We start from the raw sequence: 66408 nt of genomic DNA, 5'->3' as shown, positions 1-66408 counted from the left end.
TTAGTACCTAAATTTTTATTTTTTTCAAAATCATACCTATCATTTAGTTTTTATTTCATTTTAGTACCGATCATTAAAAACTTAGCGTGTTTAGTACCTAAACTATCAATTTTGGTCCATTTTAGTACCTAAACTTTCATTTTTTTTTTCAAAACTTAACATTAAATCTTGAATGAGACACCAAAATGAAACAAAAACTAAATGTTATGTATGATTTTGAAAAAATTGAAAGTTTAGGTACTGAAACGAACCAAAATTGATAGTTTAAGAACTAAACACGTAATTTATCCCAAAGCTAATTATACTACACATTTCTACACTATAATTCTCATTCTAAATTGGTTTTCAAACTTTTGAACATTTTAATATCATCCCTTAACCATGACTCTTATTCTAAGTTGATCCTTAAACTTTTGAATATTCCAAATTCATCACCAAACTATAACTCTCATTCTATATTCTTCCCAAAACTTTTGAGTATTCCAGTTTCATCCCATAACTTTTGAATGGTTTTGAGTGATGTTATAGGAATGTTCAAAAGTTGACAGATCAAAATAGAATGAGAGTCATAGTTCAGGGATGGTTTACACAATCTTAACTATTTAAACCCTAAACATAAAACTTTAAATCACGAATTATAAACTCTAACCTATACACCTTAAAATCACAAACTCTGAATCTTAATTAAGATACGTGACATTAAAATAAAGAGTGTGATGTAAACTTAAGTTTACACAACTCTAACTATTTAAACCCTAAATCTCTAAAGCTTGAATTATAAACTATAAAATATCTTATACAACCTAAAATAAAAAACTTAAACACTAAATAAGATACATATCATTAAAATAAGCAAGATTATATAAACTAAAACTTACACAACCTTGACCATTTAAACTATTAACTTTAAACTCTATACCTTAACTTACGAACTCTAAATTCTAACTCATACAACCTTAACCATTTCATTTTAATACCCGTCGTTAAAAATTTAATGTGTTTAGTACATAATCTATCAATTTTGATCAGTTTTAGAACCTAAACTTTCAATTTTTTCAAAATCATACTTAACGTTTAGTTTCATTTCATTTTAGTACATCATCGTTAAAAATTTAATGTGTTTAGTACCTAAACTATCAGTTTTGGTCCGTTTTAGCATCTAAACTTTCAATTCCCCCCCAAAACTTAACGTTAAATTTTGAACAATGCTACTAAAATGAAAAAAAAACTAAAGTTTTTAACGACAGAGTACTAAAATGAAACAAAAACTAAGCTTTGGGTATGTTTTTGAAAAGAATGAAAGTTTAGTTATTAAAATAGACTAGAACTAATAGTTTAGGTACTAAACGTATAATTTACCCTAAAATTAATGATAAATTCTCTTATTGGTTACGGTGAAAGTCAACGAATTCAAATGTAAACGGTTGGTGAACTTAGCATGGACTTTTCTTTGTATACTGAAATGTATTTATCTCCCACCATTTTATTTGAATCAAACATCCTCACATTCTAGAAACTTTACGAAAATGATTTATATATTTTTAGTTCCTCATAATTTTTTTTAAATCATCCAATTTAACATTTTTCTTAATTATTTTATTAAGTGAGGTGTGATTAGCATATACCAACAGATTAGGATGAATTTGAAACATTCACAAGTTTGGAGGATAATTTAGAATGAATGTCATAGTTTAGGAGTGAAATTGGAGCTTTCACAAATTTAGAGACTAATTTAGAATGAGAGTAATAGTGTATGGATGGAATTATAACATTTAAAAGCTTAATGACCACTTTAAAATAAAAGTTATAGTTTGAAGGTGAGCGATGTAATTAACTCAAAAATATATTTTAAATATAAAATAATAAACTACACGGGTGGTCCCTTATGTTTTTGGTTCGTTCAATTTTGGTCACCGATCCAAAAAAAATCAGTTTTAGTCTCTTATGTTATCGATTTAATATATTTTGATATCTCGACTATTAACTCTCAATTCTCTAATAACGGAAGTGTGACTTGACAATTAAAAATTGAAAAAACACTTTTAAATGTTCTTTCTTTCTTCTTCTTCTTCTTCTTCTTCTTCTTCTTCTTCTTCTTCTTCTTCTTCTTCTTCTTCTTCTTCTTCTTCTTCTTCTTCTTCTTCTTCTTCTTCTTCTTCTTCTTCTTCTTCTATAACTTGTTCACCCATCCAATAGCACAAATGACTATCATCGGCACTCGTTCATCCAAAATGCCTCAACTTTGAACCGGTTCACTTTGCATGTTTGACATAGGAGTTAACTCTCTCAACATTATTTTATCCATCCGCAAAATTAAAACTTAAGACGTTATTTAAAAGATATCAAATTTCTTATCACACGACACGAAATGTAATAATAAACATATCCGAACAATGTCTCCGACTTTATATTTATTATATATATATATTATATAATATGATATTAAAAAAGAAAAAGAAAAGTAAGCCATGAAATAGCAAAGCAAGAATGTGCATAATAGGGTAACAACATTGTCCCATCTCCCTTTTGTTTCTCAGGGCTCTTTCCTTCCTCGCTTGAGCTTGTGCTTACCGGACCTTCTACTGTCATCAACAATATTATAATAATAAAATCTTAGGGTAAATTATACCAATGGTCCCTTGACTATAAGGCGATTGTTTTACTCCCCAACTATTAAAAGATAAAGGCATAATGCTGAAATTATCCCCCAACGTTTACCAAAATGGTCATTTTCCCACTATTCTATTTTTGGAGCATTTTGCTCACCCTAAAATTCCATTTTAGGGAAAAAATGACTCTAACATTTGATAGAATAATCATTTTGTCCCTTATTCTTTTTTCTGAAGCATTTTAATTCCCAACGTTTCATTTTAGGTTAAAAATTCTCATATTTTGGAGTGTTAATTGTGTGTTAACTAATGTTTTTCATTTAGAGAGGGAGCTTTTTGTCTCAAAGTGAAACAATAGGGACCAAAATGCTTCAAAAAAAAGAATAGGTGCCAAAATGACCATTTTGATAAACAATGGGAGACTTTTGGCATTATGCCAAAGATAAAATGGTCCTCTGCGCATTGGTTTATTGAGTCTATCGACTATTAAAAGTTACAAAATGATCACCCAACTATTCATATGTTTCAAACTCAGCCTTTTCTGTTAATAAATTGACGGTCGTCTGAGCAGGACATTAACATGTTGATTGAAATATGATAGTCATTTCAGATTTTAGGATCATATTTTATCATATTCGAGTCATAAGATTAACGTCAAACTCAAATGAACATATGAATAGTCGGATGATCATTTTGTAACTTTTATTAGTTGGAAACAATAAAAAAATATGTAACATAAACACAAACATATATATATATATATATAAACATTTGAGAGAAAAAAATCTATATCTAATCAAATTGATAAATTATCTATAAATAAATTCATACGTTAATTCAACCCTAAACCTTAAATTCGAAATTCGAAAATTAAAAGGATGAAAATTTTTACCACTCCACTAGGAGCAGCTGTCGGGCTTCCATCACCATCGTTGGAAGTGGAATTATTGGAAAGCTGATAAAAAAATTGGGCTTCTGGGGAATTGGGATCCATGTGCAAAAGCTGGCAAAACTACCCAAATATTGTGTATGGGAATCTTTAATTCCCAAGATAGTGTCATCAGCTTATTATTTCTCACAATAGGGTGATTGCTATAGGAAACATGCAAAGCTCGGCGTCTTCAGCTTTGATGGAGCTCTCGGCGTCTTCAACTTGGATATCTCGGCGTCTTCAGCAGATGTGCATTTGGAGCTCTCGGCGTCTTTGTGTCTTCAACGTGGAGACCAGCTTTGTTATGTTTAGTAGCAGGAAGTTTGCAGGAAAATAAGGAATTCATTGGAAGAATAATGCACGTGGGGACCAGCTTTGTTATGTTTGGTAGCATGAAGTTTGCAGGAAAATAAGGAAATCATGGGAAGAATAATACACGTGGGGACGAGAATGAGATGTAAAACAAACCAAACTTTGATAAAGTGAATCAATAATTGATTATAAGGGTATAAAATAATACTTATCTGATTTAAAACAAATCAAAAGCAAAAAAATATGATTGAAAACAAAGCAAAAGTAAAATAAAGGGTGTTGAATTGCATGCATAAATTACGTTTACAAAAGGAAATTAATAATGCATGAGTACGAATCAAAAGCAATTATCAATCAATGGAGACATTGTGAAGCAACAATGCATCGAATATGATATATAAAATGGAGGATAACTGAGTTCGGGGAGAAGTTAGAAAAGAAGAGAAGAGAAGCTTGCATGTTCGAGAGATATTTTGGGAAAAAAGGAGAAAAAAAGTTCAAATAAAGGAAGAAATAAATCGAATATTTGGTAAGTTTTATGTAATTTTTATAATTGTTACATGATTATAATTTTAAATAGAAATTAATTAGATTGCTTTTTTTTTTATTTTAAAGAATGAACTATATTTTAGATTTTGTTATTGAGTAATATAAAATATGAGACTAGTTATTATGATGTAATAGAATTAACAGATTGTAAAGAATATTTTAACAAATTTGCAAGAATTTATAAATTTAGGGATTAAATTACAAAGTTTGAAAATATTGAGAACCAAATAGTAATTAGGGAACATTTTATATTTGATGTTTATTTTTTTATTAAAGTAGATAACATGCAATTGATTATTTGAATAAAACAATGTAATAATTGAGTGTAATATTTAATTTTTTTTTTGGGTCTAGATTTGTTGAAATATGACAGAAGAAAATGTTCTTTTGAGGCTAGATGGTCGACACATTTCGAGTCATTTGGGAGAACTGGTAATATGATCGACTTATTTTTTTTATTTGAGAACGGTGTATTAATTCTAATTACATTGATTAACAAATTGCAAGATGACGAACAACGAGTCCTTCGGCCTCGACTTATCAACTGTGAGATGCCAAATCAACGTATTGTTGATAATTTGAAAATAGTGGGCTTTTATGATGTTGCTTTTGTAAGAGAATTTCGGTTGATCCCCGGTTTGATAAGTGTATTAATTGAAAGGTGGAGACCAAAAACTCATACTTTTCATCTTCCATGTGGTGAATGTACGATCACTTTGGAGGATGTGGCTTTACAACTAGGGGTTCCTACAAATAGAATGGCTGTGGTGGGAAATACTGATCTTGACGTGTTTGCAATAAATGAGCGTTACCTTGGGAAGGTACCAGACAAAGATATAGCAAAAGGGTCACGGCTGAGATTATCTTGGTTGGCAAATGAGTTTAAGCTCAATCCACAATGTAGTGAGCAAGACATTATATATGCAACTCGAGCATATATATTACGTTTGATCGGCGGAATCTTGATGCCAGATAAATCCAGTAATCTTGTCCATATACAATATCTTCTGTTTTTAGAGAACTTCTTTATGACCCGCCAGTATAATTGGGGATCAACAATATTGACATTCTTGTATCGCGAGATGTGCAAGGCGTCATTACTCGTTAATGATGCGTATACGACTGAAATCGGTGGATGCACGATGTTATTACAATTGTGGGCGTGGTACAGAATTTCATGGTTAACACCGATTAGCCGAACTGCAGTTAACTTTCCTCTTGCCGGAAGGTAATTTTATTGATTTAAAATATTTTATCTTAAATTAAATAAAGAATATTTTGTAAATGAAAAATAATTACAAAATTTTATTTTGATTGGTATACAGATGGAGGCATAAAATAGAAAGAACGGGGTTGGTGCACAACAACGTGAAAGAGTTTAGGTTTAAGATTGACATCAAATGCAAAGTTGAGGTATATATAAAATTAATAAGCAAATTTATTTTTTATTATGTTTATATTATAATATTTTTATTTATTTATTTTGTTGATTTTTATAATTATTTAATTAAATAATAACTATATAATTTTATTTTATAGTTTATTTGGAGGCCGTACAATGATCAAGAAATTATGTCGTGCGTACCGCAACATGTCTGGGAGGGTTGTCAATATTGGTGTGCTGTTACACCATTGATCCATTTCATGCTTGTGGAGTTCCAATTTGCCGATGTTCCTCATTGCATCACCATTGATCCATTTCATCACCATCGAACATGGCGTCATCCTCAGCCAAAGGAGGTTCCTCATTTTCCTCATCTTCACTGGAATCTTCAAGTATTTCTTCCCAGCGGTTTTCAGCGTCATACTCTGCTGCTCCAAATGTTCCATCTACTTCATTTGCACTTTCCAACATCGCCACATAACTGCTGAAATGACTCTCAAAACCCATTTGAGATGAAGTTCCAACCGCATTTCTTGATGACCCAGACACATTAGATATATTACACAACTCAACAAATAACTCAATAATTGGAATATTTGTTGAGTCATGTAATTCAACCATACTTATAATATCATCATCGTCTTCAAGTGGTACTGCAACATACCTGACCAGATTGGGACATACAATAAATCTGTACTTCAAACCATCAACTTTAGCACGGATTTTTCTTTCTATCCTCTCCTTCATCTCCACAAATGTGATGTCTCTTTTAAACATTATATTTATAGGTGCTTCAGACTGAAAAATAACTCCGACCTCATTTTCCATCATATGTCCATTGTAATGGACAATCGTGAAAAATTTGTTGATCATTTTCTCTACACGTAAAATATTCTTTAAAATCTGTTAAATCTATTACATCATAATAACTAGTCTCATATTTTATATTACTCAATAACAAAATCTAAAATATAGTTCATTCTTTAAAATAAAAAAATCAATCTAATTAATTTCTATTTAAAATTATAATCACGTAACAATTATAAATATCACATAAAACTTACCAAATATTCGATTTATTTCTTCCTTTATTTGAACTTTTTTCTCCTTTTTTCCCAAAATAACTCTCGAACATGCAAGCTTCTCTTCTCTTCTTTTCTAACTTCTCCCTGAACTCAGTTATCCTCCATTTTATATATCATATTCGATGCATTGTTGCTTCACAATGTCTCCATTGATTGATAATTGCTTTTGATCCGTACTCATGCATTATTAATTTCCTTTTGTAAACGTAATTTATGTATGCAATTCAACACCCTTTATTTTACTTTTGCTTTGTTTTCAATCATATTTTTTTTCTTTTGATTTGTTTTAAATCAGATAAGTATTATTTTATGCCCTTATAATCAATTATTGATTCACTTTATCAAAGTTTGGTTTGTTTTACATCTCATTCCCGTCCCCACGTGCATTATTCTTCCCATAATTTCCTTATTTTCCTGTAAACATCATGCTACCAAACATAACAAAGCTGGTCCCTACATGCATTATTCTTCCCATGAATTTCTTATTTTGCTGCAAACTTCCTGCTACCAAACATAAAAAAAGCTAGTCCCCACGTTGAAGACACAAAGACGCCGAGAGTTCCAAATGCACATCTCCTGAAGACGCCGAGATAACCAAGTTGAAGACGCCGAGAGCTCCATCAAAGCTGAAGACGCCGAGCTTTGCATGTTTCCTATAGCAATCACCCTATTGTGGGAAATAATAAGCTGATGACACTATCTTGGGAATTAAAGATTCCCATACGCAATATTTGGGCAGTTTTGCCTGCAAAAGCTCTGCATGTTCGTATTAAGAGTTAATTGCATTATATGTTTCTAATTTATGACATTTATTTAATTAGTCTTTATATTTTTAAAAATTTTAATTCTATCTTTATACTATGATTATCATTTTAAATTAGTTCTTAAATTTTTGAACATTTCATTTTCATCTCCAAACTGTGATCTTCATTTTAAATTAGTCCCCAAACATTTTGAATATTTCAATTTTATCCTAAACTATACATATATACTTATCAAATCTCTTAGCTTAAGTATAGGGAGTAAATCTCCAAACTGTGATATTCGTTTTAAATCTCAAATTTTATCAGTAGTATCTAAGGATCGGGCATAAGGATGGGCATAGGCCGGGTCGGATTGAGTTTTCGGTCAACCCTACTCAACCCGAAAATAAATACCCTCCACTTGAAATTTGACCCGACCCAAGTTTAGGAATGACTTCACCCAACCCAAACTAACCCGATTTTTTGAGATAAAACACGAACTTGACCCAACCCAACCCTAAATAAATATATTTATAGAAATATTATTTTTATTCAATAACAAAAAGGATCTAATTGAAAGAAATAATATATAGAGGGTTATTATTATAATTATCTCTAAATATATAAGATAAATTTACATTATTTTTCTAGTCGGCTGGGTAGAATATTTTGCACCCTAAACCTGAACTCGACCCGACCCAAGCATATTTTCTAAAAAATCTAACTCAACTTGAACCTGATTTTTAAAAAAAAATCTGACTCGATCGGGTCGAAACTCGTTAGGTTCGGGTTCTATGCCCATCCCTATTAGTATCATATATTGACCGACATGGACGGAGTTAGAATTCCAACTTAAGGGCGCAAAGTATAGTTAATCATACAAATGAGAGGGCAAAGTACAATTAATCATAAAAAATGAGAGGGCAAAGTATAATTAATCATAGAAAATGAGGGGACAGAATCAAAACAAACTAAAATTTGAAGCCTTAATTTAATATTTACCCATATATTTTTTAATAAAAAAATAGCATGATTCAATAGATGAATTGATAGTTGGTCTAACGAGATGAAACGTTAATCATTTGAGTAAGATTAAAGATTTGAATCTCAATAATATGAATGTAGAAAACTGACGCAAGAGAACTGCTCTCGTAATAAACTTCAATGATACTCGATCTGAATTAATCGATCAATTGATGAAATGAAATACATACCAGAGCACTTGGAAACATTAGCAGGTGCATTGCAAACAGAAGGCAAGGTCAAGGCAAGGGTGACATTGAGGTTGAGACCAAGGTCAGGGTCATTCCTATGCTTAATTATTACACACAAACACTTCTTGTTGTTCGTAAGAACCTGTTTCAGACCACTGCAACAATCTGGCGTCGGAGCTTTCGCCGTTCCCCCGACATAAGGTAGACACGTCGCCAGCCCGATGAGCTGCTGAGTGCACTCCTCTTTGTCCTTGTCGTCCCCCGAATCCGCCCCGACGCCGGCACCACTGATCACGATCACCGCCATGGTGGCCAGCAGCAATATTCTATGATTAAGACCTAATTCAATGTTGTTTAACATTATGATATGATATGTTATAAACGAAAACTAAACACACTCATATAACAGTCACCAATAACATATATATACATGTGTGTATATATTGGGTAAACTATGTTTTCATCATTAAAGTTTTAAGAAAAATTAAGTTGATCATTCAACTTTCGAATTGTTCCATTTTTATCACTCGGGAACTCAATCAAAAACAACATAGTGGTGTGGTCTTTTTTTTTTTTTTGACATAGGTTGTTTTCTGTTAACGTATCTCTTAGAGTTTCATTCCATCTCATGTCATCGTCGACAAAATTTTGGAGGCCTTGTATAATTTTTAAAAGATAGATGTTTTATCATAAAGACGTTAAATTATTAAGGACATAGTGTTAAAAAACAAAGTAATGTCGAAATTGAATAATTAAATTAAAAAAAATTTAAACTTCAATGACCAAAACAAGAATATGGTCATAGTTGAGTGTTATAAACTTAGAATTTACCCATATATATGTGTAGTGGAATGTAGTAGATGAGGTTGAGCGTGGAGGGGAACTAGCTGAGGTGGTTGGCTGTATTTTCTTATAGTTTTCATGATGATTTTAAGTGTTATAATTAAAGTGGCAGCTCCACTTCATTTTCCAATGTTTTTTTTTTCTTTTGTTTATATTATCTTTATAAAGTTGAGGCCTTTCTAGTTCTACGTGTGATGTGATGGGAACGGATTGGTTCCGACCGGTAATGACATACCACGTGTCACGGTTTGAATCAATTTATATTATTAGGGATATCAATTTAATATGAAATTGATGGATTTTGATCTGACCTAATCCGATAGAGTTAGATTTAAAAATAAAATCAGTCTGGGTCTAGTTCGGCTGAAAGATGAATTTTTTTTATTCGTCCCGATCTGAAGATAATAATATAATTTTCTTAAAAATGTTATTATTATTTTTAAGTAAGTCCTTTATTTTATATCAGATTAGATTTTTATTCTAAAAACTTGGGTCGATCAGAGTCGGGAGAGGATGTATATTTTTCAAGTTGGGTCAGATTTATATTCTAAAAATTTGGGTCGGTTGGAGTCTGTGTAGGATATATATTTTTCAGGTCGGGTCGGGTCAAGTGGAGGATATATAATTTTCAAGTCAATTCGGATGGAGAATATATAATTTTAGGATCGGATTGACCAAAAACCTAACTCAACCCGACCCATTACCATCCCTATATATAATACGACTTATATAGTTCCATTTTTTAGGATTTATGAATTTATAAAAAAAATTGTCTCACGGGTCGAAAGTAAAGGATGCATCGATTCTATATAAACTAGCTAAGGATTGAACTATACAAACCGTCGTTGAAATCATTAATATCATCTATTTATAATAAAATGATCATTCAATCGTTAATATTTATTATCTATATCGGATGAAGCTAATGACTTCATGTGTTCGAGTGTTCACGTAGTTTGCATGAGCTTGCGCCAGGCTTGCGTCAGTAATATGTTGGTTTGACACAAACTGTTAGCAGAAGTTATATTGTTACTGAGTTTGTTATTTTGCAGTATGAGGAAGTTAGATCAAAAGCCTGGCCATAAATTATCAGTTGTAAAACCAGAAATTATTAATGGAAGATATCATTTCTGTACACCCTGTTTGTTCATTCCTCTATATTCTCAGTATGGTATCTTTCGTCGGTATCCTGGTGTGTTCTTGATTGCTTCCGTTACTAGTTCTCTGGGCACCATGTCACTTACTCCGGGGTCAACCACTGATCAGATTGAATTCTCCTCAAAAAACACCAAAAGTCTTACCAATAAGAAGGTAAATGTCTTTCTTGACGAGATTAACTTCCTCTTGTGGAAGCAACAAGTGTTGCTTACTGTTTTGGAGTCATAGACTTGAATGACTGCTCACGGGATTGATGGTGCCTCCACCAGAAACGGCGGTTAATGCGAAGGATGTTTCAGTTCTGAATGACGATTATGTGGAGTATGTTGTCCAAGATAGCGTCCTTGCTTCTTGATTGTTATCGACTGTTAGCCCACATCTTCTTCCTCAATTTATTAGGGCAAAAACTGCATCTGCTGTGTGGAGCACAATTTTGTAGTTCTTTACAAATTGATCGACTACGGCAGTCATGAGCCTCCATTACAAGTTACAGTCTTTGAAGAAGGACAATGATACTATGTGTGTCTATCTCACGCGTGTGAAAGAAGTTTGTGATGCTTTAGCGTCTTGTGGGAGTGACATGTCTCATATCGAGCATTTGGCGAACATGCTGAAGGGGTTTCCCAGATAATATCAACCATTTGTAGTCGTTATCTCTACGATGCATGAGACCTTGTCCTTTAATAGTATATGTAATATGTTGATCGATGCCGAGACTCGGTTAGCTGGCTTTGAAGCATAGGCTGAGTTGCTACCCATGATGTTGAAAAGTTAACATTTGCAGGCTAATTTCAATGGAAATTGTTGGGAAACTTTCGGTGAAAGTGGTGCATTTATTGCACCGAATTCAAGCTGGAATTTGTTGAAAAAATGAAAGGGAAAATTAAAAACTTTAATTTATAGACTTTAGGGTATTTACATAATAGTCCTTAAGCTTCAACTATAAATATCCTACCTCATTTAGCTTCAAAACTATCCCAAATCATTCTAGCTTTCTCCCAATACTAGAGAATTTAGATAGTTTCTTGAGAGTTGTTTTCTCCTTTTTATCAAGAGAGAATTGTTATTGTTTTCTCCTTGGTAGATCGAGAGAAGTTGTAATTCTTATTTTCTCATAGTGAAATTCTTCTACCGTTGTCGTGGTTTTTACCCTATATTATGTAGGGGTTTTCCACGTAAATTTTTTGTATTCTTTATCTTCATTTTTATTTTCTCAAATTATCAATTACGATTTTGCTCTATCCGATAGCCGTCTTCCGCAACAATTGGTATCCGAGCCAGATTAGAGTGTGTAATATCTAGTTATTGTCTTTGTGATTGCCACTAAAATATGGATCCTCCAACAAAAGAAAGTAAGAAGATATTACCCATTCTTTGAAGGTTCCAGAGAACTATTCACGATAGTGAAATAGTGGGAGCCATCCGTAATAGAAGCTATGACAACAAAATTTGATATTGAAAAATTCAATTGGAGAAATTTCTCATTGTGGAAATTGAAGATGAATGCTATCATGAGGAAAGATGGTTGTCTAGCAACTATCAGTGAAAGGCCGGTAGATTTCACAGATGACAACAAATGAATTGAAATGGATGGGAATGCTATGAAAAACTTTCATCTACCATTAGCAGATGACGTATTGTCAAGCATTGAGGTGAAGAAGACAACTAAAGAGATATGAGATCATCTCACCAAATTGTACGAGGTCACATCGTTGCACAATAAAATTTTTCTTAAGAGAAAATTGTACACTCTCCGGATGCCGGAATCTACTTTAGTGACGGAGCACTTAAACACGTTGAACACTTTATTTTCTCAGCTTACATCCCTAAGATGTACAATAGGAGAATAAGAACGTGTTGAACTTCTATTTCAAAGTCTACCTGATTTGTATGATCAACTCATCATCAACTTGACAAACAGTAATGTCACCAGTCTAGGCTTCGATGACGTTGCAGCTGTTGTTTTACAAGAAGAAAATCGGCGCAAAAACAAGGAAGACAGACAAGTAAATCTGCAACAAGCAGAAGCATTGAAAACGATGAGAGGGAGATCAACAGAACGTGGCCAAAGCAGCAGTCACAAACATGGTAGATCAAATTCGAGAAGAAAGAAGAATTTAAAGTGCTACAACTGTGGAAAGAAGGGCCACTTGAAGAAGGATTGTTGGAGTCTAAATAAAAACTTCAATCCACAAGGCAATACCGCAAACACTTCAGATGATGGAGATGCTCTATGTTGTGAAGCGTCAACCACCGTGGAAGTAGAAAAAGATTTGTAGATATATGGCTCATTGATTCGGGAGCAACATATCACATGACCTCAAGAAGAGAATGGTTCCATCAGTATGAACATGTCTCAGGAGGATCTGTGTATAGTTGCAATAATCATGCCTTAGAGATCGTTGGCGTAGGAACCATCAAATTGAAGATTTATGATGGAACAATCAAAGTTGTTCGAGATGTGCGGCACGTGAAAGGCCTGAAGAAAAATTTATTATCCTACGAATTGTTGGATAATAATGCAAGTAATATTGAAACACGAAAATGAATCATAAAGGTGTTCCATGGAGCGCTTTTGATGATGAAAGGCGAAAAAATAACTGAAAACTTGTACATGCTGAAGGGAGAGGCTTCTGCTAGAAGCCTCTGTAACCTCATGTAGTTCAGATTCTGCAATGCTATGGCATCAGAAACTTGGACACATGTCAGAACAATGAATAAAAGTCCTTTTGAAGCAAAAGTTACTTTCAGGCTTAACAAAGATATCACTTACTTTGTGTGAGCATTGCATAACAAGCAAGCAGCACCGGTTGAAATTTAACACATCAAATTCTAGAGGTAAAATTATTCTAGAATTGGTTCACTCTGACGTATGGCAAGCACCAGTTACATCCCTAGGCGGAGCAAAATATTTTGTCTCATTTATTGATGACTACTCCAAGAGATGTTGGGTGTATCCTATTAAGAAGAAGTCAGACGTGTTTTCCACTTTCAAAAACTTCAAAACGCGGATGGAACTTGATTCTGGAAATAAGATCAAGTGTTTCAGAACAGATAATAGAGGAGAATACACAAGTGAAGAACTTGATGACTTTTACAGGAAATAAGGCATCAAAAGACAGTTCACAGTGGTGAACACTCCTCAACAAAATGGAGTGGTAGAGCGGATGAACAAAACCTTATTAGAAAGAACAAGAGCAATGTTGAGGGATGCAGGCCTAGAAAAATCATTATGGGCAGAAGTAGTAAATACCGCCTGTTATTTGGTGAATCGAGCTCCATCAACTGCAATAGAGCTGAAGACACTAATAAAGATATGGACTGGTAAACCAACTGATTATTCAAACCTCCATGTATTTGGAAGTATAGTGTACGTGATGTACAACTCCCAAGAAATTTCAAAGTTTGATCCAAAATCCAGGAAATGCAAATTCTTGGGGTATGCTGATGGTGTAAAGGGGTTTCACTTGTGGGATCCCACTGCCCGCAAAGTGATCATCGGAAGAGATGTTATCTTTATAGAAGATAAACTACAAAGAAAAGAAGACAATTATAGCACTGAAAAGTCATAGACTACTCAGATACATGTGGAAAAGGAGTTTGAACAAGGAGATTCTTCTGAAGCAGAACCAGCACATGATGAACAAGAACCAGAGAGTTCTGAAGCTCCAACAACTCGTCAATCAAATCGTGTGAGAAGACGTCACAATTGACACTCAGATTATGTAATAGAAGGTAATATTTCATATTGACTTTTAACAGAAGACAGTGAGCCATCAACATACCATGAGGCAATAAACAACTCAGATGCTTCACTGTGGATGATGGCGTTGTAAGAAGAAATTGAAGCCCTTCATAAAAATAATACATGGGACCTTGTGCCACTACCACAAGGAAGGAAGACAATTGGTAACAAATGAGTCTTCAAAATCAAGCGAAATGGTGACGATCAAGTGGAGAGGTATCGTGCAAGACTGGTGGTCAAAGGATATGCTCAAAAAGAAGATATTGATTTCAATGAAATATTTTCTCCTGTGGTTCGACTAACAACAGTTCGAGTAGTTTTGGCAATGTGTGCTACATTGAACTTATATTTAGAGCAGTTAGATGTTAAAACAACTTTTCTTCATGGAAATCTTGAAGAAGAGATTTACATGCTCCAGCCTGAAGGTTTTGAAGAAGACGAAAAGAAGAACTTGGTTTGCAGGTTGAACAAATCTCTGTACAGTTTAAAGCAGGAGCTGAGGTGTTGGTATAAGAGATTTGATTCCTTCATTATGTGCCTTGGATACAACAGACTTAATGCAAACCCTTGTGCTTATTTCAAGAGGTTTGGTGATAACGATTTTGTTATATTGTTGTTGTATGTGGATGACATGTTGGTTGCATGACCCAAAAAAGATCATATTGAAGAATTGAAGGCACAACTGGCTAGGTAATTTGAAATGAATGACTTGGGATCAGCAAACAAGATTCTAGGGATGCAAATTCACCGAGACAGAAGTAATAAGAAGATTTGGCTTTCACAAAAGAATTACTTGAAGAAGATCTTATCACGATTCAACATGCAAGATTGTAAGACAATTTCTACCCCTCTTCCTATTAACTTCAAATTATCATCCAGTATGAGTCCTAGCAGTGAAGAAGAGAGGATGAAGATATCTCGAGTGTCGTATGCATCGGCAGTGGGAAGTTTAATGTTCGCTATGATATGCACAAGACCAGACATTGCATAAGCAGTGGGAGTGGTTAGTCGGTACATGGCGAATCTAGGCAAATAACATTGTAATATAGTAAAGAGGATTCTGAGATACATCAAAGGGACCTCAAATGTTGCATTATGTTACAGAGGATCAAACTTACTAATCAATGGGTATGTAGATTCTGACTATGCAGGGGATTTGGATAAAAGCAAATCTACTACAGGATATGTGTTCAAAGTTGCTGGTGGAGCTGTAAGTTGGGTTTCAAAATTGCAGTCGGTTGTGGCTACATCCACAACATAAGCATAATATGTAGCAGCTACACAAGTCAGTAAAGAAGCAATTTGGTTGAAGATTCTATTGGAGGAGCTTGGGCACAATCAAGAGAATGTCTCTCTGTTTTGTGACAGTCAAAGCGCCTTGCATCTAGCAAGGAATCCAGTATTTCATTCAAGGACAAAACACATACGAGTTCAATACCATTTTATTCGTGAAGAAGTGGAAGAATGAATGGTAGATATGCATAAGATCCATACCAAAGACAACATAACAGATTTCATGATGAAGGCAATCAATGCTGATAAATTTACTTGGTGTCGATCCTCTTGTGGCCTGTCAAAGACGTAAGCAACATGATGGTACAAGGTATAAAGAATGGTGTGAAGATATGATTGTTCCAATCAAATCTTCAAGTAGGAGATTGTTGAAAAGTTAACATTTGCAGGCTAATTTTGGTGGAAATTGTTGGGAAACTTTTGGTGAAAGTGGTGCATTTATTGCACCGAATTCAAGTTGGAATTTGTTGAAAAAAATGAAAGGGAAAATTATAAACTTTAGTTTATAGACTTTAGGGTATTTACATAATATTCCTTAAGATTCAACTATAAATATCCTACCTCATTTAGCTTCAAAACCATCCCAAATCATTCTAGCTTTCTCCCAATACTAGAGAATTTAGAGAGTTTCTTGAGAGTTGTTTTCTCTTTTTTATCAAGAGAGAACTGTTATTGTTTTCTCCTTGGTAGATCGAGAGAAGTTGTAATTCTTATTTTCTCATAGTGAAATTCTTCTACCGTTGCCCGTGGTTTTTACCCTATATTATGTAGGGGTTTTCCACGTAAATTTTGTGTCTTCTTTATCTTCATTTTTATTTTTTCAAATTATCAGTTGCGATTTTTCTATATCCGATAGCCGTCTTCCGCAACACATGAATGTTAACTTTGCACAAGGTAAGGATATGAATGTTGGGGGTGTCTGCGCAACATCAACACAAGATTTCACGTGCTCTGTCTGGAGGTAGATCTGGTGGGCGAGGTTGTGGGCAAGGGTGTCCACACATGCAGTGCCAGCTTTGTGACAAAAATGGTCACCTAGTTGACTGTTTTTGGTACCTTTTTAACCATGAAATTCCTGGTATTACAACTAGTACACACTCTGGATCAAGTGAAAATACTAACAATGCCTATTATGTCTCGCACGATTCATATCCTGGGTGCACTTGTTGTGGGCATACATAGAATAATGTGAACCAATCATCTGCTCAGCCACAAGCTCATATGGCTGCCAATGTTCAAGAATAGTGGGTGGTCGATTCTGGTGCCACACACCACGTAACACCCGATGCATCTAAAGTTGTTCATCGTACTGACTTCAACAACCCAGGTAAGCTTGTGGTAGATAACGGATTTCATCTAGATGTTAAAATGAATGGTAATTTTGTTATATCCTCTCCTTCACATGCATTATTGTTGATTGAGTTACTGTTTGTACCTACCATAACGAAAAAATTGCTTTCCTTATAGAAGCTTGCTTGGGACAAATATGTGTTCTTTGAGTTCCATGCAATTCATGATGAAGTGACAAAGAAAGTGCTACTAAGGGGAAAGCAAGGAGGAGTGTACTCGTTTTCTTTAAGTAATAGAATGAATAAGTGTAAGGTTGTTGAAGCTAACAATGTGACTGGTGCTCTTGATTCTTTTGAACTATGGCATAGGAGGTTAGGCCACCCTGTAAAAGATACTCTGATTAAGGTTTTCAAAATAATTTATTTAAGTGTTGCAAATGATATTAATAAAGTGTGTGTTGCTTGCCATATGGTGAAGAGTCAGAAACTTCCATTTGGTTCTTCAAATACTGTGCATAATACTCCTTTAGAACTTGTTTTTTTCTAACCAATGGGGGCCTCCTCAGGTTTCATCAAATGGATTTCATTACTATGTTATGTTCGTTGCTGCTTGCACTGGCCATAAATAGTTATATCTCTTGAAAGATAAGATTGAAGTTGTCACAGCCTTTAGATTGTTTCAAAAATTGGTTAGCATTCAGTTTAATCAGTCTGTTAAGGCTCTTCAAACAGACTGATGAGGTGAGTACATGGCATTGTTCCACGAATTACATAAGGCTAGAATTGTGCATCACGTGACTTGCCCTCACACGTCAGAGCAAAACGACATTGTCGAGCGAAAGCACAGTCATATTGTTGAGCTTGCTTTAGTGTTACTTGCTCAGACATCTATGCCTATTCGATATTGGTCCTTGCAGTACATACAACTGTGCATCTGATAACAGGCTGCCTAAAAAGGTTTTGTATGACATGTCCCTGTTTCAGAAGTTGTACGATAAACCCTTGATTATAGTGCAATGAAAGTTTTTGGATGCAGGTATTTCCCACATTTGCGACCTTTTCAAACACATAAACTTGATTTCAAGTCTCAATCATGCATTTTTTTGGGCTTAGTAGTCAACACAGGTTTTTTTGTGCCTTGCTCGGGTGTACATCTCAAGGCACGTAGTCTTTGATGAAGCATATTTTCCCTTTGCTCATGAGACTAATGAGAGTGTTAAGCAGGGTGATTCTTGATGCAAGTATCAATCCTTGACTGTGGTTAATGATGTTTGTAAGCTTCAAATGGTTGTTTTCGTATCCTGTACAGGTACCTAATAAATATAGTTTACGTGATATCCCAACTAGTAATACAAGGCTAGAGTCATTCAGCAATATTACTACTGCTAATAGCAGCACACCTATACTAGATACATCAATTGTCTCGAGTTCTGAGAGTCTTGGTGGCGAACGGTTACTCTCAAGTTCCTAGTCAGGACTTTCGAGATACCTTCGACCCGGTTGTGAAATGTCCTACCTTGTATGTTATACTTTCGTTAGTTGTAAAAAAAATTGGATTTTGAGACAGGTTGATGTCAACAATGCATTCTTGAATGGGGACTTGGATGTAGATGTTTTCATGGAGCAACCACCTAGCTTCGAGTAGATTGCATCTAATGGCGCTCTACTTGTCTGTAAGCTCAAGAAGACTCTATATGGCTTATGGTAAGTGCCAAGAAATTGGCATACCAAACTCAATGAATGTCTTCTGCAACGTGGATTTAAGGAGCCAAGAGCAGATGTATAACTTTTTATTTGAAACAAACAAGGCAGCTACACGTACATGTTAGTGGACGCCGATGATATAATCATCACAGGACAATCTAATGGTGATATTGAAGAAGTTGTTCAATTGCTTCGTGTTAAATTTCCCCTTAAAGACCTTGGAGGGCTAAATTTCTTTCTCGGTATTGAGGTTAAACGATGCGAGGGTGTGTTGATACTCAGTCAGAGGAAGTTCATTCTGGAGAATTTAGAAAGGGGCAACACGGTGAAGGCCACACCAACTTCTACGGCAATATGGCTGCAACCAAGCTAGCCCAAGATGGATAGGGGTGTTCAAAATTTCGATTAACCGATAAAATTGACCAAACATAATTTTTTTTGTTAATCGGTCGGTTAATTTTAGGTTTGATCGGTTAATGGTTAATGATTTTTTTTAAGTTTGGTTATTGGTTAATTTGATTCGAAATCGAATAATTAATTAAAAATTTTAAATATTTAATATATTATTTATATATTAATATATTTAGGAGTCTTTAAATTTCGGTTTTAACTAAATTAAACGACTAAATTAGCTTAAAATATTAAATATTTAATATATAGTATATATTATTTAAAATTCTTATTAATTCGGTTAACCGACCGGTTAATTGAATTTTTTTCGGTTCGATTAATTATTTTTGAAAAAATTTGGTCAACAGTTAAAACAAAAAAAAAATTGGTTAATGAAAATTTGAAAGTTATGTTCGGTCAGTTAACCGAACCGACCGATTGAACCCCTAAAGATGGAGGTGAACTACTGTCATGTGCTCGTGAGTATCAAATCATAGTGGGAGGTTTGCTTTATGCGCATCATACTCGACCAAATATAGCGTTCAGTGTCAGCAAAGTTGCCCAGTTCATGCACTCGTCTGATGAAGTTCATCTTGTTGCCGTAAAAAGGATCTTAAGATCTTAGCTGAAACGTCAAGCTATGGTTTTGTGCTCACTCCAAACAGTTTGGGGTTGAATGTTTCTACATATGCTGATGCCGATTGGGGAGACGATGTGGATGATCGTAGGTCAATCTCGGGACACAGAGTGTTTGTTGGTACTAACTTGGTGACCTGGTCCTCCAAGAAGCAGAAGGTGGCGACTCGGTCTACAACGAAAGCTGAATATAGGAGTGCGGCAGATGCATCAGCTGATGTTGTCTGGGTGGAAGCACTTATCACAGACCTGGGTGTGCTTAAGCGAGAAGAACCAGTCATCTGGTGTAATAACTAAGTGCCAATCCCGTGTATCATGTTCATACTAAGCATGTCGAGCTCGACATCCACATTATGAGAGAGAAAGTAGCAGCACATCAGCTTTGCCTCAACTATATCCCTGCCATTCACTGGTTGGCAGATAGGTTGACAAAGTCTCTGCCAAAAGGTGCATTTGAAATTTTTGGAGATAAAATATGTGTTCAGTCTTACTAAGCAAAGGAAGGAGAGAAGAAAGAGCAGAGGGAATATTGGATGAAGCTAATGACTTCATCTAAGTGTTGATGTAGTTTGTATGAGCTTGCGTCAGCAATATGTTGGTTTAACAAACAGTTACATTGTTACTGAGTTTATTCTCTCAATAACGATAATTTGATGTGTGACTTTAAGATCGTTGGTATGACATATTTTTTCAATAAATTAATTTTCATTGTGCAGATCGTTTGGTTTCAAATTATTGTATTACATTACATTTTAGTGTGAAATGTCACCTAGATTAATCAACCTTTTCACACGTATAATGAACCACCTTTACATTTCAAGGCATGCATGATGAGATATAATGATCAATACAACGCTACAACAAAGATTTGCTCTTTATCTTGATTTCTCTGAGTAAACTAATTAATTATCCTTGATGCTCACTTTTGTTAGTGACCAAGATGAGGCCTTTACAATTATTTGAAGGTGGGTCGGATCGGATCATATAAACTCGAACCCATTAATATAAGTAGGTATAGGGATCCAAACCCAATGAGTTTCAATTCAATCCGACCCTATCATATTGGATTTTTTTTAAAAATGAGCCAGATTCGAGTTTTATCTCAAAAGTATGGATTGAATTCAAATTGGATGGATGATATATAATTTTCGGGTCGAATTCAATTTAGGTGAAAGGTATATAACTTTCAAGTTGAATAGATCCATGCTCTCCAACGCCACTTCCCCTCTTTGTCACATCATCCTCTCGTAATTTAGCTAAAAAAAAGGCATAATTATAAACCTCACCCTTGATATTTATTGATTTTTTTTTATCAATTTGACCCTTATTCTAATTTTTAACTAATTATAACTCTTAACCTTTAAGAAAATCAAATTTAACCTACAACATTTCCTTAACCATCTTGACATGGCAAGATGCAAGATAACCATGCATGCGTCCTTCACATTAATATTTTTATTTTTAAAATAATTTTTTATTTTAAAATTATTTACGATAAACTTGCATTTAATATTTAAACTATCAATTTTGATCAATTTTAGTACCTAAACTTTTAGTTTTTTCAAAATCTTACCTAACATTTATTTTTCATTTCATTTTATTACCCAATCGTTAAAAACTTAACACATTTAGTACCTAAACTTTCATTTTTTTTTCAAAATTTAACGTTAAATTTTAAACGGGAGTACTAAAATGAAACAAAAACTAAAATTTTTAACGACCGATACTAAAATGAAACAAAAACTAAACTTCAGGTATGATTTTTTAAAAAATTAAAAATTTAAGTATTAAAACAGATCAAACCTGATAATTTAGATAGTAAACGTAAATTTACCCCATTATTTATCGATGCATCACATATGACTAATAATATCATGACAACGTAAAATACAAGTGAAGCCGAAAATTCTCCATTTTGACTAGCACTCTTCCAATAAATAACTCCATTTTGACTAGCATTCTTCCAATAAATAACTCGAATTCTCCAGAAAAAAAATCAATAGACCAAGGACTAGATTTATTAGATTTGCTGCTCAAATATCGATATTAATCTCGAAACTACCGGCGAATGCCCGATGACACAAGGAAACTTCAAGTCTTATAAATAAGAAAATAGTTAAAGAGAGAATTTTCCATCATTTGAGATCCGATCTAAAATGATCGGACCTAACTCGAGTTCGAAATAGTCAAAACTTAAATACAACTACTAAATATCGGATCGTAGACACACACAAAATGATTAATCCAGGCAGATGATGAAATGAATATATAAGGCATGTAACATATCCTCCCTCCCCAAACATCTATCAAACAGAAAGAAAGAAATTAGTACCATAATTTAGTATGATATGGTGACTGACCGGTGAAATGATCAGTTGTTGTTGTCGGGTTTGTCGTCGACGAGAGGGTTATTAGCGGCACTGATCGATGCAGCCAAATTGTGTCGCTCATCAGCATTGGCAGTAATGATCGGCATCCATACATCGGCGGTGCCACTCAAGAGGGACTGCACCTGCGGGTCTGCAGCCATGGCGGAGGATATCATCTCATCCACACCATCCAATTTAGCCGATAATTTGTCCAACTCTCTCGCGATTTCCAGCTGATATCCACAATATATATACACAACATTGAGTAGACACAAGTGAGAAATTTCCCGGCTTAAATGAAACGAATGCGCGGAAGAAGATGGAGAGTAGATGAAGTGTTTATACGGTCGGTTCAGATAATAACCTAATCGAAATCCGGTCAACCAAACTGATCTTTTGGGTGAATTAATTACCCAAACCACATTAAACTTCAGCTGATTCGATAGGTTTCGTTTAACCGAGTTTTACTTCAATGCATAATTTTGTATCTCATCTCAAAAAAACAAAACATTCCAAAATATAAACGCAAATAATCGTATATATACGTAAACTATGAATAAACAGTATAGTATTGGACATGTTACATATCACTAGACCAAACCGAATTAACCAAAAATTGAACTTCCTAACAAATCTCTTCCGATCACTAGACCGAAGTTCGATAGTTAGCTGACCGCCAAATGATTAATCGAAAATCTCCAGTTCGGTCGGGGAATTCGGTTTTAACCAAAGGTTTAACACATCTAGATAGTAGTTTTGGATTCAGGTCAGAAAATATACCTCATCAAGGCTGTGTGTAGACTTGGAAGGAACTTTTGTAACCTCCAATCCAAGAGCTTCGATTTTCGATCGCAATTCGACTTCTTCCTGATTCGTCAATGCTTCTACCTATACATATGAACATATGAATCACAAAGCAAGAACAAATTTAAATTAACCAATCAAAAATTCAATTGTAATAATATAAAGGGGGGAAAATGCAAAAAGATTACATTAAATCGAAAAGAAAAGGATTTCTAGTAAAACCTAGATGATGAATCAAGTGAATTTGGATCCGTTCCGAACCGAACCTAAGAATGGAGAGGGAATTGGGAGGAGAAATTGATTGAAATATCGGAGAATACCTGATGGAGTAAACTGGAAAGGAGGTGGAAAAACTGGGGATCTGATGTATTGCCTTCTTCGGCTGCCATTTTTTTTGGTTTAGCTAAATATCTGAATCTAACCGATAACCGATCGCAAATCTCAATCTCTTCACTTTCAATTGCGTTGCGTGATTCGATCCGTAACTTGGAGACAGGGACTCGAATCCGACCGGTTCAGACCAATTCGTCATAAACGAGACGGATTTTATAAAATAAAAAAAAATTGAGTTCAGATCGGTGTCGGGTCGAAGGGACTCGAATCCGACCGGTTCAGACCAATTCGTCATAAACGAGACGGATTTTATAAAATAAAAAAAAATTGAGTTCAGATCGGTGTCGGGTCGAATGGGAGTCAAGTTTAGTGTAAAAAATATTCTATCCAACTCCATAAAAAATATAATTTTATATTATATATTTAAAATAATTATAATAATACTCTTTTTTATATTATTTTTAATTATTTTTTTTATTTTTATTAAAAAAAATAATACTTTTATAAATATATTATTTTAAGACGAGTTCGAAATTTATCTCAAAAGAATATATCGAATTCAAATGGAATGGCAAGTATATAGTTTTCAGATTAGATTCACATTGAGTGAAATGATATGTAATTTTGGGATTAGATCAAATGAATCGAAAACCGATCTAACCCACCCACGTCAATTCTTACTTTGAAACAACTTTTTTTTTTATGATTTTATAAATCAGAATCGAATTCGGATATTCAAATCTGTATATATTGTGAATTTGGATAATAAATATTTCTCCTTTTTTATTCGCCTTTTGTTTCATTAGTTAATTCACTAATTGCATGCGAATTATTATTCAGATTTTAAATTAATTCACTAAAATTTTTGCATAAATCAAATCTTTCTATTAATCTAATTATCAATTTAGACATTAAATAATAATTTATATATGACATAAAATATAATAAATTATTATATATATAATTTTGAATTTAATATCTTAAAAACATACAATGTTAATAAAAAAAATTAAAATGATCAGTTTTTATTTATTATATTTTAAATTATTTATATAATAGACAAAATAGGAATGATAATAAAATATATATATTCAATAAATTTTGATTCTATAGTATGAAGTTATTATATATATAAAATAAATAAATTGGATTATAAGTCAGATCATTTTCTTAAGTTTGATTGGATCGAATTAAGTTTAGAAGAAATTGTTTTAGTTTATTGATATAAAATTAATAAGTTTTGGGTTCACCGTTTGTTCTTTAAAAGCTGTTGGGGATGGTATGAAGGTTCATTTTCTTGTGGTTCTGAGATTTTTCTTTCAGACTTCTTTCATGTTGTCTGTGTTTAATGCTACGTCAATTATACGCATTCCCAAAGCCCCTAATGCTTCCTTGGTAATGGACTTCCATCCCTGTTGTTCGGTGTTTTATAAAACGATTACCAGGATCTTGGTTAGTAGGTTCACTGTCTATTTTCCAGGCATGGTTTTCTCAAGTTAATCTGTCTTCTTCAAAGGAAGGAGCATTGTAGACAATACCTTGCTAGCCCAGGAGTTAGTCAAAGGGTATGCTAGAAGAACCCTCTCTTCGAGATGTGCCATTAAAATAGCTTCCCAAAAGGTCTTTGACTGTGTCAGTTGGAAGTTCCCGTTGAATGTTCTTGATGTCGTGGGTGTACCAGCTTGTTTCAGGGGCTGGATTGAGGCTTACACTATCACTTTAAGGTTCTCGATCTCTTTCAACGGTAGTTTGGTTGGTTTCTTCAAGGGTGAGAGGGGTTAAGGCAAAGTGACCCTTTGTCACCTTATCGTTTTGTCTTGGTGATAAATGTGAATTGGTCGTTAGTCAAGAGTAGTAGGGTTTGAAATAGGATAAGGGACTAGGGCTAAAGTGAGATGACACAAGCTCATTTGGTTTCCTTCTCACATTTCTAAGCACTCGATCAATGCTTGAATGATTATTTTGGATAGATTACTCACGAAAGATAAGCACTCAATCATTTGGGTTTTTTTTATAACATTTGGATATAATTTGTCTTAAGCTGAGTAACACTTGTATAAACAAAGGAGATAGGGTCAATGGGAGATTGGGGATTCCTTAATTTTGTGAAATCCTCCCTCTGTAGCTACTTTTGTTTTCAATTAACATTTCAGATCACGTTTTGGGCCACTATAAATATTTTTAAACTGGGGTAGGTACAAGGTTGGAATTTGTTGTTATAATATTTTTAAATCATATGATTAAATTCAATCTAAAATCTAGACTACCTTAAAGACATCATTCATACAATATTGATACTTTGAAGATTTAATTAAAATATATTGAAACTTTAAACCAATTTAAAATATTTTGAGGATGCTTAACGTAATTAACCCATACTTAAAAGGCTTTTATCTTTCCTTCTCCTGATAATACCACAGTAACAAATAAGCTCTACATCCAAATCACTACACTAAACACAACACTTGCTTCACTGCCTCCAATTCCATCACCTACACTCTAGTAGTTCCTTCCTACACTATTATAAAAACAGCATCTACACGTGATAAGTGCAACACATCAGGAATTCGAGAGGCCCCGATATGTCATCGGTTTCTTCCGATGCTAATCTTCGGCATCAGTTTCCCACATCCACAGCACCATCACTTCGGAACTGTTCTACAAGGGGAGGTAGCAGGAGTGCAAGCCTTGTTTTGTACCTCACAATTTGATTTAATCGTTCTTGTTGTAACCTATGACAACAACAATCATCGGTCATCAGTCACGTACATGATTTTTTTTATAAGAATAGTAGGCCTCATTAAAAACCCCCTTCATGATTAATGGAACTTGAAGACAGTTCTTTAATCAGCGGAAGGAGGAAAAGAGTGCCCTAGGATTTCATTAACATCAAATAATTACATAGGAATACAAGACCTAAACTCCCTTAAGGAGATAGAAAACTAAAAAGAAACATCCCTTAACAGAACATAATGATCAACCAATGCCAGCCTTAGCTAGGGCGTCCGCCTCTATATTAGTTGTCCTATTAACACATCTAATAAGACCTTCACGATCTCTAAGCTTTTGAATAATGTCTTTAGCAATTTGAACATAAACTACAGTACATAAAACAACATCCTTAATCCAGTCAACTGCCACCCTACTATCACTCTCAATAATCAAGCGGTCTTTAAATCTATGACGAATAGATTCAAAAAAATCTAAACCCTTTAGGATAGCTTTCAATTCCATCAAAGCTGGAGACCCCGGACCAACAGCCTCTTTGAAAGAGCCAAGGATCGAACCAGACATGTCTTTTAGAACACCACTTAAACCACTCCTCTTCCAATCACTAGTAATAGCAGCATCCACATTAAGTTTAATAAAGCCGTTTGGAGGAGGGGACCAAGGAATCTTAGTTGAAATCATATTAGAATGGGACGAGTAAGAATCTCGTAAGGAGGGATCAACAATAAGAACATCCTTGGAGATAGAAACCATATTTTTCTTAGCTAAAAACCATGAAGCAAGCCTGAACCTTACTAGAAAGAAAATTTCAGCTCGATCTAGCTTCCCTCCTTCGAACACAATAGAATTCCTAGTTTTCATATTGTCCATAGAACCACTCCAGGAATAAGTGACCATATTAGAGAGTTGGTTTCAAATCAACCCATGCTAGGAGAAAACTTTTAGCATCTTCATGAAAAACAGACTGAAAATTCCAGTAGCTCATGAATTTAGTCCAAATTGACCAAACAAACGAACAAGAAAAGAATAAATGAGATGGAAACTCTTCTAATAGCTTACAAAAAGGACATAAAGTATCATTTATGCCCTTAACACCTCTTTTAACCAGTACTGCCTTCACTGCCAGCTTCTTTAAAATCACTTGCCAAAGAAAAGTCTCCACCCTTGGAGGCAACAAGCCCCTCCAAACAATAGTTTTCCAAAAATAAGCTTCCTCCAAATCCGAAATACCCGAATAAGATATATTAACACATGATTTAACAGAGAAAACCCCGTCTCCAGAACCCTTCCACAACAGCCCATCAGCAGAAATAGAAAAATCGGAAATAACAGCCATCAAATTTGTTCATTTGCTCAAATTCCCAGTCATTCAACTCCCTTCTCAACTGAACATTCCAAAACCATCCCCACGAGCTATATTCCCCAAACTGGAATAATTTTCCAGTTTTGTTCACTGCGATAGAGAATAGTCTAGGGAAAATGACCATTAAAGGATGATCCAATGCCCAAATATCTTGCCAAAACCGAATATTCCTCCCATTAACAATTTTATAGTTATATTTGCTTCTGATTATAGAGCCAATAGAATCTGCTTTAAAATGATTGTTCACCATAGATCTTCATATCCAAGAATATTTAGGAGAAATATAACTGTCAAAATGCATTAAGGATGAGTCCATTTTGTATTTAATACAAAGCATTTCCCTCCAAACCGCATTCCTCTCAGTAGCAAACCTCCAAGCCCATTTCTCCAAAAGTGCTCTATTCATCATATTTAAATTAGGAACTCCCAAACCTCCTTCGATCTCCGGTTTACAAACATCGGACCAACTAACCCAATGAATCTTTTTTTCCATCTCCTCCATCCCATAAGAAATTTGACATAATAGAATTAAGGGACTTATCGACCGAAGCTGGAACCCTGAACATTGACAAATAATATGTAAGAAGTGAACATAGGACTGATTTAATTAAAACCAGCTTGACTGTCATAGAAACAGATGATCATTTCTAGTCCGCTAGCCTCTTATTGAAGCTCTGAACCACTGGATCCCACAGAATGTTGGAGTTTCCGTGTGGACCAAGAGGGAGTCCTAAATATTCTGAAGGAAAATTACCCACTAAACATCCAATCGCAGCTGCCCAATCATTAATTTCCTCTTCGTTCGAATTAACCCCAAACAATTTACACTTCTTCAAATTCAACTGAAGACCAGACATAACTTAAACACTCGAAGCACCCTCTTCACATTTAAAATCTGCTTCTTCAACGCACCACAAAAAATTATAAGATCATCAGCAAATTGAAGATTCGATAAATTAAAATCCCCCTCCTCATTTCTATTTACCAAACCCGAAAATAGCCCCTCTGAAACTACCTTAAGTATCAATAAATTCAGAATTTCCCCGACTATATTGAACAACAAGGGAGACAAGGAGCAACCTTGACAAAGACCCTTAGCCATTGGAAATTCCTCGGTTGTAACCCCATTCACCAAGACTGAAATAGTTGCTATCGTGATACACTTCGAAATCCAACCTATCCATTTAGAACCAAAGCCCATTTCCTTCATTACTTTGAACAAGATAGGATAGTCAATTGTATCATATGCCTTCTTGAAATCAACTTTAAAAACACATCCCTTTAAACCATTATTCCTCCAAAAGTCAATCCCTTCATTAGCTATAAGGGAACAATCCAAAATTTATCGACCGGGAATAAAAGCGAATTGAAATGAACTGATTAAATCTAAGATACAGCTCCTAAGTTTCCTCAACAGACATTTAGAAAAGATCTTGTATAAACCACCAACTAAGCTTATAGGTCTAAAATCATCTAGGCCACCAGCGTTTGAGATCTTTGGAATAAGAGTGATAAATGTATGATTTATTCCATGTTCCCATTCCTTCCCCAAGTGGAAATTATGGAAGAATTTCATAATATCTTCCTTAAGGACCTGCCAAAACCTCTTGAAAAATCTCAGATTAAAGCCATCAAGGCCCGGAGCTTTGTTGCTACCACAAGACTTCACAGTATCCCAAACTTCCTCCTCAGAAAATTCCTTCTCTAAGAACTGACTTTGATCCAAAGTAATTCTGGAAAAATCCAGTTTTAAGTCATTGATTTCTAAAGTGGATCGTTCATTATAAATTTTGAAGAAATAATCATTGATTATGGCCTTAATTGCAGTCGGTTCTTCTACTGTTTCTCCTCTAAAGTTTAGGGCAATCAGAGCATTCCTCTTCTTTCTAGCCGTAGCACACGTATGAAAGTATATAGTATTATGATCCCCATCTTTAATCCATTTCGATCTTGAGTACTGAAACCAAATCTGCTCTTGAATCTTGTGAAGTTTCCACAATTTTGCTCTATGATTATTCAACTCTGCTAATACCTCACTATCAATAGCACCTTGCTTCTGTTGAATATCAACCTCTAACTTCGAAATTTTCTTCTCTAACTCAGAAATCAAGGCTCCTGGGTTCTGATATCTATTTCCAACCCACTTTTTTATTGCATGTTTTGTACTCCTTAGTAAACTAAACAAACCTGCCTTCTTTAGATTTTTCTTACAATTCTGGAGAGAAGAAATAACCAGATCCTGAAAACCCTCATCCATCAAGTAGTTGAAAAGTCTGAACGGTTTTTGCCCCCAGTCCACACCTTTATTCACAAGAATTATAACGTTATGATCTGACAGCGACCTTGGTAGAAGAGACTGAATAATATCCGGATACAAAGACAAAAATTGACTATCAACAAAAAACCGATCTAATCTTACAAAAGTGGGATTCTCTTGGTTATTACACCAAGTAAACCTACCCCCATTCATAGGAAGATCAATTAGACCCGTTTGAAGAATAAACTCATTAAAGATCTCCATTGAACTCTTATTTTGACCTCTGCCCATCTTCTCATCTTCTTGTAAATAAACATTGAAATCCCCTCCCACACAAACGAGATAATTCTGCCCACTTAGATAGATGCTTATTCTTAAAAAAAAAACAGGTTTCTCCTCCTCCACTGCTGGACCGTAAACATTGATGAAACCACAACTGAAATTATTATTCCTAAATTTACCAAATATTGCTATAAATCACATGCTAATAAACTGACTCTCCAGCTCAAAAATATTATCTTCCCAACAACACAATAAACCCCTGCTGATCCAATTAAAGGAGATTCTAAAAATCCTTTTAAATTATTAATCCCACTTCTAAAAAAAACCCTCTGAAATTTCTCAGTCTTGGTTTCTTGCAGCCAAAGAAAAGTAGGATTTATGCTAGTAACTAAATTCTGAACAACCCTCTTTTTTTATTTTCCCCAAACCCCTAACATTCCATGAACATATTACTAACTTTGTCATCTTCATTAAAGGAACAGGTACAAACTAAAACCCTCAACCAATAATACCTTGATTAACCCCAATCAAACCTTTCTCTAGAGCTATAATTTTCACCAAAAAGGCTTCTTTCCCTTCCTTAAAAGACACTCCCAAAAGCTTGCTAACCTCCCAAGTTACTAGAGCTTCTTCCATTAAAACCGAGAAGACTGAGGAGGAGGTTGTATCAATGCTCACTTGTTCAAGTGCTTCCCGTAACAGATTCCTTCTAGTTCTTCTAATTAGCAAATCAGATTTGGATCTTAAGCAATCACCTTCTGAAAAATAACCTTCAATCTCCCTATCTTCACTCCCAACCCCTATACCACTGTCAATGTAAGGAAGATTACTCTCATCAGCAATGAACTCTGCTGATAAACGATGTTGTTTTTTAGTACTGGAATCTCCATCAAACTTTCTCTGACTAACTGTGACTTCATTTGCTTCAGGCGAGAGCTTCAACAAATCCCCATACCAATATCTTCTTTCCCTCGACCTTTCTATAGACTCTTTTGCAACTGCTCAAACTTTTAGTTTCTCGCACATCACTCTCTGTTGTGAACTGTCTTCTTGATCGATGTAATTGTCTCCCCCTTGAATTGATTCCTGAATTAGTTGTAACCAGTTCAACCAACCTTAAGACTTCTTCTTCGGCCACTATTTATGCATTAACCGACTGTTATGCAATTGGGCTCTTCTCCAAAACATTTAACATTTTACTATTATTGTATGATAAGTTAAGGTTTTGAACCAATTCCCCAAACTTATTAATTATAAATGTTGGCCCAGAAATAAAACCCGTAAAACCTTTTGACCCATACTGCTCAGAATCTTCAGAATGGGCCTGTGATCCATCAGCCGAATAATTTTGACTTCTAATCCCCAAACCTGCAATCTCACCAGCTTTTAAACTCCCAACATTCTGACTTTCTGGCAGTCCACAATTAATACCTTTCCTATCTAAGGAAAGTCTTAATAGCTATCTGTCTTCACCAACTCCTCCAGAAACACGAAAAACTCCCTGGTCAATCCAATTATCCACTGAAAGACAATTTTTGCATGTTGCACATGCTTCACCTTCCCCACGATCTGACAACAGCCTGTCTTCATCCTCCTCAGACAAAATCTCCTCAAAAAAATGCCCCATCGGAACCTTCCACCGAAAAATTATTGAAGAATGAGCTTGAATATTCACTTGCCGAACCAATCTTGATACTTTGAATGATCTTCCATAAGATCCGAGAGTGATCACATCTGGAACATCAAAGGGGCTTGCCACCCTTAATAAAATTCTAGCCATTGTAAGGTCTTCTCTTTTCCTTGTAACATCATGAATATCCACCACTGTGCCCCATCTACCTGCTATCTTCTCAAAGAATGGTTCATTCCAGCATAACAGAGGAACCCCTATTAATTCCACCATGCAAAAAGCCATTGGAACTCCCTCATCATTCAGTAATGGTTCCACTAAATCAAACCATTATTTTGTAACCTCTTCCTTGTTACTCCATAAATCATACATCTCCTTATGAGATTTAAAAACTATAACGCAAGAGTTCCATACATAACCACATCTAGCAATTTGGACATCATAGCCTTCTTTAATTAAGGCATTCTGAATAAACTCAGCCTGAAAAGAGTGTTTGATAATCCCTGTTAAAGACCTCTTAACCCAGTTAGAGCTTTCTGATGGAATATGCATTTCCAAAATATTTTTCTTGACATTCCTCCTTTGAAGATCCTTGGAAAATATTTCTTTGTTCCCCATTGTATTCCCGTTTGACATCAAAGCATCCCTATAAGTTCTGTCGTCCCTTCTTCTTCTGTTGAAGTTTCCTGCTTCTCTTGATTTTGAGGATTCTACATTATTCTAGTTAGAAACCTTGTTTGAAGAAATATGCATCCCCCCTAAACTTGGACGCCCCTCCTTATATCTGACAGGACTAACTGAGATCTTCATTCCATCAATCAGAAAACCGTTCAAAACATCGACAGCCCTCTTCAAACTTGCATCACTCTTAAAATGACAAGCAAAGGTGGAAAATTTGTATTTTGGATTTCTTGTTTGTTTGGGAATAAAGACTCTCATAACAGGACCATGGACTAAGAATATTTCCCTTAAAGTACGACGAGAAGCCCTCCTACTATACGCATTGTCCCGAAATCCTATTTCATATTCGTTGCATTTAAAAAGATGACAGAAGCTCGATCGACACGAAATAAGAGCACACGGTGCTTCTATAACTTCCCACAGATATAAAATGTGCTATAACATAAATTATAATGGTAAAAAGCATGGATCATATGCTCTTATATAGAGCTATCACAAGACAGAACAATAAACAATTGCATATTGATGTTTGGAATATCAGACACCATTGTAAAATGATTACGGCCAGTAAATTTCACGAGAATCGGACCAAATTGCAAAGAAATTGAAGTTACCTTGATCTAACTTTTTTCGCACGATTAATATGCCTTTTCAACAGATCTTGCGACGATAAATTCTCAACTGATTGCTCATCCTAAAACCAGGAAACAGAGATCAGCTCATTCCAAGAAAGGAAAAACACAAATCAAATTGCTTATTCTGGTTTCAAGAAGGCATAATGATAAAAAAAATGCCCCTAACGTTTGACTAAATAGTCACTTTGACCCCTTCCCCCTTTCTTTTTGAAGTATTTTCACCCCCAACATTTTATTTTGAGGCAAAAAGACCCCTCCGTGAATGAAAATCGCAAGTCAATAAACAATCAAAAATAGGGACCTTTAGTCAAACATTATGAACTTTTTTGCCCTAAAATGAAATGTTGGGGCCAAAATATTCCAAATAAAAGAATAGGGGACAAAATGACTATTTAAACAAACGTTAGAGGCATTTTTTTGCCATTTTTCCATTCAAGAACTACAACAATAATTCTGATCAAGATACAACTACCCTTAATATCAGATATAAGCAAAAGATCCAGGAGTTGATCTTTGATTAACAGTAACAACACTTAAGTGCATATAAATATGATATTCAACCAACCAGATTAACTTAGATAAACCAAAAAGACAGTAAAAACTAAAATTAGAAGAAAACAGAATGATCGATCATCTTTAGATGTAAAACCAGTCTCATATAAGAAATACACAAAAAGTTAAATCAATGGAGTAAAAAACATACACAGAAAAAGCTGTGATGTTGACATGATGATCGATCCAATCTAACAAAACATAGCATATATCCTTACAAGCTTGTCACATGTAAGAGAAAATCTAACCAGGATCCAAAAATTGGCTAACTTCATACTTATCTCAATTTATATGGTCAAGGATTCACATCCAGGACGTTAATCATGATCATGAATCGAGTTATCAAACAGATACCGTAGGTTTGGATAAAGACAATTATTCTTGAAATACATTTAAGCTCGTATAATCGTATGCACACTCGCATATTTCTCAGCTCAAGGTCTTAGACTAGTTAACATTGCAACATACATTATTAGGTTCTCTCTGTCACTGAGATGCACAAGTTCAAAAATCTGTCCCAAAACATTTTATGACTAGACTAGCATTTTAGCATGGAGGCAGCGGGTAGTTCTATTGTGTCGTGGCCTAACCTACGGCTAATTTGCGGCGGATTTTAACCTAAAACTTTACAATGTCCAACTTAAAAGGTTATACAATTTGTAATAATTTTGGTTACAATCGAGAATATTACATTGCGACGGGATTTAACCTAAAATGTTACTTGTCTACTTTAAAAAGATACACAATTGGTAATAATTACGGAACTTTTTAGGTTACAACCGGAATAGTTATGCAATTTACATAAGAATGTAATATTTTCAGTTTCAACTAAAAATGTTACCCAGTTTACTCTAAAAGGTTACGCTCTTGGTAAGTTTTTTTATTACAACTGATTTCTACCTTTTTAGCCTTATATTAACCTATTATATTTTATACTCATCCGGAGGCAGCTGTCTGAAATTGATGTCAACTCCTATATTTGTAAGCCAACACCGCTAAACTAGAAACCATTGCACAAGACACCACAAGCTCTTTCCCTCTCTCTGCACTACACATGAATGCAATGCAACACACACAACTCCATAAATCTTCATAACATCATTTTATGACAGTATGGCTAACAAGACCATTATCAGAGTTGAGAAACATAATAAAAGTGAACAAAAGTTGGGATATGAAAAGTGAAAACCAACAAAAAGAAACTAACCTCCTTTTTATCCTCCTCTACTGGTTCTTCTCTATCTTCAATGTCCTTTGGTAAATCATCCGTGACTGGTAAAGGTAAAGGTAAAGGCTGAGGAAGAGACTTGAAAATATCTCCGTATTGGGGCTGCTCACAAAACTAATATTACAAGGCATAATAGAAGGAATGAAACCATGAAGCAACTAGGTCATCCATTCGTCTCCTTGGCAAACTTCATAAATTAGATTTGATTCAAAAAGTTTCAAATAAAATTTAAATTATTAAATAGGACTCGTCAACTCAATTAACTCAAAAATTTTTTACTCGACTCAATCGAATACTTGCGCCAATTAGGTACATGAGAATTCCTTTGTTCAAATACCTTAAAATCCAAACTACAAATGCACAAATACCAAAAAGGTAAATAATTAATAAAACACTACTAAATGCCTAAAACTTGCTGAGATGACATTTTTATCAAGATAAATATGTTCTTGTAGGGAAAAACTGTTCTAAGTTTTAAATGTATTCACAGAACAGAAAAAAAAAAAGTAATGCAAACCTGAGTTTCGTCTGGAAACCCATTTCTTAAACATGAACGGCAAAGAGAATAAATGGAAGTCCCATCTGTTATTCTGACCTGCAAGCAAATAGAATTCAAAAGCAATTAGCATAGAGACATAATGAAACGAAAATGAAAATGAGATGTGATAGGTCACCTTTCGGTCCCTAACAGTGACAAGATCTTTGGTTCTCTCCCTAGAGAAAGCAGAGGAGAAGTTAGATGGGGAATAAATATGGGTGATTATTGAGCTGGTCGGTCACGAGTTGAGATGTACTCGACTTGAATAAAAAATTGTTCGACTCCATTTGATAGTCGACAAATGCAATAAAATTTTACTCGCTTTGTTCTCGTTACAAAAACTCATTGCTCGTCAAGCTAGCTAGAATTTTACTCCTCGTTGAAAATTCGAGTCAAATCAATTCGAATTTAGTCCTAACCGAATCAAGCTCCCCAAGGCTTGAAGATTGACAAGAGATGTGCATTTTTTTAATATGAGAGATATTACCTGGCACCTTTATGTCCTTTAGTTTCAGAAGCTGAAAACGGCGATGAAGCAACCTAAAACAAGTATTACAACTCCAACTTAGAACTTATAGAAAACTAGGGATTCAAATTTGCAAACCCAGAATCTTAAACGTTTCAAAAAGGAGGGAAAATAAAAAGAACCTTCGGATGGAGAGAAGGGGGGAGGCCCTTAAGCGGAGGATGGAAGTTAGTAGGATGGGGAAGCGGAGGCGGAGGCGGAGGCGGCCTGGGGTTGCCAGAGGGATGCGAATGAGATTGATAAGGAAGGATCGTCGGAAGGAAACCTCTTCCGGAGGAGGCTACTGGGTAGATCACCGCCGCTGTTGTTGGCGGGCTTGGTCCTCTCATACTCATCGCCGCTCCTGCTGAAGCTTCAGCTGCCACCGCCGTCGTGTTTGCGCCGCCGCTTGAACCCCGAATCGCGGTCGTCGGACCGATGCTTGTGTTTGACATCCGCCTCACCTTAAGCGCCTTAATTTTTTTCAATTCGAAAACCTTACAACTTAATTTTGAAGAAAAAAAAAACCCAGTAAATAAGATACACCCGTGCTATTCCATTAATTGTCCCCTCCTTGGTCTAATTACAATCAAATACGTCTACTATACAGAAATTTCTTTTTAGGGTAAAGTACACAAATGATCCCCGATTATAAGTTATTGATTTGTTGAATTCTGACTATTAAAAGTTACAAAATGGTCCTCCAACTATAGAGGATGTTGCTTTATTGAGTCCCTCAACTAGTAAAAGTTATAAATAATCACTCGACTATTCATTATATTTTAAACTCGTCATTTTCAATTAAAAAATAACAATAGTTTGAGTTGGATGTTAATTTGTTGTCTGAAATATGATAGCCGTTTGAGACTCTATGATTAGATTTTATCATATCTTGGATAGCATATTAACATGCAGCTCAGACTGACATTAACTTTTTTATTGAAAAATGATGAATTTGGAATATAATGAATAATCCAGGGACCATTTCATAACTTTTAATAGTTGATGGTCCTTCAAAAAAATAATAGTTGAGACTCAATGTCCTATAGTCGAATGATCATTTTATAACTTTTAATAGTCGGTAGTCCTTCAAAAAATAATAATCGAGGGACTCAACAAATCAATATCGTATAATCAGGGAACTATTTTATAATTTTTATTAATTAAGAGACTCAACAAAGTCGGGGAACCATTACTTTACCCTCTCTTTTATAATGTTATTAATGAGTCCAAATTTAATACAATCATAGTTGTTATTACATGATTTTTTTCAATTATATAATTAAGGTCATGTAAAGATTCTGCCACTAATAAATTTAGAGGGAATATACGAACACTACTATTGATGATATTTATTTTAATGCATCATTATATAATTAAGTGATGCCATATAATTCAAAAAGTTGAATTAATTTGATTTTAAAATGAGAAAATAACCTCAGTGACCAAAAATCCCATATATAATATACGATTTTAACCAACTTTTTCCGGATTTGCCAAAATGACCAACAAAATCGCAATGCGATCGCTAATTCGCAACGCGATCTCCATTATCGCAAATTCGCGTTGCATTTTCGCAATGCGATAGTTGAAAATCGCGTTGCGATGGTCTACAGTATCGTTGCGATTTTCCCAATTCGCAATGCGAATAAGTAAATCGCAACGCGAATTGGGAAAATCGCAATGCGAATAAGTAAATCGCAATGCGAATTGGGAAAATCGCAATGCGATACTGACTATCGCAATGCGATAATAAAAAATCGCAACGAGATACTTACTTTCGCAACGCGATACTGACTTTCGCAACGCGATAATACATAATCGCAATGCGATTTTCAAAGCGCCATTAGTATCCTGGCCAAGTATTTTTATTTTTAAATTCCAAACATGAATATTAATATATTGGAACACTTAACTGTCCACAGTATATCCCGTAATCGCAACTCATAACCTAAAACCTAAAATCACAACTCAGTCCCATCTCCATCTCTCACTCTCTCACCCATCTCCGACGAAATCCGTCCCCATCTCCGGCGAAATCCGTCTATCTAAATCTCTCAGAGCCACCCTCACAATCAGAAATGGAAAATCAACCAAATCAACCAACGAGGGTTAGTTTTTTTAATTATTTTCTTTTTGAAATTTTTGCATTATTATTAGGTTTTTCATATTGAAATTGATGATAAGTTTACTGGTAATTTCAATAATAGATTAACCATTTCACTTAGATTGCTTATTAAATCAACCAAGAATCGCAACGCGAAATGCAAATCGCAACGCGATTTTAGTTTCGCGTTGCGATTCTCTCGTTGCGATAGTCATTTTCGTGTTGCGATTTTCATTTTCAGAAACTATTCTTCTTCTGCAAATTGAAACTTGAATGAATTGCATTACTTCAACCAAAAAACAAAGACAAATACGAAATTCACAGTGTTGCATATTTAAGTTTGAAGAATAAACTACTACTATTTATGTTTATTATTGTTTTTGGTATATCTTCACAGTGTAGTTTTTGGTATATCTAATTTAGTATGTTTATTGTTTTTGTAGAACTTTTATTCGGCTCAATTGACCTTGAGAAATAAAGTCAGCCTGGCCAAAACAATTGCGTCGAAGCTTTCACCTGCACAAAGAAAAATGTTTGAGGATACATGCTTCGGGCCATGGCTGAAAGTACAACATCCCGGTGGAGATGCAATGTTGACACACCTGTTTCTTCAAACCATGACTAGAGATCTACCAGAGACTATACAACGTCGTGATGAAGAGATATGGTTTGATTTTCCACCGGCGTATACGTGTTTTGGGCGGGAGGAGTTTTGCTTAATCACCGGTCTACGCTTCAGACACGATGATGTAGGTCGGTACACTAGACACATTACCCGCCCATCATGGCTATCCCGGGTTTTTCCTGAGCTGGAGAGGCCGAGTCTACACGTAGAAGACCTGACAAGATTTTTGAATAATAAAGATGGTTTTACTCGGATGGATGACGTCGACGTTGTCCGAGTATGCCTTCTAATTCTTTTGCATGCCGGCTTTTTAGGCAGAGAGGCCAAACAACCTATTCCAAATGATCTAATCAAATTGGTAGAAGACCTAAATGCGTGGAACATGTTTCCGTGGGGCTCGTATTTATGGAAAGCTACATGGAATAAGTTATCGTCTGCCTTGGATGATCGAAAAAGTTTGCATGGCGATGGTTCCAAATACACTTTGACAGGCTTTATTTGGGCCTTTAAGGTAAAAATTTTTATATAATGTTTCCAAAATTATAAGTAATTATTTAACAATTACTAATGTTTGTTATTATATTGTTTGTAGATTTGGATATTTGAGGCCTTTCCCGCCATGAAGACATATGCAATAAAAAATTCAAATAATATTCCCAGGGCTATTTCCTGGAAGAGGAAACGAACCTTGCAATGGGAAGATTTACTACGGTATACGACAATAAATAATGTAAGTTAACATAAATACTACCATATGTTTATAAACAAGTTATTACTAGTACACATTTAACTTTGTTTGAGCTTTTATATTGTTAGGAGGCCAACACTCCTCTACAGAGGCTGACACCCACGGAAGCTGAGCTTGCCACTGATTGGTGGCAAGCTAGTAAGCGTTTTTTTGATGGAACGGTTGATGAGCAGCCTCCACTTCGGGAGCCATCACCTCGCCCAGAGTTATCACCTCACCTAGAGCCATCATCTGATCGACCCGGCTATACACCTCCACAACGACAGCCATCACCTATTCTGTCACATCATCGAGCCTCTTCTCCACCATCACCGCAAGATAGGCGACCGAAAAAGATGCCACGACGTTTATCTCCTTGTTCTCCACCTCCACCTCAACGGGATGAGTTAGGGGAGTTACGTGATGAGGTCAATGCCTTGCGTGAGGAGGTCGGTACTTTACGCAAAGACGATGGTGCATGGCGTGTTGAGGTGTCTACATTACGCGGTGAGGTAGCCGCTCTACGTGAGATGGTAGCATCGTTGCAGAATGAGGTTCATACTCTACGCAACAAGGTAAGTTTAAGATTTTTCATACTCGTAATTCATTCGGTTGCTGCCAATCTGTTTTTGTTAGTATTTGTTTTTGGTTTTGTTTTTGTCTTTTGGATGAAGTAATGCAATCCATTCAAGTTTCAATTTGCAGAAGAAGAATAGTTTACTTTCGCAACACGAAAATGATTATCGCAACGCGGAAATGGCTATCGCAATGCGAAATGAAAATTGCAACGACAAAATCGCAATGCGAAATGAAATCGCAACGACAAAATCGCAACGCGAAATGAAAATCGCAATGCGATTTGTGTTTCGCGTTGCGATTTTGTCGTTGCGATTTCATTTCGCGTTACGATTTTGTCGTTGCGATTTTCATTTCGCATTGCGATAGCCATTTCCGCGTTGCGATAGTCATTTCGCGTTGCGATTTTAAGTTTCATGTTGCGAAAGTAAACTATTCTTCTTCTGGAATGTTTATATATGTTGTCCTTTTAAATGTTTATATAAGTGCTTACTTCTGGAATGTTATCTGAGAATTTTGTGAACTATGATAGAATAATGATTTGGGTGAATACAATGCTAGTTTGAAACATATTTGTCTTTGTTTAATATCATGTCTGTTTATTTACTGATTTATGTATTAATTTTTTTTAGCGGCCCGATAAGGTGGATGCTTTACGTCGGGTTTTCCTTGCACGACGGAGTTCACGCATCAGACGGCGTGGACGTGCTATTACGTCTCCGTTCACCCCAATGGTGCGAAGACTCCGCAAGAAGAAGCCCGACTCACTGGTCATCCCTCAAGAGTCCCCTCCAATCGTTCAAGAGGCCCCTATTCTCCCTCAAGATTCCCCCCCACCGTTCAAGAGGCCACTGTCATCGTTGAAGAGGTCCCTCCCGCCATTCCAGAGCCCGATTCACATGGGGTAATATATCGAAGTATTGAGAAACCCCCACCGGTTCCGGACATGATGGATGAGAGTTGGCACTCGTATGAGTTACCGGCTAGTACCCTTCTGGTATCTGAAGTGGAGAGGAGACAACTACCGGAAACAATTGTGGATAATACCCTTTGGGCTAAGACCGCAGTTGATTTTTATCTACATGAGCGGAGCCAAGGGTGTTACACTGACATCAGCAAACTCAACGATGAAATGTTTTTGTTGCTTGATCGGTCTTGGTGGGGTGTGCTATTAGGGGTTGAAGACAGTGGCTATTTGGATGGGGAGGTAAGACTATATTTGTCTTATATATGATTTTGATTAATTTGTTTAAAAATTAATGTAATTCACTAATATATGTATTTTTTTGTAAAACAGCATATCGATGCGTGGGTGTCACGTCTACTAATAATAAGGAAGCTTAGGAAAAATAAAAAAAATTCGCTATATACAATAATGCCGACGGCTTTTCACGCAGTTCACTTGAAGAATCAACGAGATGAATCATTTTTGTTGGGCAATGGACAAGCTAAACTTTATCCTGCATGGTGGGAGGTCGATAAGGTTAGTGTTAATTTTTTAAATTTTTTAAAGGTGTTAATAAATAAGTGCGCAAATAAATGAATTATTACTTATGATCGCAGGTGTTTATCCCTGTTTTGGAACGTCGTCACTGGCTTCTCGTCCAACTTCAGCTCTCATCCCTGAAGATAATAGTGTATGACAGCATGATCAATTACATATCACTGTCTGATTTGAGAGATATTTTCAAGGGATGGAGCTCTCATTTGGCTAAATTCTTGGATGGGATTAAGTATTGGAGTCATTCTGGACACAAGAAGCCAAAGAAGTTCAATGTCACAGTTGTCAGAGACGAGACCGCGCCACAGCAATCGCCGGGAGCCAGAGGGGATTGTGGTCCTCTCGTATGCCTTTGCTTGGCGCGTTTGACGACGGGAAGCACAGAGTTTTTACCTCCCACCGATAGAGATAGAGCTGCAGTAGGCTTGTGGTTTCGGCATTATATGGCTAGAGCAATATATTCGAGACGCTGCCTACCTGCATCCGCGTTATGAAAGTGTCCATTGTTAATTGGTAAGTCAAATGCAAGTTTTGTTAACATATATACTCCTTTTGGTTTAAAAATGTTTGGTTAAGTACCTAGAATTCAATAATTTGTTGTTTGTAGGTTTTAGATGTGTAGGAAGTCTTGTTTGAGCAAATGTTTGGTTTCTGCAGGTTAATCCTTAAGTGAGCTGCGTGAAATGGATGTACGGGGTCACAAAGTTGTTGATTTATTGATTCAATAATTGATGAAGAAATAAGAATTATTATTATTTTTTGATTGTTTAATTGATTTGTAAAAGATGATTTGTAAATCTTGATTTGTTTAATTGATGTGTACATAATTTGTGTTGAAATGTAATAGTTGATTTGTTGATTTTCAATCTGCTTTATGTTGAAGGCAAAACAGACTATCGCAACGCGAAATGGCTATCGCAACGAGAAAATCGCAATGCGAAATGAAAATCGCAATGCGAAATGAAAATCGCAATGCGAAATGAACATCGCAATGCGAAATGAAAATCGCAATGCGAAATGAAAATCGCAATGCGAAATGAAAATCGCAATGCGAAATGAAAATCGCAATGCGAAATGAAAATCGCAATGCGAAATGAAAATCGCAATGCGAAATGAAAATCGCAATGCGAAATGAAAATCGCAATGCGAAATGAAAATCGCAATGCGAAATGAAAATCGCAATGCGAAATGAAAATCGCAATGCGAAATGAAAATCGCAATGCGAAATGAAAATCGCAATGCGAAATGAAAATCGCAACGAGAAAATCGCAATGCGATTTTCTCGTTGCGATAACCATTTTCGCGTTGCGATAGCCATTTTCGCATTACGATAGTCAAATGAATGTCTAATAAGTGATGACAACTGAACAGATCATAGCAATGTTCAAACTCAAGTTACTAATACATGCCTAACTGAAAATGTTAAAAGTGCACACATAAAATACACATAATGCAAGTTTTGTTAACATATATACTCCATTTGGTTTGAAAATGTTTGGTTAAGTACCTAGAATTCAATAATAATTGTTAAAAGTTTATGCATGTTAATCCTCGTTGTCTTTTTCATTTCGCATTGCGATTCTATCGTTGCGATTTGCATTTCGCATTGCGATGGTCAAATAATTGCCTTTCGCAACGCGATTCTGACTTTCGCAACGAGATAATACAGAATCGCAATGCGAGTTTCAAAGTTCGCAACAGGTTTTAGTTTCGCAAGCCAAATTTTGAGTGTATATATATACGCAGTAGCAACAACTCATAACCTAAATCCCTAAATCGCAACTCATGCCATCTCCATCTATCACTCTCTCCGGCGACATTCGTTCCAATATCCAACGACATCCTTCCTCATCCGGCAACAGGTCTTAGTTTCGCATCTCGTTTGTTTATTTACAACCATGAAATCATCTAATGTTGATCATGTTTGGATAGATTTGTGTTTTGGAGGGTCATGGGAGAATGTTCATGGTGTTTTACAATATATGCCTTTACCCATGAATCTTCAACTAAAACTGTCATTAAAGAAGTTAACTTATGAAACCCTAATGTTACGTGTTTCAAAGAAATTGAATTTAGAGCCCCTAAGTGGATTTAGGCTATCTTATCAGAGAAATGGTAAAGTTTATTTGTTAACCGACAATGAAGATGTTGAACGATTCATTGCTTACATTAATGTTTCAAGTGATGATGTTACATTGTATGTTGTTGAACCTAGAAGTAGTATTGTTAGGTCAGTAGCGGGTAGTAATCAACTAAGTGGGTCAAAAAACCCACAGCCTTTCTCTAATCCAAATCCAAATCAACTATCAGCACCAAATTCCGGTTTTCGTATTGACCAATTAGACGATGATGAGCCAAGAGAAAAAATTGTGAGTACTAGTCAGTATTCGAAATTTGATCTTGGTCAATACCCGGACTTTGATATTGGTCAATACACGGATTTTGATGATGTTTCAGAAGAAGAAACAGACCCTGCGTGTAATGATTTTGATATTGGTCAATACCTAAATTTTGATGATGAAACACCCGTTGCCGAGGAAGATGTTGTTGATGATAACGAGGAGGAAGTTACGACTGTGAATGAACATGTTGAACATCCATTCTGTAATTCATATAATCCTGAAGAAGAAAAAGAAGAAGAAAAAGTCCCCGAAGAAAAGAAAATGCCACGGGAGTATAACTGGAATATGCCAGAATTACTTCAGTTACCGGAAGAAGAGTTGGCAAAGAAAGCAGTTGATTGTTACACAAAAGTTATTCGTATCAAGAAAGATGATTGTTTTGATACAATGGAAGACTTGAAGATAGCTTTGTATACGAAATGTGTGGAAGATGGCTATCAACTAAAAGTTAACAAATCAAGCAAAGATCGTTTCGAAACAAGGTGTACGATTGACAAAAACTGTACGTGGCGTATGATTACAAAGAGGATAAAAGATTGCGCAATGTTTCAAGTTAGGACTTTTATTGATAAACATACATGTTCAAGAACCCAAGTTTTTCCTCACCATAGACAAGCAAACAAAAAGGTGTTGGGTGGTTTTCTGGCTGAGTTAATATTTTTGAATGGCAGGGTATATCGGGGACATGAAATTATGACTGACATGAATGCTCGGTTCAAGATTAGTATATCATATTCTCAAGCTTGGAGAGCCAAATGTTATGCCTTGGAATTGTTGAGGGGGTCGCCAGAAGCATCGTTTGCCCAACTGCCGGCTTATTGTCACAATTTAAAGCTGAAAAATCCTGGGTCGGTAACTCATATCAAAACAGATAGAGATGGACGCTTTGAGTTGCTGTTTATCGCCATTGGTGCTGCGGTTAGTAAATCAATATAATTTTGTTGACTCATTTCTGTTAGTTACATGCATTTAAAATTTAAATGATTATATTTCTTGTGTATATTATTTTGTAGATTCATTCGTTTATTACTTGCATGCGCCCAGTTATTATAGTTGACGGAGCACATTTGAAAGGTCGATACCTTGGAGTAAACTTATTAGCAGTAGCCATGGATGCTAACAATGGGATATTGCCAATAGCTTACGGGGTTGGCAAATCTGAAACCTCTGATTCATGGACATGGTTTATGGGGCATCTTAGGGATTGCATAGGTCCTATTAGCAATCTGACAATCATATCCGATAGGGCAAACTCAATTGACAACGCTGTTAGAAGGTGTTTCCCAGATGCTTTTCATGGACTTTGTGGTGTTCATTTGTATAGAAATCTAAAATCAAGGTCTGCTGGTATAAAAAAGCACAAATGGACATACTGGAAGGCTGTAAAGGCTTATCGGGAAGTGGATTTCAATAAGCATATAAACTGTTTAAGACGTGTTTTGCCTCAGTGTGCTCAAACACTAGAAGATGTCGGGTTTGAAAGATGGTCAAGAGTACATCAACTTAGAGCAAGATATGGTTTCATGACGTCTAATAGTGCAGAATCAATTAACGCTCTAAGTCGTCATTCCCGGAAATTACCCATTACTATGTTAATGGAGTTTTTTTGAGCCTCTATTCAACAGTGGTACTACAAGAAAAGAAACCATGCAAGTATTATTTCTTTGAATTTGTAACTTATCATATATTTTACTAAGTATTATTTATTTAAATTTACAGGAACATTGGAACATCGTGTTACACCATAGACTGAAAAAAAGATAACGAAACGTGTTGAAAGTCAACGTCATGGAGAGTTGAACCATGTTCAAACACTTTGTTTGAAGTACTGGATAATAACTTAAATGGGCTTGTCGATCTAAATGCAAGGACGTGTAGTTGTATGAAATGGCAAACATCTGGTTATCCATGTGGCCATGTTATAAAAGTTGCTCTTCATCTAAACCAAGATGATTCAAGCACATACGCTATGGATTGCTACACTACAGAAGTATATCGACAGACTTATGCCGAGATTGTCTACCCTATTTCACATCCATCTGAGTGGGACATACCAGATGACTTACAAACAGTTTTGCCACCAACCATGGACAGAAGGCTACCTGGCCGACCAAAAAGTCACGATCGTATACCGTCTAAGGGTGAAGAGAAGAAGAGATCGACATGTAGTCGGTGCAAGGAAAGTGGTCATACAAGGTTGACATGTGGATCACCAGTGCCATCACAATCATCTTTTCCTCTACCAAAATATGGATCATCATCAAAATCCAAAGCTCATATGGTGTCAAGAAAAAGGCAATCAAAATCGCAATCATCTTTAAAATCCCAATCACAACTGGCTTCACCTTTTGGGACTGTTAACTTAGGTGATTTTTAAATGCAAACGTTGTATTATGTAGATTTTATGTGTGAACTTTTAACATTTTCAGTTAGGCATGTATTAGTAACTTGAGTTTGAAAATTGCTATGATCTGTTCCAGTTGTTATCACTTAATAGGCAATCATCTTAATGTCCATCGCAACGCGGAAATTACTATCGCAATGCGAAATGAAAATCGCAACGAGAGAATCGCAATGCGAAATGAAAATCGCAACGCTAATTTCGCAATGCGAAATGAAAATCGCAACGAGGGAATCGCAAAGCGAAATGAAAATCGCAACGCGAATTTAATTTCGCATTGCGATAGTACTTTTTGCCTTCAACATAATGCAGATTGAAATCAACAAAATCAACCATTACATTTCAATCAATTAAACAAGCACAAATAAGAATTATGTTAACATCAATTAAACAAATCAACTTTTACAAATCACCTTTTACAAATCAATTAAACAATCAAAAAATAAGCAATAATTATTAGAGAAAATAACACTTCTACTATTGAATCAACTTTTGCAGCCATACATCATTTTCACGCAGCTCACTTCTGAGATTAACCTGCATAAACCAAACATTTGCTCAAACAACACTTTCTACACATCTAAAACCTACAAACAGCAAATTATTGAATTCTAGGTACTTAACCAAACATTTTCAAACCACAAGCCTATAAACATACCAATTGTTTATGGACATTTTTATAACGTGGATGCAGGTAGGCATCGTCTCGTATATATCGATCTAGCCATATAATGTCGAAACCACAAGCCTACTGCAGCTCTATCTATATCGGTGGGAGGTAGATACTTTATACTTCCTGTGATCAAACGGTCCAACGCCAAGCATACGAGAGGACCACAATCCCCTCTGGGTCCTTTCGTTTGTTGTGGTGCGGTCTCGTCTCTGCTAACTGTAATATTGAGCTTCTTTGGCTTCTTGTTTCCAGAATGAGTCCAATAATTTATCGCATCCAAGTATTTAGCCAAATAAGAGCTCCATCCCTTAATAATATCTCTTAAATCAGCCAATGATATGTAATTTATCATGCTGTCATATACTATTGCCTTAAGGGATGGGATCTGAAGCTCGACGAGAAGTCGATGGTTACGTTCCAAAACAGGGATAAACACCTACAATCATAAGTAATAATTCATTCATTTGCGCACTTATTTATGAATACCTTTAAACTCAATCTAAAATAAACACTAACCTTATCGACCTCCCACCATGCAGGATAAAGTTTAGCTTGTCCATTGCCCAACGCAAATGATTCATCTCGTTGATTCTTCAAGTGAATTGCGTTAAAAGCCGTCGGCATTATTGTATACCGTGTATTTCTTTTATTTTCCTTAAGTTTCCTAATTATTAGTAGACGTGACACCCACGCATCGATATGCTGTTTTACAAAAAAATACATATATTAGTGAATTACATTAATTTTTAAACAAATTAATCAAATGAAAATATAAGAAAAATATAAGACTTACCCCTCCATCGAAATAGCCATTGTCTTCGACCCCTAATAATACGCCCCACCAAGACCGATCAAGCAACAAATAGATATCATCATTGAGCTTGCATATGTCAGTGAAACACCCCTGGCTTCGCTCATGTAGATAAAAATCAACTGCGGTCTTAGCCCAAAGGGTGTTATCCAGAATTGTGTTCGGTAGTTGTTTCCTCTCCTCTTCAGATACCGGTATGGTACTGGCCGGTAACTCATATGAGAGCCAACTTGAATCCATCATGTCCGGCACGTAAGAGGGTTTCTCAAGAATCCTACATATGACGCCATGTGAATCGGGCTCTTGAATGGTGGGAGGGACCTCTTCAACGATGACAGTGGCCTCTTGAACGGTGGGAGGGGACTCTCGAGGAATGATAGGGGCCTCTTCAACGATAGGAGTGGACTCTTGAGGGATGATAGGCGAGTCGGGCTTCTTCTTGCGGTGTCTTCGCACTATTGGGGTATACGGAGACTTAATAGCACGTGCACGCCGTCTGATGCGTGAACTCTGTCGTGCAAGAAAAACCCGACGTAAAGCATCCACCTTATCGGTCCGCTAAATAAAAATACAAATATCAGTAAATAAACAGACATGATATTTAAACAGTGAAAACAAAGATAAATATATTTCAAACTTTCAACCAAAAGACAAAACAAAGACAAATACTAACTTCACAGTGTTAAAGTAAAAAGTTTAGCAGTTTTGGCAGCAACCGAATAAATTTACTAAGCAATCTAAGTGAAATGGTTAATTTAAGTGAAATTACGAGTAAATTTATCATCAAGTTAAATATGGAAAATCTTAAACTTACCTCGTTGCGTAGAGTATGAACCTCATTCTGCAACGATACTACCATCTCACGTAGAGCGGCAACCTCACCACGTAAAGTAGACACCTCCACACGCCATGCACTATCGTTATCGCGTAGAGTACCGATCTCCTCACGCAAGGCATTGACCTCATCACGTAACTCCATTGACTCATCCCGTGGAGGTGGAGAACAGGGAGATAGAAGTCGTGGCATCTTTGTCGGTCGCCTATCATGAGGTGATGGTGGAGAAGAGACTCGATGATGTGACGGGATAGGTGATGGCTCTCGTTGTAGAGGTGTATAGTCGGGTCGATCAGGTGATGGCTCTGGGTGAGGTGATGGCTCTCGAAGTGGAGGAAGTGGAGGCTGCTCATCATTCGTGCCATCAAAAAAACGCTGACTAGCTTGCCACCAATCAGTGGCAAGCTCAGCCTCCGTGGGTGTCAGTCTCATTAATGGAGTGTTGGCATCCTAAAAATATAAAAACTAAAACAAAGTTAAACGTCTACTATTAATAACTTGTTTATATGATAGTATTTGTGTTAACTTACATTATTTATTGTCGCATATGGTATTAAGTCTTCCCAATCCAACATACGTTTCCTCTTCCAGGAAATAGCCCTAGGAATATCATCTGAGGATTTTAATGCATATGTCCGCATGCTGGGGAAAGCCTCGAATATCCAAATCTACAAACAATATAATAACAAACATTAGTAATTGTTAAATAATTAATTATAATTTTGAAAACATTATATAGAAATTCTTACCTTAAAGGCCCAAACAAAGCCTGACAAAGTGTATTTCGACCCATCGCCCCGCAAACTTTTGCGGTCATCAAAGGCAGACGACAACTTAGTCCAGGTAGCTTTCTATATATACGAACCCCACGGAAACAGATTACATGCATTTAGGTCCTCTACCAATAATATTAGCTCCTGAGGAATAGGTTGTCTGGCCTCTCTGCCTAGAAAGCCGGCATACAAAAGTAGTAGAAGGCATACTCGGACAACATCGACGTCATTCATCCGAGTAAAACCATCTTTCTTATTAAACAATTTCTTCATGTCGTCGACGTGTAAGTTCGGCTTCTCTATTGACTCATCAGGAAAAACCCTGGATAACCATGATGGGCGGGTGATATGACGAGTGTACCGGCCTACATCATCGTGTCCGAATCGTAGACCAGTGATTAAGCAGAACTCCTTCCGCCCAAAACAAGTATACGCCGGTGGAAAATGAAACCATATCTCTTCCTCACCACGTTGTATACTGTCGGGTAGATCGCTAGTCATGGTCTGAAGCCACAAATGGGTCAAACTAGCATCTCCACCCGGATGCTGTACTCTCAGCCATGGCCCGAAGCAGGTTTCTTCAAACAATTTTCTTTGTGCAGGTGAAAGCTTCGAAGCAATTGTAGTGGCTAGGCTAACTTTATTCCTTAATGTCAATGAAGCCGAAAAAAATTTCTACAAAAAAACAATAAACATACCAAGTTAGATATACCAAAAATTACACTGTCAAGATATACCTAAAACAAAACAATAAACATAAATAGTAGTTTATTCTTGAAACTAAAATTTGTAACACTGTTTTTGTCTTTTGGTTGAAATGAAAATCGCAACGAGATAATGAGAATCGCAACGCGGAAATGACTATCGCAACGAGAGAATCACAACGCGAAATGACTATCGCGACCAGACAATCGCAACGCGAAATGAAAATCGCAACCGCGAAATAAAAATCGCAACGCGAAATGAAAATCGCAATGTGATTTTGGTTTCGCGTTGCGATTTTTATTTCGCGTTGCGATAGTTATTTTCGCGTTGCGATTTTCATTCTCGAAACTATTCTTCTTCTGCATTACTTCAACCAAAAGACAAAGCAAAGACAAATACTAACTTCACAGGCTAAACAGTTTAGCAGTATTGGCAGCAATCGAATGAATTTAATAAGAAATCTAAGTGAAATGGTTAATCTATTATTGAAATTACCAGTAAACTTATCATCAATCTCAATATGAAAAACCTAAAATAATGCAAAAATTTCAAAATAAAAATAAAAAAAACTAACCCTCGGAGGTTGATTTTCCATTTCTGAATGATTGTGAGGGATTTTTGACTGTGAATGGTTATGAGGGATTTCACCGGCGATGGGGACGGAAATCTTCGGAGATGGGGACGGATTTCGCCGTAGAGAGTGAGAGATGGAGATGTGACTGAGTGTTGTGTTTTTGGGTTTGAGGTTATGAGTTGCGATTACTGTGGACGGTTCATTTTCCGATTTATTAAGAAAAAATACGTATTTGGAATTTGAAAAAAAAATACGTGTTAATACGAATGGTGCTATGTAAATCGCGTTGCGAAAGTCAGTATCGCGTTGCGAAAGTAAGTATCTCGTTGCGATTTTTTATTATCGCATTGCGATAGTCAGTATCGCATTGCGATTTTCCCAATTCGCGTTGCGATTTACTTATTCACATTGCGATTTTTCCAATTCGCGTTGCGATTTACTTATTCGCATTGCGAATTGGGAAAATCGCAACGATACTGTAGACCATCGCAACGCGATTTTCAACTATCGCATTGCGAAAATGCAACGCAAATTTGCGATAATGGAGATCGCGTTGCGAATTAGCGATCGCATTGCGATTTTGTTGGTCATTTTGGCAAATCCGGAAAAAGTTGGTTAAAATCGTATATTATATGGGATTTTTTGTCACTGAAGTTATTTTCTCTTTTAAAATTTTATAATTGTATACAACATATAATTCAGAAACTGCATAAATTATATTTTAGGTACATCCGATAATTTTTTTTTAACAAAATAGGTACATCAAATATTAATTCATAAACTATATTTCAATCGTATAAAAAAGTTAGATCCTAAGTTTTTTTTTAAAATGTAATTTTAAATTTCATTCCTCTATGAAATTGAGAAATTAGTTTATATACTTTATTTTCTCAGAATTTGAGTATTATACTTCATTAAAACTAAGAAATTAATACATTTTTAGCAAATTCGTGAAATTAAATAATTTAGACACCTAAACAGGAAACATATTATGGTTTGGACACTTATTTTATATTAAAGTTGTTTTTAAAATCAGGGTATATAAATAATAGAGACCAAATGTATGATTATACTAAAATATCACGTCATCTAATCTATTAACTGTTAACGACAGTTAACCCGTGGTAACCATATTTTAATTAAACAAAAACAAAAGTGGCCATATCTTAACGACATTTAACTGTGGTGACCATATATTATGCTTTTTGAAATTAGTGAGGAAAATAGAGAAAACACAAACATAAGGGATCAATCATGTAGTTAACCCTATTTTATTGAAAGCTGTTTTTAAAAGTATAAGGATCAAATTCTGATAAATTAAAATAGAGAGACTAAATTTTCCATTCTAGTAAAGGAGGATGTAATTCATAATTAAACCTTTAGAGAGGAAAAAAGCATCCGTCACATGTACGCGATGTTTGAAATTGAGTTGAACATATATGTATATAAAAGTACCGAGTCAGAGAGGGAGAATTTTCGAATTGAAACTCGTAACCAAAGCTCAGATCCCATATTTTAAGATCAAAATGTAATAACGAAAGCTATTTTTTTCTTGTAAAATCGATTTGCAAATTACAGTCGAAGAGATATTCATCTGGTTTTTTTTTTTTTTGGGGGGGGGGGGGGGGGGAAGGGTTTTAGCTTTTACTTGTGAGCTCAAAATCATCCATTCATCATCACCATGATTTTTGTGGATGGAAAACCCTTTTTCTCTTCATCATCGTCTTCAACCTCTTCGTCTGGGTCTTGGGTATTTCCCCTTCAAATTACCAAGAATTCAAAACTTACGCAAAACGGATTATCTTTTTCTCGTTTCATCATCCCCATTCGCAATTCGCTCGATTCGGCTCTTTGTTTATGATGATTTATGAATTGTTTCTCAATGGATTTCAAGCTAACCTTGCTTTGTTTTGACAGATGATTGTTTCTTTTCTCTTTTATTCTTGTTTTTGTTTTCTTAAACAGCCATCGGATCTGTTGGCGGCTTTGCTGGAACACCCCATTCTAGTGTCTGCTACACGGTCTTTCAAGGAGAGGAAAGCTTCAAAAAAAATCCATGGATTCTAATCTACAAGCATCGTCTAGCAACCCCAAATATGTGTAATTGTTCCAGAGAGAATGCGCCATTGTTGATCCTTCACTTGTTCATGTATGTTGTTTTTCCCCTCTTTACTTCAATCTCGTATCGAACTCGTTACTACAATGTTTTTGTGTGAATAATTTACAGTCTTGTTTCTGATAATTTGTAATATGACATGTAGTAGACAACACCATGTTCGTAGCTCTCGATGTGGGGTTTTGGAACCTGTATTGTTACTAATGTGAAATGTAATTCAACAGGGGTAGTCTTAAAATGAATTTTGAAACTTATACCTACATACATATATATGTGTGTGTTATGTATTCATAGAATGGCAAAATTGGTTAGATAATGTCATGGAAAAATTTTTTGTCGTCTACGGTGTGGCGGGAATTATTTCCTCTGGTAGTGTGCCTGCTATTACACTTCGGAAGAAGCTCGGACTACACGTCATAAGTTTTCAGGAATTATTTCCGAGCGTCTTCCGGTGTGCACTGTAGCAATCACACTACCTGAGAAAATGATTCCCCCACACCCCTACATGGCAATTTTTTTTCATTTCATTATCTAATCAAGTTTGCCTTTATAGAATACATGATCCTAAATAAATAAATAAATTCTGAAGTTTGTATGTCATTTGTTTTACTCAGTTTGGTAATAAACTATTTGTCATTGGTATCCGTTAGTCTTACTGATTTGAATCAGCAGTATTTCCTGACTGGGATTGTATGTACCAATTCAAAAAGATTTCTGGTAATAGAGTTTGTGACTTGGGAGTTATATATCGTTCATGTGAGAGGAATCTTACAGACTCAAATGTCATGGGCTGGAAATGCTGTCAATTTGCTTGTATGTTTTAGGTGGCATCTGAAGACTTTAAAGACTAATGACAATATGTTTCATCCAATTTCATTTCATTTAATCTTCTGAATGTCACGAGAGCATTTTAATATTTTTAAGATGATTAGTGAGCGTGACTTTGGATATTTGTTCATTGTTTTCCGTATTCAACTGAATATAATATTTTTTCATCATTGCTGAACAAAATGTGCTTCCTAGTTATGGAGTTGGTTTTTGAACCCCTTTGCTGTACATATTCTGCCTTGATTCACCCCCAACCTTTCCTTTTCTGGATTTTATAGCTCTATTTATTGCCTTCAACTTGTTTCATTTCTTACATGGAAAGTATGTTGGCACTGATGAAGCCACAACTTGCGTGGGTGTTGCCATCCGGAACCGGAAGAATGGAATGAAAGAATTAGCAATAGATTTCAGAATTGCTTAATGGAATTTTTTCTCTTGTTGGATGGGTTATTCCTATTTTTGTGATTTTTATTCAGGACATCTGTTGCCCATATGGATTCTCCAAAAATCGTGGATACTGGCTTCTCCCAGATGTTAAAGCTAGTTGTTGATCATGATTTAGACGCAGATTTGGATGTACTGCTAATTATATACCCCTTCTGTTAATTCGTTACTGATTTATCATGATTGAAACATAATACTTGTTCTTGAACTGAAGCTTCTGAATTTTAAAACGCAGGTGCATTTAGTTGGCGGTGTTGTAGATGTTTCCCTTTCACCCAATGTCTGTCCCTTGATCTTCGCATTTGTTGTTGATTTTTTCCAGTTGTAGTTACCTGATGTAGAAAAATAGTTGAAACCATGCAGAAGAGACTGGAAAAATTTCATGTGAAGACTCTCTGTGTTCTTAGACATAACACCACATACGATTCTCAAGAAAATGCATATCCCATTTTCAATGGGTTTCTGGTAAGTTCATGATCTCACTATTCCTTGATCTCGAAATGGAAAATGGAAGTGCAGAGCATAGTGAAGCATTTTATCTGATTTTCAGCGGCTCTTGATTCTTAAATGGAAACATTTTGAAACTACTATATCAGTCATTAATTTCAAATGGTTTAACAATATTTGACTGGAAAATAATATGTTCCTTTGCATATTTTCAGGTAGAAACTTCTTCTGGATCCGTCTTCCCTGCCAGCTTCGATAGAACTTCACGATGTCCGGATGAAATTGTCCGGAGACTCCGAGTCTCTGCTTCATATGAAGACCCCCAGTTGGCAAGGAAAGTTACTGGATACTTATGAAACTAAAACTGATAGATTCATCATTGCTTCTTGCATTTGGTAGAATGTTTTTTTGACAATTTATTATTTCATCTATTTATTACAATAGCAATTGTACTAAGCCTACCTAGTTTTACATTACAAGTCTCTTAACTAATATATGTGTGTGTGCGTTTACTATATTATGAACTCGAATTTATTGTTTTCACTCTTGCTTTTACTGTTGACATAGGACCAATCGCCTGGTAAAAATTGTGAAGTCACTGCGAAGTCTTTCCGACTCCGACATCCTTACCACATGCTCTACTTCACCTCTAGCTGAGGGTCCAGACTTTGTGGAGAATGAGAAAAGGTGAACACTTCTTTAAACGAAAAGCTCATATTTATGGTCTCCACACACATGCATGCGCACGCGCACATACACACGAGTTTATATGTATACTCGCATTTGCAGCCCATGACATCATATAGAAAAAGGGTCTCTGAATAATAATGCACTTGTATGTCAGTTTGATTGATTATAAATCTGGTTGTGGGATGGATGGATTGGCTTGACTCTTGTGTTTTCATGCATGGAAATGAGTAATTTCTAAGTGGTGTGTATATCTGGTTTATGTAAAAAAAAAAGTTGTGGGACTATCTGATTAGTCATCAAAACTGGCAAGAAACGTTTCCGATGGTGCAACCACGAGTATTTGAGAGGACCTATAAGGGAGGCTGGGAAAGTGTCATGCCGATCAAAATCCATTGACAAGCCTACTAGTAGTTCATTGTTGTATGCATCATTGAGGTACATAAACATGACCACATCTGTATTGGTTCAATTCATAACATTTTCCATAGACGTGAGGTAACTAGCTAATTGGAAACTAAATATTTTCCATAGACGTGAGGTAACATTTTCCATAGACGGTAGGGCAGTGTTCTTATAGTTGATTTGTTAACTGTGAAAATAAATATACTTGTTTGTGGATGTGGATGTGGATATCAGTTATGATGCATTGTCGTCGTCGTCATTTTTTCTTTTTATATTTTATGCGTATATTTTTTGGTTTATGTTCATGATTGTCCTTTCCAACAATATCTTGTCGACTTTTGTCCAAATGATGATGTTGTTTTGTTGTGGTGGTTGTTTTGCAACTATAATCTTTTTTAGGGTAAACTATGTATTTGGTATCTAAATTATAGTTTTGGTCGTTTTAGTACATAAACTTTCAATTTTTTTTCAAAAAACATACCTAACTTCTACTTTTCATTTCATTTTAGTACTCCATCGTTAAAAACTTAATGTGTTTAGTACCTAAACTATCAGTTTTGAATTATTTTAGTACCTAAACTTTCAATTTTTTCAAAATTTAACGTTAAATTTTGAATGGGCTACTAAAATGAAACAAAAACTAAAGTTTTTAACGGCGGGGTACTAAAATGAAATAGAAACTAAATTTTAGGTATGGTTTGGATAAAATGAAAGTTTAGGTACTAAAATGGACTAAAACTGATAGTTTAAGTACTAAATTCGAGATGTAGTTGAGGTCACTTGATGATTTCTTTGCAATTGTAATCTTGTGCAATAAGATTAGAGTTTGAACAAATATGTGCAAGAAATGTATTTTAAAATGTTAATAAAAATAAAACTTTACTATATTTATATAACTGATATATACACCACACGTCACAATCCTAAGGAAGATGGGCCGACTCTTTCACTTTTGTCAAATAAGAATACAAATGAGAACCGTAATAAAGATACAATTACAGTTAGAAACATTATCAATTACGGTAACATAAAACTTGCTTTGGTTGATGCTTGGGAAAATGGTCATAACACCCGAGTTACTTTAGTAGATGAGAATAACTTTAAAGTATAGATTTGTCTGGATATCCTTAGGTAGGGCGTGAGGCCCTTTAAGATTAGTTAGGGCGTGAGGTCTGAACACTCGCTAGGAGTGGGTTAATTGAGTGTTTAATCTGATGTAGAGATTTCAGATCTCACCTAGGTGGACTAGAGGGGTGCGAAGCTCTGAGATGTAGAAATCCCTCAACCGCATCATGATGTCTCATCCTGAGAAGTGTGAGTATGCGAGCATACTTGCTTTAATTAATAGTACTTGATAGCATGAGCATCGATGAACACTTTCAGTATGGTTTTGTTAGTGTGACACTGGACTAGTGAGCTCAACGTTCAGAATTTGTTTTCGTGTGCAGGTCGTTAGGAGGAGCATTCGGGAAGCATATCACAATTGAGAACGTTCCAGACGTCTTATGTCTTTTTTTAGAGGGCGTGTATTATTTATAGATCTTGTTTTGTACTTGGGTCGTAACTTTATTTTAAACTCATATGTATTATTTTGAAGTATTATTTTGGGGAGCTTCCGATGTAAACTTTAATTAATGATATTGATCTACTTTATTTAAATGGTTTTAAATGTATGATTATGATGACTTTTAAGAAAAGTTTTTGGTTTAGTTGCTTCGGTGGTTTCGTGTGGCATTCTATTCGATCGATTTTGTGTCGTTTCAGATTAGGGTATTATAGGAGGGTTGGTTAGAGTTGTATTATCAAGTTTATCTTTTCATTAAGATTAGGAGGGTTTGATAGAGCATTTATTCATCTATCTTCTTCTTTTACAAATACATTATCTTTTTCCTTCATTATTGTCGCCCACTAGAAGTGCACAAAAAATTCGAATATCCAATTTTGTGCAAAAAAATATCCGAAACCGGATTTGGGAAAAATCAATTTTTTTTAAACTGGATCGGATATTTTAAAATCGGATAGTATAACCGGTTTGAGAAAAAATTGGACGACCGGATTTTTTATCGGATTAAAAATCAGTTTGAAAAAAATCGGATAAAAAATCAGTTTTTATCCGAAAAAAATCCGGTCTGGGGTTTAAAAAATTGGATGACCGGATTTTTTATCGGATTAAAAACCGGTTTTTTTAAAAAACTCGTTTTTTTTCAAACCGAAACCGGTTACACCGGTTACATCATCCAGCCCTCCAAACCGGTTATGATCCGAACCGATTTTTTTATAAACCGATTTTTGGCTTAGTGAAAAAACCGGATCGGTTTTTATCTGATCTGGATCGGATTTAAATCCGACTATGTGCATATCTATCGCCCACCTCCATTGGCTAAGTTTAATATTTCAATTACATATTTTATCTTTATTGTTCTTTCAATTACCCTTATTTATTCCAGTCTTTATTTTATCTATCTCTTTTATTACCATTGTTTCCAATGTCTTAATCATTGTTTCTATCTCAATTTTCAGTAATCTTAATTCAAATACCAACATCCTTTGCTGTCATCCATAATACATTATTCTTTTACTCTCGTTCTTTGATCGAGTCTAGAGCTTTCTAGGTTTAATTCTTCAACAAGAGTAACAATCCATTATTCGCTGCCACATTTATATCAATTGGTATCAGATTTGGGACAATTCTTGGAAAGAATCAAGTGGATTTGTTCTCTTTGTATTCCTATATCATCAAGGTACCCCAATAGAGCTAGTTCGTGAAGTTTCATCGTTTTCATTTTTATGTAATTTTTTTAATTTAGTTTCAATTTCGTATTGTTAGTTTGTTGTTTTTCATTGAAAAGAAAAGAAAAAGAAAAATAAAAGTTAGAAAAATTAAAAATTAAAAAATACATAAATTAAAAATGAAGGAATTTGGGGTTGTTTTTTTTACATAAATATTCTTTATTCTAAGAGAGGATTACAGTCCAAAATTCAGGACAATCGGACATCAATAGACCCCTCTGATCCATCGTTTAAGATTGTTTGGAAAATTTGAGCAGTGGTCATTAATGAATTTTCAAAGAATTTTCTAGAAAGAATTTGGTGCAGAAATTTTCCAAATTACAACTATATCCATTAGACGACATTCACACAAAAAATTCAGAAATTTTAGAGATCGGTAACCCCCTCAAAAACATTGCTCAAGTTGATCCAACGATTCAGGTTTTTCTAGGTTTAGGTTTTCCAACTTTTCTTTGTTTCCTATTGCCTTAGATTCCTTTGTCTTACATTTTCTTATTTCCTCTACATCATCTAACACATTCTTCTTCTTGTGTTAGTAGGATTAAAAGAGTTTGCATACTAAATCCTCATTGCATTCTCATTCTCTTGGAGTTATACATTTGTTTAGCCTCTAGAGTCTATAAGTAACTTTTCCTCTTTGTTAGCGATTGAAGTTCGATACGAACATTGAAAATATTTTTGTAGAAAGAGTTTTAAAGAGTACAAGGTTAACTTCCTTGCCTCTAAGAGTATTCTTTTCTTGGAGTGATTTGTGAGGTTTCTTGTTTTATTTGATTTGTTTACTTTAAAATTTCTTTGAGTGTTGTGTCTTCAGGATGGCTAATGAAAAAGCATTCAATACGACACTAGAGACCCTATTGATTATTGTGAATAATCAGGAAACTTTACTTGTCGGAATCCAACAACGGATTGAATAACTTAATGTGTCCATATGACATCAACAAGTACAACCACACACCATTGACCAACCTAGACAAGAGAAAGTAAATCTACCAGTCAATCTCATACAACCTAGACGTGGACAACCTAGACTTCAAATGTCGAAACATTTTACTAAACCAAAATTCACAATTCCACCATTCAAAGGAGACTATGATCCGAACTGCTACGTCGATTGGGAAAGCAAAGTTGACCTTATATTTTCCTACCACGATTGCCCGGTTGAAGAACAAGTACCGCTAACACCATGGAATTTCAAGGCTACGCTCTCACATGATGGATGCAAACACGAAAGACGATACAAGACTACAGGATAGCTGACATCACATTCTGGACGAATCTTAAACGAGTCATGCGACACTATTTCTTACTGATACACTACATCCGTGACATAAAACAATGACTTCATCGACTCCGACAAGGAAGAAATTCAATTGAAGACTACTACAAAGAGATTCAATCCTTAATGAATCGTGCAAACATCACTAAATACGAGGAAGATACTGATCATGTGTAAATGTGTGTGATATGCACGTAATTTTGTGCAAGTATACACAATCGATACAAATAATACAATAGTGAGTGAGTATCGTCTCCACAGGGATTGGGGGAGTTCTTTAAACATTGCTACAACTAGGAATATGTGTCACTAACTAATCCTAAACACCTAAATCTAATTATATAAACAAATGATGAAAGAGCTATGGTAGATGGTATGAACAGATGGAAAAAATTTGTTGAGGCAAGAATTGTGTGAAGTGAAGTAGGCATATAATTTTTGTAGTGGCAAGAAAAATATTCAAGAGTAAACAAATAAAATTTTCTAAGGCGAAAAATTAATTACAAGAGTAAGAAAATAAAAGTTGCTAAGGTGAGAAATTATTCTATGCCTAGGATGAATTAAGTATGTTATGTCTATTTTGCCCGACATAATTTACTAAAGTATTCATATGCTATCTGTTGAACTATATTTTGATATAACAATTAATGCAAAATATTTTTAGACTTGAATTGGATTTATTCAAAAAAATTTCAAAGTTTTCAAAAATAATTCAAAGTCCATTTAAAAGTGGAATTGAGCACAAAATGTTTTTCTGGATAAGTAGTATCGATACCTAATGAACAATACCGATACTATTCATATGGTACTAATACCAAAGGTAAGGGAAATATCGATACTCACTAGGTAGTATCGATACTACCAACAATGCTCAAATTCCATAATGAAAAAATGGTATCGATACCCAAAGGGGTACCGATACTACTATGTATAGTAGTATCGATACCATCAGGCCCCAACGACTAGTTAATTTAAATATAACAAAGGTAGTATCGATACTCCCTTTAGGATTACTGACACCCTCTGTTATGTGTAGCTTTATTTTGCACAAAAATTGATACCCAACGGCTCCAAAACACTCCTAACGGCTAGAAACAATCACAACAACATTCCAACATATAAAAACAAGTTGAGGACACTTGAAGATGGGTTAGAACACTTATCCAAGCAATCAAACACAAGAGAAGAGTTTTTCATTCCTATTTTACTTTCTCTTGTAAATATTTTTATTCTAGTGAGCTAAATTTGTAAACACCCTACTTTAAGAGGTTTTACTATTTACTTCTTTTTACCTTTTGTAAAAAGGGATTGATTCTATCTTAGCCACGTGAAAAGATAGTGAGTTGTAAAAGTCATCTCTTGATCCTTGAAAAAGAAAGAACAAATTAGTGAATTTATTAGAAAATCCTAAGTGAGGAGCTTAGGTAGTGGAAGTAGACTTTGTTGAGAAGTTGAACCACTATAAATCTGTATGTCAATTGTCTTATCTTTTTATCTCCCTACTTCTTAAACAAATTTTATCAATTAACCCCCTTTGCACATTTTTTGTTGTTCAATTGAGCCTCTTTAAATATAAACAATTGATATCAGAGCTTGACTCATTAGAAGGTTTAACCACCTTGAGACGATCCTCGAAGAAACTCTACATTTTCCTGACACAACTGACAAAGAGATGGCTTCAACCTCTGGTGCTTATTACATTGAAGATTCACAACCGGTCAACAAGCCACCCTACTTCAATGGAGCAAATTATGTCTATTGGAAGAATAAGATGATGCTCTTCATTCAAGCCAATGATCTAGGAGCTTGGAACTCTATCATGAAAGGCTACACCATTCTAACCGGTGAGATGGACAATTGGAGTGATGGAGAGAAGAAGTTTCAACTCAATGCTAAGTCTATGCACATTCTCTTTTGTGTATTAAGCCCGGATGCATATGGAAGAGTCTCCTCTTATTCCAATGCCAAGGAGATATGAGATAAGCTCCAAGTCATTGAAGAAACCAATGAAGTGAGGAAAACCAAGATAAGTCTTCTCAACCATAGCTATGAGAATTTCAAGATGAAATCCGATGAAGACATCAAAGCTATGACGGATAGATTTTCCGTGAATTTTAATAGCCTCAAGGGATTTGAAGAAGTAATCTCTAATGAGAAGCGTGTGAGAAAGATTATCTACTCTCTTCCAAAGTCTTGGCAATCGAAGAAGACATTGATTATCAAAGCTAGAGACCTAAAGTCTCTCACTCTTGATGAGTTGATTGGTTATCTTCTTGCTCATGAGTTGATGGTGAAGGATGATGAGGAAGATTAAGAGAAGCAAAACAAGAAGCAGAATGAGGTAGGCATTACCTTCAAGTCCACCAATGAGAGCTATCAATATTCAAATGAAGAGGTGGATGAAGACGATGATGAAGAAGAAGATATGACCAAGCTCTTTAAAAAGTTCAAGAGATTCATGTCTAGTAAGGATGTGAAGCATGAATCAAGAAAGAAGAAGGGTCCCCCGGTGTGATTCAATTGTTAAAGAACGGGGCATATCAAGTATGAATGTCCCCTCCTAAAGAAGAATGGATCAAGCAAGAAAAATACATTTTTGGCGATTTAGAGTGATGAAGATGGCTCCAATGATAAATATGAAGTAGCCAACCTATGCCTCATGGCTATCGAAGGAGATTCAATGGTATATTATAACTCAAATGATTTAAATTCACATTCTTTTGATGAGTTACAAGATGTTTATAATGAGTTGTATTTGGAATTTGAGACCATTAATTCCAAATATAAGAAATTAATTTCAAAATTTAAAGTTGAAAATGATTTGATTTTGAATGGCAAAGTTGATTTTGAAAAGCAAAGGTGATTTTGAAAATCAAAATGAAATTTTGAAAAATGATTTAGAGCTTTCAAAAGTTAAAATCAATGATTTAGAAAAAGAAAATTTTGATTTAAAAGTTATGCTTGAGATCTTAACAAAAGAAAAAGAATTAATTTCTAAAAACAACACATTATGTTTAAAAATGTCAAAATGCTCACATTGCCATTTTTATGGTAATTGGAACATACTTGTCCTATAGAAAGAAAATCTTTTAAAATTAGACAAGTATGAGTTCCCAAAGGAACAAGGGGCATTGAAACTAATGTCCAAGGATCCAAAGCCACACTTGAAAAAGGAATGGGTAACCTCTAAGCATAATGCTTTTATTTTGGTTATTTGGTTGCTCATTTAGTTTATGCATGCATGAGTTTTGATTTTAAATGATTATGCATTGTTTTTAATCTCATGTATGTTAAAAAGTGTTTTATGATAAACATTTTAAAGTTTTAATATTTTTCATAATTTTTAGTTCATCATAATGAATTTTGGTCAAAATTGATTTTCAATGCAAATGATATCTCTTTAACAATTGATATCAACTTTTCAAATGCTTTGATTTTACAAATTTTAAATTTTTAACCTAAATGTAAATGTTTATGAATGTGTTTTAAATGTTAAAGATATATCTCTAACAATTGATATCAAATTCTTCAAATGCACAACATTTTTGAAAACTTTATGCGCATAATTTCAATAATTGGTATTGCATAAAGTATTTTAGACTCGGATATATTGAATTTCATGTGTTACTAACATGTTTGTTATTCTTTGTTGAAATTCAATTTTGTTTAAGTGTCAAACTTTTAAAGTCAATTTTTGTTTGGAATGCACTTTTTGAGGGGGAGCTTCGATTGTTCAAATGGTTTTTAATGTAAAAATTATCACTTATTCTCTAATTTTTTTACTTTAAAGTCGAATTCTTTTTTGATTTAGCAAAAAAGGGTGAGAAGTATAGTTTGAAAAATTCAATTTCTTAGTGAAAAAATGATTTTTATTAATTTTCCAACAATTGTTATCTTTTTCATTAAATATTTTATTAAGTGGGAGTTTTGCCAAAAACAATTTTTCAAATATTTTGTTATATCAAAAAGGGGAAGATTGTTGAACTATATTTTGATATAACAATTAAGGCAAAATGTTTTTGGACTTGAATTAAATTTATTCAAAGTTTTTTTTCAAAGTTTTCAAAAATAATTCAAAGTCCATTTAAAAGTGGAATTGAGCACAAAACGTTTTTCTGGATAAGAAGTATTGATATTATTCCTACAGTATCGATACCTATTGAACAGTACCGATATTGTTCATATGATATTGATACCAAAGGTAAGGGAAGTATCAATACTCTCTAGGTAGTATTGATACTACCAGCAATGCTCAAATTCCAAAATGCAAAAATGGTATCGATACCCAAAGGGGTACCGATACTACTATGTATAGTAGTATCGATACCATATGCATAATATCAATACCATCAGGCCCCAACAGCTAGTAACAACTAGTTAATTTAAATATAACAAAGGTAGTACTGATACCCTCTATTCTGAGTAGCTTTATTTTGCACGAAAATTGATACCCAACGGCTCCAAAACACTCTCAAGGACTAGAAACGGTCACAACAACATTCTAACATATAAATACAAGTTGAGGACACTTGAAGATGGGTTAGAACACCTACCCAAGCAATCAAACACAAGAGAAGTGTTTTTCATTCCGATTTTACTTTCTCTTGTAAATATTTTTGTTCTAGTGAGCTAAATTTGTAAACATCCTACCTTTTAGAGGTTTTATTGTTTACTTCTTTTTACCTTTTGTAAAAGGGGATTGGTTCTATCTTAGCCATGTGAAAAGATAAGGAGTTGTAAAGGTTATCTCTTGATCCTTTAAAAAATAAAGAACAAATTAATGAATTTGTTAGAAAATCCTAAGTGAGGAGCTCAGGTAGTGGAGGTAGACTTGGTTAAGAAGTTGAATCACTATAAATCCTTGTGTCAATTGTCTTATCTTTTTTCTGCTTACTCCCTAAACAAATTTTATCAATTAACCCCCTTTGCATATTTTCAGTTGTTTAATTGAGCCTCTTTAAATCCCAACACTATCTCTAGTAAGGAACCTGATACAACTATTGCCACGACAATACCTCTCAGCCTAAATAGTGACTCTAGCATATCGATTGAATATTATCCCTTTTAGTCGCTTAAAGCCCTCTTCTTATCTATAAGGCAGATTAGAACCTCACCATCTCGGATTAGTTCCCTTGTTCATGTAGATCTAACCTAACTCTCTCGATATTAGGTATCAACTCTTAGAAAAATTATTATCTCTCAACAGCTCTTACGAAGACTAGGAATATTATGTCAAGGCACCAGACAATCTCTTAAAAGCTCTTACAGTGCTAAGGCATAAGATAAAAATAGTGAACAAAACAACAAAAACATAAATATACTTAATCATCCATTAAACATAAAATAAAGTATCATTATAACATCTTCAACACCAAATAAAACAGTTCATGGTGTGGCTAAAACTATCCCAAAATATTCATCAAGTACAAGCCCTTTAAAAGATAATAAATGAAGAACAAGGAGAAGGAAACTCCCAAAAACATAGCTTTGTCGTGACATTAGACCACCACCATGACTGCTCCAGCACGCTAGCCTCTCTCGAGGGCCTAGCCACTACTCCGATGAAGCCTGGCAATAAAGGACAAAAAAGGAGGATGAGAGGGGAACGGTGGAGAAGTTACTGCAACCGCCTTTTCTAAAGCTTTTTATAGGGTAGGAGAGAGTGTGATCCTCTAAATGGTAGGCATAATGTGTTCTTTATAGTGGGGAATTTCTAGGGTTTAGTGCCCTTGAAATTCCCCACTACCCTTGAATTCATGCCCATTTCATGAATACTATGGCAACTACCAATGGTCCCAAATTCCTCATGGTCATCATCTTCAGTTCTTTTTGCCCTCGTACAAAATTTGTCTTGGTAAATATTTTCCTACTCGATCATTTCCTATCATCTGCATCATCACAACCACCACACAACCATTCTCATCAACAACATTAGTTTTATAAAGAAAAAGTAAATGAGGCTAAATTTTTCCACCACATGCATGAAATGTCCTAAATACAACTAAAATGCGATGAAAAAAGGCTTTCAGACAAACAATAAATTAAGTAAAAAAAACCTAAAATATATCTTTTTACAGAGTTATCACACCCCCAAACTTAAGATATTGCTTGTCCTCAAGCAATGGATGATCAACAACAAAAAATAAAATGCTACGACAAAGTTATAATTAGGACAGTCAAGTGGTCTAAAATTTCAGCCCTAAAAAAAGTTTAGCTTCAACATGTTAGACTCATTGAGAAGTCAAGTACCTTTCCCTAAGCCAAGATCCTTTGCAAGTGTATGTGCCTGATTGTATCTAGTTTATGCTTATCAAAATTAGAAAGTCCCTAAGTAAGTTCTTTTGTTTTGCCAAGGCGGCAAGGCATAAAATTATTCATTAAGCACAAAATTACTCTCGTTTATTCAACACTTAAACTTTTTAATTTTTCAATTTTTTTAACTGCACAACGGGAGTCAGTCTATTACAACTACCATCCCACACTCTAGATGGATATGAGCATACCTTCCATTCCCGAGCTAGTCAAGCAGAGTCATCCTATGATGCTTTCATTCACTCATGTGCTAAGGTTGTCATTTATTCAAAGGGATGTCATCATATAGAGGAGTGTCCCTCTACAATTATGTCGATGCATTTATTTGCAACACAATTCAAATATTAATACTAAGAAGTTTAACTTAGCCTTTTCTCACATTGATTTAGCAGTTTAGTTCATTACTAAAATTTTATGCCACGGTGCACAAAAAGTTCTTTTATAAAAATTTTCTAAGTTCCTCAAGCATAGAAAACATATAATCGTATTCAAAAAGTCACAAAGAATCAAGTCCTAGGGTTGGTTCTATCCTCCTCAACAATCATGTACATTAAGTTCTAGCCATGGTAAAAATATTTTATCATCATCATATATCATC

The 66408-nt window shown here is 35.2% G+C and overlaps 2 protein-coding genes and 1 pseudogene across 2 annotated transcripts; 1 reads left to right on the top strand and 2 right to left on the bottom strand.

Annotated features, from left to right (window-relative positions):
* Nucleotides 1-21981: 21981 nt before the first annotated feature.
* Nucleotides 21982-23496, bottom strand: LOC120129532. Its single transcript, XM_039146998.1, has 3 exons — nt 23379-23496; nt 23035-23142; nt 21982-22487 (listed from the first exon to the last, which is right to left on the bottom strand). Exons 1-3 carry the CDS (start codon nt 23445-23447, stop codon nt 22257-22259), a joined length of 408 nt encoding a protein of 135 aa, XP_039002929.1. The 5' UTR covers nt 23448-23496; the 3' UTR covers nt 21982-22256.
* Nucleotides 23497-25749: 2253 nt separating this feature from the next.
* LOC120129698 (protein enabled homolog) lies at nt 25750-36305 on the bottom strand. The gene is made up of 7 exons (XM_039147140.1): nt 35936-36305; nt 35775-35827; nt 35424-35463; nt 35267-35344; nt 34729-34851; nt 32949-33028; nt 25750-26123 (listed from the first exon to the last, which is right to left on the bottom strand). Exons 1-7 carry the CDS (start codon nt 36245-36247, stop codon nt 26009-26011), a joined length of 801 nt encoding a protein of 266 aa, XP_039003071.1. The 5' UTR covers nt 36248-36305; the 3' UTR covers nt 25750-26008.
* A 15839-nt stretch (nt 36306-52144) lies between these two features.
* On the top strand, nt 52145-55517 carry LOC120129782 (annotated as a pseudogene).
* Nucleotides 55518-66408: the final 10891 nt, after the last annotated feature.

Source organism: Hibiscus syriacus, unplaced genomic scaffold, assembly GCF_006381635.1.
Source record: "Hibiscus syriacus cultivar Baekdansim isolate YM2019G1 unplaced genomic scaffold, ASM638163v2 tig00110503_pilon, whole genome shotgun sequence".
Lineage (NCBI taxonomy): Eukaryota > Viridiplantae > Streptophyta > Magnoliopsida > Malvales > Malvaceae > Hibiscus > Hibiscus syriacus.
The sequence above is the reverse complement of the archived record's forward strand: the minus strand, read 5'-3'. Positions and strand labels throughout refer to the sequence as shown.

Coding starts and splice junctions, on each gene's coding strand:
- LOC120129532 (XM_039146998.1), bottom strand. CDS start 23,447: ATGGCAGCCGAAGAAGGCAATACATCAGATCCCCAGTTTTTCCACCTC. Junction 23,143..23,378: donor TTTCCAGTTTACTCCATCAG/GTATTCTCCGAT, acceptor TCATATGTATAG/GTAGAAGCATTGACGAATCA. Junction 22,488..23,034: donor CTACACACAGCCTTGATGAG/GTATATTTTCTG, acceptor TGTGGATATCAG/CTGGAAATCGCGAGAGAGTT.
- LOC120129698 (XM_039147140.1), bottom strand. CDS start 36,247: ATGTCAAACACAAGCATCGGTCCGACGACCGCGATTCGGGGTTCAAGC. Junction 35,345..35,423: donor TCACTGTTAGGGACCGAAAG/GTGACCTATCAC, acceptor ATTTGCTTGCAG/GTCAGAATAACAGATGGGAC. Junction 34,852..35,266: donor GGTTTCCAGACGAAACTCAG/GTTTGCATTACT, acceptor TTTTGTGAGCAG/CCCCAATACGGAGATATTTT.